A 68219-nucleotide genomic window follows, 5' to 3' on the forward strand; every position below is an offset into this window, starting at 1 on the left:
CTGATCACACCCACGCAGGAGAGACCAGGGCCAGGTTCTCTCCCCGGACACCCTGCTCCGCCCACACCTACCCCAACGGGGATCCCAACCTCCCGAGCACCTTCGTCAGGAACCCTCTGACCCAGAATGGTCCAGGAGGATCACAGAAGCCACACAAGGTGCTTCAACAAAAGAGTTAATACTAGGGGTTACTTACACGGCTGAGACCAATAACGCAAATAGGAAGTGTTGGGTACCATGGAGACTGTAACTGCAGAGAGGGGCACCTTGAGGCTGGTCTGGGAGCCTTGACCCACCTGTGCCTCCAGGTGAAGGACGATAGGTCTGCAACAGGACACACACCCCACACAATCTCTAGGTAGGTAAAGGCTCAGACAGCAGGGGGACAACCTGGCCCTGTGGGTGACCAGATGCCGCTGTGCTGGCTCTGAGCTGACACAGCCTCCCCCTGAAAAGGGAGGCACAAGCCTGACAGCCACGGAGCACCCCCACCACACACCTGCGTAAATGATGAGGGGCAGGGGGAGGGGGGTACACCTTGAGGCCCTGTGCTTTCCCTGGTCCATCCCTGCCACCCACCACAGCTCCTCCTCTCGTCAGGAGGTGTCCCGTACCCCATTCCCAGGGACCCTGGGCGGGGGTCTGGGGGTTCCTGCAAGGAAGCCGGCTTTGGTCCTGAATCTCTGACCTGTAACCAGGAGCCACACTGAGTTTTAGGGACCTTTGAATCCCTACCTGGCTGGAACATGGTCTTTGACCCTAGGGAAGGGCAATGGATTTCAACAGACGAGACCTGAGCCAGGTGAGTGTGGGCTTGGGAGCAGTCCCTCTGAGGGTCCACCTTCCTCTAGGGGCTCAGCCTTCTCTGGGGGTCGACCTCCCTCAGGGCACCTAGATTGTAGGGGCCTGGCAGGGGCCCTGCAAGGGAACAGTGAGGACACACAGCAGGCTGAGGGACAGTGGGGAAATATACAGTGGTGACCCCAGTCCAGGAAAATGTCTGCAGGACCCGCTCACAACCTGAAGGGGAAGCTGGGGGGCAGCCAAGTAACTTTCTGACCTAACAGCACAGCCCCCTGCCCCATAGCCCTCAGCCCTTCCTCCCACCCAGCCTGACAGTAATTTGAGCCTCAGGATTTGTCCCACCCTCCTCAGTTCTTGCCCAATTTGTCAATTTACAAAACACCAGGAAAAAGATTTCTGAGAAACTGAAACTACCAGGGAAAGGGAGGGTCACCAGACCATAATTTTCTGCTTCCAGGCCTCATTAACTGGTCTCAGCGTCAAGAAGTGCACTTCCCAGCCCTCCTTCAGCTCACAGCACTGCTTCCCCCCAACCCAGGAGATGGTCAAGGAGGAGCATGAAGTGGCTGTGCTGGGGGTGCCCCACGATTCTCCACCCGTGACGTCCACCGTGATCAACATCCGCAGCGACACCGCCGTGCCGGACCACGTCGTCTGGTCCCTCTTCAACACGCTCTTCATGAACTGCTGCTGCCTGGGCTTCGTGGCCTTCGCCTACTCCGTGAAGGTGCGTGTGCTGGGTCGTGGGGGATCCTCCGTGAGGGTGTGATTGTGCTCTCCGGGTGCCCTCTGCCCAGACGAGCCTGGGATGAGTGAGGGCCTGCGTGTGTCCTTGTGTGTGTGTGCACATGTGTGCAAGTGAGTACCCTTGCGAGTGTGAGTGTGTATGTGTGGGCCTAACTCTCGTGTCTCTCCTCCTGTGTGTGTGTCTCCCCTGTTTATGTCTGTGTGTTTGGGTGTGTCTCTTGTCTGTGAGTGTCTGTGTCTGTGTCTGTGTCTTGGGGAGTCAGTCTCAGCATAGGTTCATGATGACGCTGCAGGGGGAGCATGGGGATAGCCATGGTCAGCCTTTACTCCCATGGCCCCAAGGACTTCTCCCTCCCTCCCAGGCTAATAAAGAAAGTCATCCCACAGACCCCCAGGCTGGCTCAGAAAACACCAAGTGCACAGACTTGGGAACCTGGGGGGAAAGCGCCATACCCCAGCAGAGGGAGAGGAGCCCCAGGCTCCCTGGAGGGACTGAGAGGTTGTGAGGAGGTCCCTCTAGGGAGCTGTGGGGATCCCCCACGTGGGTGAGGGCCAGTGCAGGCTGTACGAGGAATGGAGGACCAGGGGGACCTGAGTGCTGACGTCAGCTCCTGGCTCCCAGCCGGTCCTTCCCCAGGTCCCCTCATCACCTTGTCTCCCCCAGTCTAGGGACCGGAAGATGGTGGGCGACGTGACAGGGGCCCAGAGCTATGCGTCCACTGCCAAGTGCCTGAATGTCATTGCCCTGGTCGTCAGCCTCCTACTGACCATCGGGTTCATCATTCTTTTAGCCACTGGTGCGGTGGTGAGCCTCCAAGCCATTTCACAGATGTTGCAGAACCATGGGGGCTACTAGTCGCTGCAGCCGGAGCCCTCCGGTCCCCCACCGCTGGCCCTGCATGCTGCCCCACCCCCTTTTACAGCAGTTTTCACATTTGTATCTGTCTATAAATGAATTCAATAAAGTGCCTGTACGTGCAACAGTGCCGTGACATTGCCCGGGGAGGGGGCCCTGCCCTGAGTCTCCAGTCTGGTCCTGAGCCTGAGCTGAGGGGGTCGCCCCACCTTGTCCCACCACCAACCAGGCTAGGCTGAGAAAGCAGGGCACACCCTCAGGCTTGGCTGTTCTGGCCTCAGGTGGGGCTGTAGCTGGACTGGGGTACTGAATGCGGGTCCCTCCAACCCTAAGGTCAGAACCCTGATACAGGGTGGTCTTCTCTGGGGGGCAGCACTGGGTGCAGAACACTCCTGGCCCCAAAGAAGACCCCCGACCGTCAGCCGGTTGCCGGGTGTGTATCTCAGCACCCTCCCATCCCCTGGAAGGCACTGTGACTCTTGGGTCTGGAGGTGCATAGATCTGATGGAGCCTGGCCCTCGCTGCCCCTCCTGGGCCACCCAGCTGTTGTCCCTTCCTGGTCTGCTGCCTCCTGTGGGCACGACTACCCTGTCCCTGCTCCTGTGAGGAGCAGCCAGGGCCTGGTGGTGGGCATAGCCCTCAGTTGTGAGGTGTCTGTGGAACCAGTGGTCAGTCCTGGTGGTCTCTCAGCCCCTTGGACAGAAACCCTGAGTGCTGAGGGACCAATTCCTGGAACTAAATGTGGTGGGGGCAGGGGACTGCTCCAGGGTGGCTGTCGGGCACATTGAGGACACCAAAGCGCTGGGTGAGGGCCTCCACCCAGAGGGGCTGCCTGACAGGGGAGGTGGTGCCCTCCTCACCTGAATCCAGGGGAAGAACTTGCCTGGGGCAGATACTCCTTCTTGGTGCCCTGGAAGGATCAGGGTGGGGAGCAGGCCTGCTGGCTGGGCAGAGGCAAATACAGCACAGACCGCCCTGCCCTCCAAGCCCTGCATACTGGGGGGCGGGCAGGCTCCCTAGGGAGGCGGTGAGATGTCTGGGGGACCCCGGCTATCCTGGGACCCCCCCAAGGCCGACCCTCAGGCTGGTTTGGGGGAGTGGGCCCTTCTTGCCCAGATGCCCTGCCACTTTGGGGAATCCGGCCATGACTGGGTGCCAGCGGAGGGGACAAGGATTGCAGGTCCTGTTTGCGGAAGCTCTGGCTTGTCACCCTGTGTGACCCCTGTGCTTCCACGGCTTATCTTGGACCCCTGCCGCCTCCCCACCATTCATCCCCCTCCCCCGCAGCACCCTAACGCCAAGACCCCGCCATGGGTGGCGTTCCTTGGTAGTGAGGGGCACCCACGACGATGCCCGTTCTTCCCGGGTCCCACGGATGTGAGCATGAGGGGGGAGTCCAGACCAGAACACGGAGAAGGGCAGTGAGCAGGCAGCCCGCCGGCTGGTCTGGATGGGTCAGTTGCGGGTACAGTGCAGCGGCGTCCCCTGCTGGTTCCCAGGGCTGTGGAGGAGCTGCCACGTACCAGGCCCGGGCGAGGTGGGTGGGTCCCAAGTCCCCTCGGGTGGGCGGTGCCCAGGACCGCTGGCGCGGTCAGGGTTTGGCTTACGGTGTGTCTGCCCTGTGAGTCGGAATCGACTGGATGGCAGTGGGTTTGGTTTGGGTTTGGGTGCCTGCTCTAGCGTGTCTGCTCCCTGAAGTCTCAGCCCCTTCCCCACCATGTGTGACCTCTTTTGTGGGGCATTGCTTTTTCCAGATTTGTTTGGGACCCCTTTTGTCCTTTCAGATGTGTTTCTACTGAAAACATCATCTACAGCAAGACTGAAATGTGCCCCTGTCCAACCATCTGACATCCGTCTTTCATCTTTTAGATAACTTTACCATAACATCAGCTCAAAAACAGGAGTCGTTAATCCTTGCCTTAACACAATGTGGACCTACTCGAAAATTCGACTGCACCTTCCTTGGTTTCACTGATGAAAATTGGTCTATGATGTACTCAAAGCCAGTTTTTTCAGTTTCTTCTCTTTCCACACTCAGCAGAGCAAGCTCACACAGTCTGCCTGGACCCATGGAGGCTCTCAAATAGCACAGTATTAGTTTTAACTTTCTGAATGATCTCTCATAGCTGACGATGGAAACACTATGGTTAATAGTGGTTTCCCACCGCTTCAAGTGGTGCCAGGGCACGTGCCACACCTGCCAGGGCTTAGCTATGCCTCTGCTGTCCAGGGTGTTTAGTCTGGACCCCAGGATAGCCTTCAAAGCCCACCAGATGACTGCCCCACGGGAGGGCCCAGGGTGCACTGGGGAAGTGCACCACATGGGCCAACCAGAGAGAGTCCCCAAGGCCGAATATACAGACCACATTCATCCCTGGGGGCAACCGTGGACAGCCAATCAAGAGGCTCCCCAGCTTCTGCCACTGAGGAAGGCAAGCAGGGACAGGCAGGAGGGAGGGTGTGTGCACACTGTAGTCTCATCGTCCTTCTTTCTGCACTGTGACTGGGTTTCAACTTGACCAAAGACTAATAGGGTTGAAGGGCCCTACACAGGAGGCCAGGTATGCACAGTCACGCCCAGCCCTCCTCCAAGGAGCACATGCCCATTCATTGGGGCCTGAACCCTGAGGACAGGGAGCCCAGCATCTCCAGGACATGTTGAGGCCTCTGCGAACAGTGCTGCTCTCTCCAGGGAAGGCAGTGTTGCCAGGGCAGGAATGGGCTCTGTGGCAGGTCCACCCTGTGGGGCTTCAGCCCTGCCTCCTGGGGTCTGAGACGGCTGGCTCTGGTGTTAGAAAAGTGTTGTGTGGTGTTTGTAGCAAGCCCAGTGGACACTCTCAGCGCAGACCCCTGGGAATTTAGAGCAAGGCCTGCATCTGTCGTGGGGGTTGTAAGCTTTGCCCTGGTGGAGATGGACACAGGACACCATGGAACCTTGTCTATCCAGAACTGCCACCATGACCAAGGTCCTTCAGACCCTCCAAGTCATAGTGCTCACTCCCAGCAACAATCCATTCCAGCATGAGAGTGGAACATTCTGGACTGAACAGACCAGTTGCCCTGACCCCATGTCATCCTCAGCTGTTGCACCCATACTGGTCCCGTGCTCTTTCCTGGGGTTGCAGGAGGCCTCCTTTGAACCAGATAATGGAGGTTGAAGATGTCTGAGCCTGGTTCCCCAGGGCCACTCAGGACGAGGTGGCAGGGTGGACACAGCTGGTGGCAGCAGGACAACTCCCCCAGGGGTGGCCCGAGGACCGTGGTGAGGGGAGACCCTCCCCACGGGCAGAGCTGCAAACGGGGCTCCTGGCCATCCTCTGTATGAGGAAAGAGACGTGGCCCAGGATGGAATGTCCAGGGAGGTGTGGGCAGGGGAAAGGGCTGGACGGCTCACTGGGGGCCTGGCAGGAGAGAGTGCAAGGTGGGGACATGGAGCCTGGGCTAAGGGCTGGGGATGGCCATGAAGCATGGTGATCTTTGAGCCTCGTGTTACCCTCCACCAGAGCACATCACTCCAGAAATGGCCCTGAAGTGTTAGGGTTAGGGCTGACATCCACCATTGTCAGCAGTCCCAGTGCTGGCTCAAAGCCACCAAGACCAGCAAAGGGACAGGCTAGGGTGAGGAGATGTAGGATAGATCTTAGAGGAGCAAGATGGTGAGAACCTGCTGCAGCCCTGAGCCAGTTACAGCGGCAGGGGTGAGATCTGTTCCCCTGAAACCTCCCTCTTTTGAGCTTCTCTGGGAAGAGAAGACCTGTGGAATTGGAGAAGCTGCTTCCAGAGGCTTCTATAAGAGAGGTCCATCTGGGCGGGTCAAGGGGCGGACTGAGGCGGACTTGAGATGCCCCGTGCAGGCCACCGTGAGGAAGGAGAGCTTCTTGCCCCGCTGCTAGGAGGGCTGGCAGAGATGGCCCTCAGCAGCCAGCCTCTCCCAACATGCCTCACTCAGTGTCATGCCTCCTCCAAGGGCCCGACATCCGATGTCTGGTCAACACTGAGGTGGTATGGCCTGGTCCCTCATCCAAGTTTGCTTGTCTCCGGGGGCCGTCCCAACCCCAGCGCTCCTGGCAGAGCCAGTTGGGTTATTCTCTGGGACTGAAATCACAGCTCAGCTCCTTCTTCCTGCTGATCCAAGAGCCTCTCTGATAAATGAATCTCTTCCTCAGGGTCGGCTGCTGGCACCACACCCCTCAGCAGCTGCGAAGGACCATGTGGGCCATAGCAACAACCGCAGCCGTCATTGAGGGGGACAGAGCCGCTGCAGAAGGGTATATGACCCGTCTTGTTTTAACAGGGTCACACAGGCTGCAGAACTGAGAATGGACTCTGGGGGTTTCTGGGAGGTGAGGGTGGGCACAGTGGGGAGAGTTAGGGATGGTCAGGCTCAGCGTGCATTTGGAAGGATTTGTGGGTGGGTTGGGCATGGGGTGTGGATGACAGGGGACAAGGGGACGATGGGGCTTTTGCCCTGAGCAGCTGGAAGGATGGAGTCACCCTCACCTGACTGGGGAAGACTGGGCAGAAAGGGCTTGGTGAGAGGATCACCTTCTCTCTGTGACAGTCAAGTTTGAGATGCCACAAGTGCAGGTGGTTGGATGTGTCACTGTGGGGTTTGGGAGGGAGCCTGGGCTGACAACATACACATAGGTGGCATTTACAGCTGCAGGGTGGCTGAACCCACCAGCGGGATGGAGGAGGGCACACCAGGAGTCTGTCCATCATACCACCTGCGGTGGTCACAGGAGGAGGCCAGGCAGATGTGTCCTCCGTGCCCCACCTCCACCCCACCTCTAGCAGCTGTAAGGACAAAAACAAATTAAAAATCAGGAAGTAGACCCTCCCTCTTCTTTCGGAACTCACTTTAGAAAACTCTTAATTGCACACTCTTCTCCACGTCTTTGAAAAGTGTGTAAATCTAGGCTGTTTCCTTAAAGACTCGGGAGCCAGCTCTTGAAATGTATTCAGCCAGGATGGTGTCCCAATCCTGGTTCCCCGGCAGGAGATAAGCTTAACCTCAGGGCACCAAACACGAATCTCCCTCTGCATAAAGGTACTAGGAAGTGAGCGATTTCCTCTTGAAAACAGGAAGGTGATGGGTTGGCTTTACCCACTCAGCTATCTGAAGATGAGAGGTCTCTGTCTTTGCAGTCTCTTGAGTGGATTGCCTGTGATGCATCACGTTTTGGTTTAATGCTCATCCAAGAATAAAACTGCTTTCTTTCTCTTCTACCTTTGTGGAGGGGTTGTCTGAGCTGGGAGCAGATTTTCTTTCTAATTACACTTCCCCAAATCAGCACCAGCCTTTGTGTTCCCAGGGCCCAGGCTGGCAGGCACCCTCCGGTGCCCAGTGAGTGGCTGAATGAACAAATGAGTGGGGTCATGAAGCAGGTATTGTTACCCCCATTTTACAGAACCGGAAGGTTGAGGTCTCAGTGAGAAAACTGTGGAGTGCTGGGCTGCACCTCAGGACTTGGTGCTGGGGACAAGGGGACAGAGGGTCCCCGGTGCTGCAGCTCCCATCTGGACAGGTGTGCCACTCCCAGGCCCAGGAGGTCTCTGAACTTCCCAGAAGGTGAGGCGGTGTCCTCTGGCAGCCCTGAAAACCCATTAAAAAAAAAAAAAAAAAAACACTCCCATCAGTGGGTTCCGACTCATAGCGACCCTATAGGACAGGGTAGAACTGCCCCAGAGGGTTTCCAAGGAGCTGCTGCTGGTGGATTCCAGCTGCCGACCTTTTGGTTAGCAGCGGAGCTCTGAAGCACGGTGCCACCAGGGCTCCTGGCAGCCCTGAAGCGGTACTAAAACTGGTCTGCGCTGCCACTAGGCTCCCCCACCCCCACTCCCGCTGCTGTTGGGGCGGCCTTCCGTGGGGTTCCCTGGCCCCCGTGACACTGCAGTGGGGTATGGGGCTGCTGGAGGGGGCTCTAGTGGTTGGTCCGCGGCCACTGCGCGCCCCTCCCCTTGCCAGCCTTCGAGGGGGCCCTGGGGCGGGGGTGGCCGCACCCCTCCGCGGGTCCCAGGCTGTAATTTGTCGTTATATATAGCGGGCGGCTCTGGGCTGGTCCCACAGGCGGGCGGGGGCTATAAGAGCAGCCCGGGGCGCCCACCCTTGAAGCGGGCGTCGGACGAGGAGGAGACGGCGCTGGAACCCATGGACACGGCATACCCCCGCGAAGACCCCCGGGCCCTGGCGCCCCGCAAGGCCGAGGGCGCCACCCACACAGCCCTCACGCTGGAGGCGCCGCGCCCCCAGCTGCCACGCGACCACATGATCTGGTCGGTCTTCAGCACCCTCTACCTGAACTTGTGCTGCTTCGGCTTCCTGGCGCTGGCTCACTCCATCAAGGTGGGCAGGGGCTGCCTCATGGGGGCTGCTCAGGGCGGATGGGGCCGCCTCATGGGGGCTGCTCAGGGGGGATGGGGCTGCCTCATGGGGGCTGCTCAGGAGGGATGGGGCTGCCTCATGCGGGCTGCTCGGGGGGATGGGGCTGCCTCATGGGGGCTGCTCAGGGGGGATGGGGCCGCCTCATGGGGGCTGCTTGTGGGCCCCTCCGCGTTCCGTGGGGGGCTGTTTAACAAGGGGAGGAGGGTACTTCATGGAGTCCCCTTGCCAGGGGGCTGGGGGGAGATGCTCCACGAGGGCTACTCATTAAGAGGGGGCTATATATACTCCACCTGCGTGATCGTGGGTGGGAGTCACCACTCAGGGTGGGGGTGTTGGAAACAAAAGGGGAGGGGCTGTCCTTAAGGGGGGGCCCAGTCCATCCAAAAGGGAAGGACTGGGGCTAACCCACAGGGTCTTTCATCACACGGTGCCTTTTCAGACGCTGGGGCTTTTCAGCTCCTGGGGTTGGGGCAGGGATGGGGAGCCTGATGTTGGCCTGGGATGGCTGGCGTGGGAGAAGGCAGGGGTCCTCAACCACCCAGGGCCCCACCAAGAGCCAAACCCTTGTATGGAGTAGGGGGCAGTGAAGGGAGTGTCCGTCCCCTTAGGCCATACCCCCTCTGTCTAAGCTGTAAATTCAGTGGCTGCACGGGCTGGGGGAGGTGAAGGTCCCCAGGCCCCCAGCTCAGGGTACACTTAGAGGCCTGGCCTGTCCACAGGCCCGAGACCAGAAGGTGGCAGGGGACCTGGAGGCAGCCCGACGTCTTGGCTCCAGAGCCAAGTGTTACAACATCCTGGCTGCTATGTGGACGCTGGTGCCGCCACTCCTGCTGCTGGCCCTGGTGGTGACTGGTGCCCTGCACCTGTCGCGGCTGGCCAAGGGCTCCGCTGCCTTCTTCAGCACCAAGTTTGATGACGCAGACTATGACTGACCCCTCTGGACTGGGGGCCCTGCCCCAGGACACTGACCCCACTGTGACCCATCTCTGGAACCCTGATCAGGGGCCCCAGGTGCTACCCTTGGACATCCCAGCCCCAATCTGGGCTCCTAACTCTGAAGAACCCCCATTTGGACCCCAGAGCCTCATACTAACCTCAAGGGCCCATCCTGGGCCTCTAAGTCTGCCCCCAGCCTTGGCTTCCCTTCCCCCTTCCACCACCCCAGGCTCAGGCTTGGGTTCAGAATTAAAAGCCTTGGTCCCAGAAGTGCCTCCTGCGCCTCATTCCTGGCTGTGGGGGAGGGGTGCCACAGCGCTGTCCTCTGAGGCCCCACATCTCCCCTGCACTCTGGCGATGGGTGGCCCTGTGGCTTCTGGGGCGGAGGTGCTTCGGGAGCTCAGGCTTTGATCACCCGGCTGCCCCGAGGGCTGTGGTTTAGTGGTGTACATTCCAGATCGTGTGGGGGTGGGGCTCCCTGATCACACACGTGCCTCACTCTCCTCTGGGCGTGCATGTGCGCACTCACACTCACATATGTGCACGTGCATGTGCACTCTGCGTGCCCCTCTCGGTGGGTTGGGTGTGTGCAGACCTCCTTCATGGCCCACTCTGTCCCTGTGTCCCTTCAATTCTGAGAAAGCTCAGTCACTAAGGGTGACTGGGAGGGTGGGGCAGGGCCTTCCCCACTGCTGGGCACACACACGCAGGCACACATGCATGTACACACACCACCCACATCACTCCACGGGCTGCTGTGCGCAGGCATGCGTTCTGCCCCAGTCTCTCTGCCTCTTTGTCTCTGTCTCTGTTTGTCTCTCTGTTTCTCTGTCTCTGTCTTTGTGTTTCACGTTCTGTCTCTGTCTGTCTTTCTCAGACATGCACAGAGAAGCAGACATGGACAAAGTGGTGGGGGGAGGCATTTCTGAGCATCCACGGTGCCAGGTGCAAGTCCTCCCTTGTGCCCCAGGCCCCCCTCAACTGGCAGAGCCTGGCAGAGAGAGGCTTCCAAGCATGCCTACGCCCTATGTGGCTGGTGAGGCCTTGGCTGCTCTGACCAATGACAGGGTGGGGCTCACTGCAGGGGCCTTAACTGCAGGGCAGCTGGGGCTTTGGGCACCCCACCCAGGGCCCCTTCCCTCAGAGAGCGCTCCCCACCTCAAGCCCCTGCCCACCCAGAGCCCCTGGCCCACCTGCCCTACTTGCAGCCTCCAGTGCCCTTGCCCTCTCAGGGACAAGTCTGTAGCCAGAAGATGGCCAGCTGGCCAGTGGCTGGTTCCACTGACACAGCCAGAGCCAAGAGGAGCCAGGCTGAGAGCTGAGAGGCCCAGGCATTCAGGAGCACCAGACCAGTCATTCCTGATTCCCGAAAGCACAAAACAAAAGTCCTTTTATGGTGAAGCCAGTTGCACTGAAGAGTCCTGACTGATGCTGCTGGTGACACAGCCCTGTCCCCCACACTGCTCACCTTGCAGGCCCAGCACCACAGGGTGTTGGGGAGGGGGTAATGGGGCAGGAGAAGCAGTGCTGAAAGGGCACAGATGTTGGGCATGGGCGTCAGGCACAGATGCCAACCCGGAGGGCCCATAGGGGAGGCTGATGGAGCATGGATGTGGCTTAAGGAAGCACAGAGGCCTCTTCGATTGAGGCCGGAGAAGGGCTCCACAGGCCAGGGGCTCCAAGAGGGGCAGGTACAGGAGGCTAGGCTCCTGCAGAAGGGTAGCCGGAGGGGTGGACCTCAGAGAAATCTCTGCAGCCAGCAGCCCTTATTGTTCTGGGCCCATGAAGAGGGAATTCGGGTGGGGCTAGAAGGACATGAGAGGGTCCTGGAGGGGGTCCCAGGGGCTCTGGGGCAGGTGTCTGATGTCTTCAAACAGGTCTCCTCAGGAAACTCAGAGCTAGAGCTTCCCAATCCCTGAGTGAGGCCGCTACAGGGGGGACCTTCGTATCTGGCCAGCGGATCGAGGAAAGGAGACCTTGTGTCCTGGAGAAGAGAGGAACATGATGGGGAGGGGGGACGAGGCACACACAGGGGCCACACTGGGGTCACATACCCCAAAGACCTGTGGTGGGGCCATCCTGGAGGGTCACACACCAGGACCCTGGGTAAGGCCACCCTGAGGTCACATGTACCAAAGACCTATGATGGAGCCATCCTGGGGGTCACACACCCAGACTCTGGGGTGGGTTTCAGGTTGGTCTCCTACCTGGGGGCAAGGGGAGCCGAGCCAGGGATGGTCTCAGCTCAGCCTCCAGTGGAGGGGCCCAGGGCCCGGCACGGGTTGTGAGCTCAATGGTCACAGAGTCTTCAGAGAAGGAGAAGTTGAGCTTGCTCCCCTGGTAGAACAGGCCAGAGACAAAAACACCAGAGACCCCCGCCGGACACATGGGGTCAAAGGTTATGCCTGCTCGGGTGATCCTGAGGGTGAAGGGGTATCCGTGAGGAGAGCCAGGCCAGGGCCAGGAGGCCAATTCCACCGACCATGGCGCTTACCTGAACCCGGTAAACCCAAAGAGGGCCGCCTGCAGGAAGCCTCCCATGCCTGTCAGGAAGTTCACAGCACCTGACCCATCGGCATTCTCTGTCCACACCTGTGAGGCCAGGTCAGTGAGTGCCGGGCCCAGGGCATATTTCCTAAGGCTGCCATCCCTGGAGGGTCCATGGCTGGCCAGGTGGAAATCACCCCACTGCCTCCCTGCTGCTGCGCCACTGAGGCCCTGCCAAGGCCCCGAAAATGCCAGCCATGCTGACCTTGAAGGGCTCGGTGATGTTGGCGAAGCTCCTGTCCAAGAGGCCCTCCACCCGCCCTGGATCCTTCAGCTCCATCCAGCCCACAGCAAACATGCTCTGGGGTCAGGGTGAGAGGAGATGCAGAGGTGAGGCATGCTACGTGGGGGGAGACTGAGCCTCTGCCCCCTCCCACCCCCAGGCTCCTCACCCAGGTCATGGCAGGGCCGTGGGGGGACGTCACAGCCTCATACACCTCCAGGTTTCTCCTCCGAACGCTAGCATTCAGGCGGAAGGGGATGGGATAGCCCAGGAGCACGACATCCGCCTGCTTCACCTCCTCTCCTGGGGGGGTGGGAGTGCTGATGGAGGGGCAGGGGTAGGGGGCAGGGGCTGCTGATGGGGGGCAGGCTGCTGGGGGAGCAGAGACTGCTGATGGTGGGGGGCACCAGGCAGGGGCTGCTAACTGGGAGGGAAGAGGTAAGGGGGTGCTGTTGCTAGGGAAGCAAGTGCTGCCGGGGGGAGGGGCTGCTCTGTGCTGGGGGGGGCATTCAGAATGGACTGAAAGCAAGGCAGTGATTTCAGTGAGAGTTGCCGTCGCTGACAAGTCTTGGGGGCCAGAAGGCTCGAAGAAGCTGAGTCCACTCACCAAGCCTGTACCCATCAAACTCGGGGTGGAAGTTCAGCTCCGGGTCAAAGGGCACCTTGATCTTGTCAGCCACCACCAGCCACCGGTCAGGGACAGGCAGACCCAGGTCCTCCGCCAGGGCAGCGGCAAAGCGCAGGCTGTGTGTGGGGGGGGGTGTCTGTAGGCCCATGTGGGGGCTGGGGCTGGCCCCACATGTCGGGGGGGATGGAGGTGGGTCCACATGGGGGTAGGGGTGGGTCTGCATGGGGGCTGGCCCACATTGGGGGGTGGAGGGTGGGCCCAGGGCCTGACCTGTTTTGGACCAGGACATTGGTGTACACTGAGTTGTTGACTCCTGAGTGGAACTCATCGGGGGGCATGACTCCTGGGACATGAGAGCAAGATGTCTTCAGAGTGGGCTGCGGGGGGGGGGGGGGCTGCCCCTGAAGCCAGCCTTCACACCCCCCTACCACCCTCACCCCTCAGGTGGTACTTCTTCTCCCCAGGGCTCCACTCCACGCGGCTGCACCAGAACTCGGCCACGGCGCTGACAAGGTCCCAGCCCCCAGCATCTTGGAAAAGCTGCACGTCCTGGAGAAGCAGCGGAGGGTGGGTGGGGGCATGGCGCCGGCTCTTCTCACTGCCTGGGGATCACTGCCCTTCTTCCCTAATGCCTGCCCCACCCTTTAGAGCTCAGAGCCCCACAAGGCCTGGCCCCAAGACAGACAGGAAGGCACTGGGGATTGTGGCTGCATCAGGAGGGTTGTCATACCTGCAGAAGGCTGAGCCCATAGGGGCAGATGCACATGATCACACCTCACCTGGCAGGCATGGTGGCACCTCACCTGCGTAGTGTAGTAGTACAACTCAAAGGCCAACACCACGGCCCCATTGATGTGCACCTCCTGGACACCGTAAATGTCCTCAGGACAGACCTCCAGACCAGATCCGGCACTCTCCCAGGCAAACTTGGCCCCCTGAGAAAAGGAGATGGCTTGAGTCTGTTTTGGGGGCCATGGGAGCCAGTCCCTTCCTGACATACTAGGCCTTCACCCTGAGGGTGGATCCTTGCACAGAGGCAGATGGAGGTGGGGACTCCCCTGTCCCTGTGCCCCTCGTTCGAGCTGGTGGCTCTGAGCACCAGTGTTCTCACCTGCCAGCACCTGCTGTGTGCCAGGTGCCCACTGGATGATGGCGGGAGGGGTGTGGGGGGCTGTGCTCCCACTTCCTCCCTCAGTGGGGTGGCTGGGGGAGTGCTGCCCAGCCCCCTTACCTGGTAACCCAGGTTGTGGGCGTTCTTCAGGGCCCCACCCAGCGTGCGGATGCGGTACTCCAGGATGGCCCTAGCAGCCTCAGGGTGGAACATCAGAACATTTGGGAACATCCAGAGATCCTGAGAGCACACGAAGAGGCCCTTATTCTGGGAGCTGGATGGGCTCTGGGGGCCACGCAGTCCTCCACCTGCCCGCACACTGCCCTGGCAGGTCTTAGAGCCTGTGTGCATCAAGGACGGACGACAAGGCCTCCCACTGCCTCTGTCTCCTCCAGGTGCTTCTCTACTGTCCACCCAGCCTGGCCCAGGACCTTGCTGTGCCCAGCCCAGATGCTCCTCTGGCTGTCTCAACTGCCCACACGGAAGCCCAGCTCTTCCCCTGGCTTCCTCCTTGTCCTGCCTCTGCGCCTCTCAGCATATGGGTCTGCCAAGGGCTCAGCCAGACTCTCAGGGGGGGGAGACCGACAGCCTGGAGCAGGATTCTGCTCAACCACTCACTAGCTGACCCTGCGTGAATAAGTAGCCTCTCTGAGCCCATCTGTAAAGTGGGCCCACAGTGCAGAATTCAAGAGGCGCTGGATTGCAAAGGAGCAGCACCGAGCTGTGACAGGATCCCCGCCCAGTGGTCACCAAATCCTGCTTCTCCATCCATCAGCTTCTCCTGGCCCCCCGCCCATGTCGATCGTCACAGCCTGCCCCAGCACCCACACTCCACTCAGCAGCCACACAGATATTTCTAGAACGCACCTCTGTTCCTGTCACCTCTGGCTCCCCTAGCTCATGCGTGAACTCCAAGCTCCGCACCGTGCTCTCTCCCCTGGCCCTGCTCAATCCGGCTCCTTGAGAGCCTCTCCCCTGGCTGTGAGACACCCCGCCCCTCATGCGTGAGGCCCCTCCTCCCGTGCATGAGACCCCTCCCCTCATGCGTGGAGCCCCTCCCCTCGCTGCGTGAGGGCCCACACCCCGGCTTCGATCCCCTGAAGTGCAGAGCCTTGGCCTCAGGACCCTCCGCACCGCTGCCCGCCCGGCGCACCGGGTAGACGCGCCGAGGTGGACGGTGCGCACCTGGTCCCAGAAGACGTGGCCCCAGTAGCATTCGCCACGGCTGCCGTTGGAGAGGCCGCCAGGGCTGAGCCCGTGGCAGACGTGCCTTGGGGCCCCGGGCTGGGGCAGCGCACTGAACAGGTAGTAGAGGGCACCGCGCAGGGCTTGGCGCAGCCGCAGGGGTCCCGCCACGTCCAGGCCGGAGCCTGCCCAGAGCCCGGCCCAGGCCTGGGCGTGGGTCGTGTACAGCTCGCCCCCGGCCCGCAGCCGCAGTGCCTCCTGGAGGTGGGCCTGGGCCTCTGCCTGGCTGTCGCCCACTGCGGTCAAGAACTCCCAGGACGCGTACTCTTCGTCTTCCCCGAGGGTCAGGGCCGCGGGCGCGGGCGTCCACATCATGTGCACTTCCTGCCGGCTCCCCCCAGGCTGCTCCGGGGTGAGCGTGTGGCCATACAGGTACCTGAGGGAGCGTGGGCAGTTGGTCAGGGCCAGGGTCCGGCCCCTCCCTCGCCCCCCGGCCGCCACGCCCCTTACGCCCCCCTCACGGCCCTCTCTCGCGCCCCCTCCAAGGTCCCCCACACCCTCTCTACGCTCCCCTGCCAGCCCCACACCGCCCCCTCCGCCCCTCTTACTGCCTTCCCTTGTGCTCCCTCCTACGTCCTCCCCACCCACCTGTGCCCCTAACTGCCGCCTGGCCGGTCACTGATCCCTCCCCACCACGCTTCTCCCCACCCACCCCTCCGCTTCCTCGTTGCCCCCATGCCCCCTCTTATGCCCCCTCCCTTGTACCCCCTCCCGGCTCTCCCCCTCGTCCCCTCACAGAGCTCCCTGGAAGTCCGGGCCCAGGTGCAGGTCCAGGTCTGGGCTTTCTGGGGAGAAGGCTGCCCGCAGCTGCACAGTGATGGGCCGGCTCTCCGCGGCCACGCGGGCAATGGACACGCTGAAGACCAGGACGTGGGGTAGCGTGCGGTGGGCGTAGAGGCGCTGGGAGGCCCGAAAGCTGGTGCCCTCCAGGGTGTGCAGAAAGGAGCCTACGAGGGCAGGGCCTTGGTCACCTGGGGAGGGGTGGAGGGGAGACCAGGTCCCCCGGTCTGCCAGAGACCCGTGGTCTGGGAGCCAGCCACTCTGACCCCTGGTGGCCTTTCTTCACAGCGAAAGTGGGTCCATCCTCTGAGCCTCACTTTCCCTATTTGGAAAGCTATGGGCTGCACAGGTGACCCCACTAGAACCCAGCAAAGGGAAAAGGGGGTGAGGCCCAGGCCCTTCACTGCCTGAGGCCCTGGGAGAGGCACTGGGCCTCGGGAACCACCTTTTCCTTGTGAATTGGGGTCCTGAGTCCCCTGTGTAGAGTTAGGAGGTGATGGGATGGGATTTTTGTAGGAGGGAAAAGGAGGGAGGGTGGACAGGCGGTGGCTACCTGTGTTGGTGTCCAGAGCGAAGGTCTCTGTCAGCTGCTCTCCCGACTCTGCAGGGGACTCCAGCTGGACATTGAGGGGGCTGGGCAGAGTAGCCCGGTGCGTGTCCCCCCCAGCCCCATTGTACAAGCCGCTCACATGCAGCACATCATGGTACACGCGTGTGCCCAGGTAAGCGCTGGTCACAGGGGCCCAGAGGCGGGGGTCGCTGGGCAGAGAGTGGGCAGTGAAAATGGCGGGGTCTTCACTGGCATCATCCATGGAAAGGCTTGGCTGGCATGGCCTAGAGAAGGGCTGGGGTCAGGACCCCACGGTTCGCTGGGCCCTCCCCCTTCCTATGTCCATGAACCCCCCCCTAAATCTACCTTGGAACCTGGCTGACATCTCAGCTTGTGCAGAGCCTTCATCCATGCCCCACCCCAGAAAACACCTCTTCAGCTCCCCAGGCCCCTTCCCAGAGACCCCCTGGATTTGACCCTCAACCCTCAGAGCTGCTCAAACCCCCTGGTATTGGTCTCCAGGACCAACTGAGGCCCCATACCTGTCCCCCAAGCTCCTAGTTTAGGACCCCAATCTGGACCCTTTGGGGTTCTCTGGCTGCCCTCGGAGGACCCCAGGAACCCTGATCCCCTTCCTGTGGTCCAACAGATGTGGTCACTGGGTCTGTTGGTGGTAAGAGTTGAATGAAGTGAATTCAGCCTAGGGGATAGACGCCCTCAAGGTGGTCAGGCTGGAGGCTGGGGTGCCAGAAACTGAGCCAGGGAAGGGAGAGGCCCTAGGCTGGGGCAGCTCAGGGTGGGGGCCAAGCTACGGGGGCAGGGGTCACCGGCCGCGACTCCAGGACTCACCCACAGCAGACCTCCTGCTCAGGCCACCGGGAAGGGAGCCTGGGGTCCCTGGACTGCCCCTGTGGTTGCCGCCGCCCCTCTAGGGCCAGAAAAGAGAAGTCCCGCCTGCCGGCCAACTCACGTCACCAGGAAGGGCCCAGGTCCCCGCCCACAGAAGGCGGCCCCAGGCAAGGGGATGGGCAGGGCCATCCCGGCCCGCCCTCCCTGTCCTGAAGGCTGCATAGCCCAGGCCGGATGCTTGCAGGCAGGTGGTGGGGTGGTGAAGCAGGATGTGGGAAGGCGCTGCAGTTCCCCCCCCCCACACACCCACCAGGGTGGAGCTGTGTCTGTTCCTTCCTCGGAGGGGCAGGCGGCTGGGCCTGGTGCACGTTGTGGCCTGAATTGGACATACAAGGACTTGGGGGAGGAGCAGATGTGTGACATTTGAGATCAGATGACTAATGGTGGGATGGGAGGGAGCCTGGGGCCCTTTGACTAGCCACCCCCAACTCACAAACTGTTTTGAGTTGTCACCATTGATCATCCCCCAATGAAGCGCAGTCTCCTCCTCCCCTCTCCACCTCTCACCTCCCTCCTCTCTCAGACCCTGATGTCTGGCTAAGCCTGGGCCTGTCTCTTCTCTGTCCCTCTTGCTACCTGCCTGACGTTGATGCCACGTGGGCCCTGACATCTCCTGCTCAGCAGCTGCCCCTTTGCCTAGCCATGGGGGTCCAGTGGTCCCAATACCAATCTGCCCAGAGTCTGCGATGTCACCCACCTCGCTCAGACACATGCCCAGCTGGCTAGAGGTGCAGCAAGGCCCTGCACCCCCAGTCCCTCCCCACCCCTGCCTTGGTGTTCTGACCTCATCTCCTACCCCCCACCCCCCATGCTGGCCTCCTCCTTGTTTCCTGAACATTTCAGGCAGACACCCCTTAATGGCTTCTGCACCTGTTGTCTCATTTGCTTGGGACATTTTTCCTCAAGAGACCCTCAGGACGCTCCCTCACTTCTGCTCCCAGATATCCTGTCCTCATCTGGCATCCTGGACCCACTTCACGTATGAAGCCCTTCCAGTCCTGGCTGCTTTCCTCCACAGCAGTCATCGGCCCTCTCATACATGACCTTGATTCGTGTTGTGTTTGTGTATCACATGTGTACTTGCTGTATCATACCGTGTGTTTATCACATGTGTACTTATTGTAGTATGTTCTGTATTCATGTATCATGTATGTACTTACTGCCTGGTAGACCAGGAGGGCCGGGAATGAGTGCACTACTTAGAAAGTGGATTATGAGAGAGTTTCCCCTAATGCCCGGGGTCTCCCCCACCCAGAACCACCCACAGTGGCCAGCAGAGCAGAGAGGACTCAGGGCCAGCTTGAGCACAGGAAAACCCCCTCCAGCCAGGCTAGCTCCCGAGCCTGTGTCCTCATGGGTGAAATGGGGGATGACAACGCCCACCCTGTTCATCTTGATTGAGGACGAAATGAAGGATGGCGAGTGCCTGTTAGGATGCCCGCTCAAGTGTGACAGATGCCAAACCAAATGGATCCGAAGGGGCTTTATTATCAGGGCTTGGGTGGCTCCTGGCCCCTCCTGTTCTCTACCCCTGTTCTCCCCTGGCCTTCCTTCTTGAAGACCTTCATGGGGGGATGCCTCTGGGCTTTGGCTCAGGGGTCCAGCCTCAGGGACGGCCTCACTCAATGCCAAAGCCCAATTTCCAGGAAGGGACAGTGAGCCATCTACCTTGGGTCAAGGGTCAGCCCTGCTTGATCCACTGTGGCGTGGGGCAGAGTTGTGGGGGCTGTGGGGTTACACTGTCGATGGGGTGGGGCCAACAAAGGGGTCACCTTGCACTGAGCAGAATGGGTAAATGTGCTCATTAATGGAGCCCTCGCAGTTATCTTTACTGGGGCATTTGCAAGGATGGCTGAGGGTCTCAGGAGAGGAAGGGGTGGGGAGGAGGAGACCCTGGGTGAGGGGTGGAGGCGTATGTTCCAGGGCCCATCCAGGACCAGGTGAGGGGCTATGTCTACCTGCACCTCCCACCTGCCTGGCCATGTCCCTTTGCCCCCAGCCCAGGGCATCTTGGGCTCTGAAGAGCTGCCCAAGGCTGAGTACAACATCCTCCATATCGGGGCTCTAATTATGGTGGAGTCATCCTCCTTGGCCAGTCTTCAGGGCCTCAGAGGGCACTGCTGACCCCTTCGAGAGGCTCCGGCTTGTCCTCCAGCCCAGGATGTGTGATGACCAGGTCTGGCTTTGCCATCTTCACAGCCTGGAGCTCCTGCAGCGAATACTCACTCAGCTCCACCGAGGCCAGACTGCAGCCATGCATGCACAGGACAGAGGGGGCGGTCAGGTGGGAGGGGCTGGGCCAGGGCCTGGGAGATTGTGGGGAGAGCGGGGGCCAAAGCCTGGGCCTGAAGAATGGGTGGCACGTCCCACAGGAGGGCAGAGGACAGGAGAGAGGGCAGAGCTGGAGGGGAACAGAGGACCAGGGCTGAGAGAGCAGCGGGGGGAACTGTTGGCCCAGGCTGTGACCAAAGGCCCACAGGACAGATAGCTGGCCAGTCAGGGAGGTTGTCAGAGGCTGGGGGTGGGGCAGGGGCTGAGGGCCATGGCTTCAGTGGTGGGGTCTCTGTGGCTGACCACCTGGGTGGCATTTGAGTGTGGTCCCTCAGGGGTCTCTGGGCAGAGCTCCACTTCAGGGCCCAGGTAAAGCCCCCCAACCCCCTAGGGTGGCCGGGCTGTGCATCTACAGAACTTGCCCCTTGCCTGCACCTGAGGGCCTTCAGGCTGCATCTAGGCTGCTGCAGGGTGGAACACAGGTAGGTCACAGTGGGTCCTGGTAGCTGGCAGCCACTGAGGTCCAGGGTGGTCAGCACAAGGCTCTGCCGGAGCAGGCCGATCAGGTACTGGAGTGCTTCCTGGAGGCCAGGCTGCTGCACCCTGAGGGAGGCCAGTTCAGGAGGGGCTGTGGGCCTCCCCACCCCTGCCCCTCCTGGCAGGGCCTTACCTGAGTGTCTGTACTCGGCACCTGGGCCAGGCCAGGCCCTCACACAGCACCCGCAGGCCCACCTCGCTGAGACTGTTGTGCAGGAGGCCCAGCTCAGTCAGGGCAGGGGCCGCTCTCAGGGCCTCAGCCAGGTCACGGCAGACCATGTCCGGGAGCTTGCAATGGGACAATCTGTGGTCAAGAAACATGTGGGTTCATCTGCAGCCCCCTGGCCCCCTCACAACACCCCAGCTGTGCAAACTGCCTAGCTCTCTGGGGAGACATGCTGGCTCCACACCTGCCTCCCTGGGCCCCACAGAGCTTTGTGCGTGGTCCTTCCCTCCTGCTGGACCTTATCCTGCCCTGGCCTTTGATAGTCCCACACAACCTACTGTCAACAGTTCTCGACACACCTTAAAACCAACTGCCATTGAGTCAATTCCGAATCATAGCAACCCATAGGGAATCTCTGTGGAAGCAGACTGTCACGTCTGCCTCCCAAGGATCAGTTGGTGGGTTTGAACTGCTGACTTTTCTGTTAGCAGCCACGCACTTAACCACTGCGCCACCTGGACTCCTTTTAGTGTATCGAGTTAATCTCTAATGGTTGGCTAGTTGTGTTGTTTCAACTTTTGTGCCATTGTAAATAATGCTGTATGAATATTTTTCTGTATTTAGTTTAGCATTTGAATTGTGGGCATCAACCCTCTAAGGCAGAGTCTTTTGGCTCCATTTTACAGAGGAGGAAACTGAGGCTGAGATAGGCTGACTTGCCCAGCATCACAAAGAAGTTCCAGACAGCCCGGACTCGGAACCTGCACCCTGAACGCCTTTCTCCATTGCTTCTAAGAATCCAGAGGGATCTCCCAGCAGTTTCCAGTTGCACTTAGTAGCCTTCCTTTGGGAATGGAAATACCCCCGGGGCTTCTTTATCCCTCCCCTAGAAGGCTTAGCCGTACCCTGCTTCTCCCTCAAACCAGGGCCACGCCTTCCTTCCTACTGGTCCAAATCTGGGGAGGGGGCCCCTGCCAGTCCCCCACTCCTGCCTTCTCTGCTCTCTGTGGGTGGATTCTGGTGCCCTCAGCCCCAGACACCAGAGTGACAGACTCTCAGCCTCCCCCAGACAGGGCCCCACCTCTGTCCCCACCCCTGGGAATCCTGCCTGGAGTCCCCTCCTTGGTAGCCACTGAAGGAGACATGGTAACTCACGTCAGTCTACTCAGACCGCAATGCTGGTCATTCATGGCCTCACAGAGTGCACGAAGCGGGGAGGCTGGTGGTTGCCTTGAGGAGGCTCCGGAATTCCTGGGGGAAAGAGGAAGGTGAAGACCACCTGGCCCCTCCCAGCCCCTCCCTCCCAGAAAGGAATCCTTCCTCACTCCAGGCTGAGCCAAAGCCCCTTACCTGGTCCTAAATATGCCCCATTGGCCCCACACCCCCCTCTGAATCCAGATGGAAACCCTCTTTGTGGCCCATGCACACCACCCCCTTCCCCATGTGCAGATCTGTCTCTCTCCCTGGACCCAGCCTCTGCCATGTCCTGATACTCATTCTCTAACAGATGCTAACCACCTGTGCCAGGTAAGAAAGGGAGCATGGCCTTGCCTGGGGGAGCTGAGGGTCTAGTGGAGGAGACCACTGGCAGGTGGTTGTGGGGCACTTGTAGGGTCAGGGGTCCCAGGCCACCTGGGGGAGACAGGCGAGGCTGCCAGGCCTGGCCAGAAGCTGAAAGTGTTCTGGGTGGAGGGAGGGTGTGGTAGGCACAGACACCCCCAGCATCAAGCATTGAACTCTAGGACTAAGGCTGAGAAGCCATAATGTGGGGAGAAAGGGGGCGTTGGGCCAGAGCCAGGCAAATGCTGGGAGGGTGGGCATGGAGAAAAGACCCTGGGGGAGATGGGTGCTGCTTGGCAAGGGGGTGGGCAAAAACAGCCTTAGTGTTCCTCCCTCCTGTATGGGGGAGGTTCCGTAGGTGTGTCACCTTCCCCTCCCCAGGTGGGCACTCAGGGCACACGTGTGCCACGCCCACAGGCAGCCGGCATATGCACAGTGTCATCAGACCCACAGGGCAACCCTCTGCAGAGACCCACCTGCTTCCCAGGCTGCCCTGCAGCCTCTTCACCAGGCTCCTCTTCTTCTTCTTCTCCTGCAGCACACTCAGCTGGCACCTGAGCAGCCGCAGCGCCTGTCCCTCGGGGCAGCACTGCACGCAGTAGCTCAGGACCGCGAGGTCCATGCGGCTGAAGCACACTCGCTCCAGCGCCAGCTCCGGCAGGCCACGCAGGGCCTGGCGCACGAACGCATCCTCCTGCGTCTCATACAGGCAGTACAGCAGCTCCAGCGGGTGGTTGAGCTCCTCATACTCCTCCTCCTCTGGCTCCTCCGACGCCTCGAGCCCCTCCGTCCCCTCGGTCCCCTCTGGCGCCGCCGTGGAGCGGCCCTGACCCTGCACCCACAGCAGCGCGTCTTGCTTCACGCGCTCCGAGACCAAGCAGCCGAAGTGGCGCTCAATGTCGCGCATCCGCTCAGTGCTCAGCAGTCCGAAGAGGAAACGCGTGGTGAGCGTGAGGTGGCCACGCAACTCTGCATCCCGGCGCAGGAGGGCACCAACGCCACCGGCCGGCGCCTCGGGGGCCCCCTCCTCCTCCAGCAGGTAGGACAGCGCAGCGAAGAATTCCTGGAAGCTCTGGTCGACGAACTGGTAGGTGACCTCGGCCTCCAGCACGCCGACCATCTCCTTCTTGTTGAGAAACAGCGTCTGCACAACCGAGTCGCTCAGCTCCAGTCGTTCCAGGTCCTTCTCTGCAAACTGCGCCCGGCGCCCCAGGACGCCCTCTCGGGCCAGGCGGCACAGCTTACGCAGCTCGCCCTGCACGTAGGCTCCGTTGGCGGGTGGCGCCGATCCCAGCAGGCTAACGATGAAGAGCAGGTACACAGATGTGGTGGTCTTGGAAGTGCGCGACAGGTCCTGGCTGCTCTTGAGCTGCTGGCGCAGCACGGAGCACACGATCCAGCACACGAAGGGCACGAAGCACAGCGCGAAGAGCGTCTCGTTCTCCTTCACGAAGCGGTAGGCGCGCTCCGCCCTCCGCTCGTCTCGGAAGAACTTATAGAAGAACTTCTTCTTGTCTTTGGCCGAGAATCCGCGCACCTCGGCGCACTGCGGCGAGCGCAAGTGGCGGTGCAGCCCCCCGGGCGGGGCAGCGCGCGTTGTCACCAGCAGGCGGGCCTCGGGCAGCAGAGCCTTGCTCAGCAGCGCGCCCAGCACCTGCGCGCCGCTAGTCGCCTCGAAGGGATCCGCGCAGGGCGCGGCTTCGGCGGACCCCTGCGCAAATAGCTCGTCAGCGCCGTCCAGGATGAAGAGTAGCCGCTCGGGATGCGCCAGTATCTGGCGCACGGGCGCGCCGCGGTCGGGGCACTGATCCAGGATCAGGTCGGCCAAGCTGCTGTCGCCCTGCCGCTCCAGAAGCTCGCGGCACGGCAGGAAGAAGGCGAAGTCCACCTGGCCATGGTACAGCTTGCCAGCCGCCCAGTCGTACAGGATCTTTTTGGCAGCCATGGTCTTGCCAATGCCCGCTGGGCCCTGCAGCACCACGGTCAGTGGCCTCCCGCCCTCCTCATCCCGGCTGAACAGACGGTTGAAGGTGTCAGTGTCTGAGCGCCGCGCGCGCCGGGGCTCCGGTTCCTCCGCGAGACCCAGCGTCTCGTCCTCCGGATCAGGGCTCTCAGGCGCGATGAGAAGCTTGGTGAAGCGCTTGGTGATCTTCACGGAGCGGGCGTTCCTCTCCTTCACCTTGGCATGCAGCTGCAGCACGTGCTGGCGGTATTTCTTCTTGTACTCTGGGGCGGGGGGCACCAGGACACGGGGACGGAGCGGGCAGTGTCAGCCGACCCACTCTCGGAGCCCATGCCTTCCCCGCTGGCTCAGGCTTCAGTCTCCCCAGCTCCCCTGCCTTCCCAGCTCCAGCCCCTACTCTTGGGACCAACTGCCTGGACTCCCTAGTGCTCGGGAACTAGTGCTCTGAGGCTGGGGCCGGACCTACCTGACACTGAGAGCTGCGCCGAGGGGCCAGGCCCGAGCTCTGGAAGAAAGGCCTTCTGTGAGGCTCCGCGGAGTGTGCAGAGTGGCAGGGGTGTGGGGGGTGGGGGTGGGATGGGGAGGATTGGACCACCCTCAGGATCACCCAGGAACCCAGCCCGAGCCGCTGCGAGAGTTCGAGGCAGCGCTTTCCCAGGAGTGTTAAGGAGGCGTGGGGTGACTTGTACTCGCAGGACGAGCGGGAAGGGAACAGAGGTACTGGGCCCCGGCCTCCCTCCACTGCGCTCACGCTGCAACCGCTGCTCCTTGAGTCGCGCCGCCACATCACGCACATCCGACCTCTTCAGCGCCTTGTGGGCCACTTCCAGCGCGGGCTCTGGCCCATAGAACTCCACCAATCGCTCTACCAGGTCTATGGCATCAGCGCCCTCTAGCCGCCCCCACGGGATGCCGCGGCTGCCTTCGGGCGCATTCCGCAGCTTGTGGCGGAAGCGCTTCAGCTGCTCCTGACTTAGGTCCTCAAATGCGGCCAGGAGCAGCTCTCGCGCTGCTGCAGCGCGTTGCCCTGGGCTGGGACAGGCGGGCAGGGTCAGCATGTGCACCCATCCCCCACCCCCGCAGGTAGCCTCAGGCCAGGCGTTGTGCTCTGCATTGAGGGGAGGCCTCAGAACACCCCCACCCACCGCTGGTCCAGGCATCTTGGCAGTGGGTGGTTAGGCTCTGCCTCCTACCTCACTGCTTCCTGGGCGGTGAAGTGGAGTCTCTCCTTGGTGGTCACTGGCCCACCACTGAGCAGGTGCCAAGTGCCCCAGTTCCAGGAAGAAACTTCCCCTCTTGTTTCCTCCCTTCCACATACCTGGCCACATCAGGCCAAACCCCCAAGATGGGCGCCTACAAGGACCCTACTCCTCCTTCCTTCCCCACCTTCCCTGAGGGCGTGCGGAGGGAACATCCCAAGGAGGGCTCAGGCCTGGCTGTATTACCGAATTCCCTGCCACAGGCTCTGGGTGGAGCCCAGCCTGGGGAGCCTGGCAGCAGGGAGGTGACTCTGAGCTCAGGAAAGGGGTTTCCCTGGGGCTGACCCCTGGTGGGGAAGGGACTCCCAAAGCCCTCCCTGAGGAGAGAGTGCCTGGAATCCTGAATCTGGGGCGACAAGGGGGCAGGGTATGGACCAAGGGCTGTAAAGCGGGGAGTCAGCAGGGTGAGGAGGAGCCCGAGCCCCAGAGAGCTGAGACCTGTTGATTCCCAGGTGGCCCAGGTGACCTCTCATGGAGCAGACACTCACCTGGAGCAGGAGGCCCTGGGCTCCTCCATGGAGGCCTATCCTGTGCTCTAGCACTCAAGGCCAGAGGCAGGATCAGAGAGCTGACCCCTCCCTTGGCTGGCCTGCAGGTTATGCAGCCCCTCCATGCCCCAGGCCTGGGGCCTTCAGCTCAGACAGCACTGAGAAGTCCAACAAAGTCCCCAAGCTAGTAGCACAGACAAGGGGCACATGTACCACTTGCTCTTAAGAGCTCAGCTTGGTGACCTTTGACTGTCTACAGATTCCTTTATTTGGTTAAAGTTCCCTGAGAACCCATGGATGTGGCTGTGGGCAGGTGTGGTGGGGAGGCGTGGCTGTGGGCATGAAGGAGGTGGCTGGCTCAGAACAAGGTCTCACACTTTCAAGCTTAGAGATAAGTTTGTTCTGATGGCAGGGGAGAGGAAGGGGGTACCAGATAACGGGAGCACGGAGAACAAAGCGGGTACATGTGTGGCGTTGTCAGGGAAAGGACATTCCCACATGGGGCTGAGGCTCAGGGATGGGCTCTGTGAATCCCACAATCCCACTGAGCTGGTGGGAACAGGTTTGGGCATGAGGAGTGTGAGTGACTTCCTGGGGCAACAGCTGACCACATGAGTGTATGTGCACCAAGTGTGTGTGTCCGGGCAAAGGTGTGAACAAGCTTGTGGACATGAGCAGTGGGTGTGGGTGCCTGTGGTAACATCAGGCACGTGTATTACAGGTTACTTCTCTCAACCATGCGACATAGCCATTACTGTTACCCTTTTACAGATGAGGAAACGGAGGCACAGAGAGGTTAAGTGACTTGCCCAAGACCACACAGCTGTTGGGAAGTGGAGCCGGGACATGAACCCGATCGGTGTGGTTTAGCCAATTGTGCTGTTAATCGCTGCACCTTCTGTCTAAAACAGCAATGAGAGGGGACGATGTGGTGTGGAGAACTTTCCTCAGGAATGTGAGCTGTAAGGAGAGACAGTGAGTGTGCACTGAGGAGATGACAGTGGTCTGTGGGGACTGAGTGCCCAGAGCCCGTGCATCTGTGCTTGTCAACTGAGCTTGTGGGGAGGGTCTGATAAGGAGGTACGTATGGGGTTTGTGATATTAATGAAATTGTGTGATGATTTCTTCATTCGGTTGAATCACCTTTCTTGGGAATAGGCATAAATATGGATTTCTTCCAGTCAGTTGTCCAGGCAGCTGTCTTCCAAATTTCTTGGCATAGATGAACGAGCACTTCCAGAGGTGCATCTATTTGTTAAAACAACTGGTATTCCGTCAATTTCTGGAGCCTCGTTTTTTGCCAGTGCCTTCAGTGCAGCTTGGATGTCTTCCTTCAGTACCATCAGCTCCTGATCATATGCCACCTCCTGAAATGGTTGAATGTCGACCAACTCGTTTTGATACAGTGACTCTGTGAATTCCTTCCATCTTCTTTTGATGCTCCCTGCATTGTTTAATACGTTCCCCGTGAAATCCTTCATATTGCAACTCGAGGCTTGAATTTTTTCTTCAGTTTTTCCAGCTTGAGAAGTGCTGAGCGTGTTCTTCCCTTTTGGTTTTCTATTTCCGGGTCTTTGCACATGTCATTATAACACTTTACTTTGTCTTCTCTAGTCACCCTTTGAAATCTTCTATTCAGCTCTTTTACTTCATCATTTCTTCCTTCTGCTTTAGCTACTCAACATTCCAGAGCCGGTTTCAGGGTCTCTTCTGACAAAATTTTGGTCTTTTCTTTTTTTCCTGTCTTTTTAATGACTTCTTGCATTCTTTCTGTATGATATCCTTGATGTCATTCCACAACTCATCTTTTTTTTTTTTAAGGATTAGAATTTAAAAAAAATTTATTTATTGTGCTTTAGATGAAAGTTTACAAATCAAGTCAAACTCTAATACAAAAAGTTATACACACCTTGCTGTGGACTCCCAGCTGCTCTCCTCTTAATGAGACAGCAGGTTCCTCCTCTCCACCCTGTATTCCCCGTGTCCATTCAGCCAGCTCCTGTTCCCCTCTTCCTTCTCATCCTGCCACCAGACAGGAGTCACCCACATAGTCTCATGTGTCTACTTGAGCCATGAAGTTCACTCCTCACCAGCACTGTTGTCTATCTTATACTCCAGGCCAATCCTTGTCTGTAGAGTTGGTTTTGGGAGTGGTTCCAATCTTGGGCTATCGAAAGGTCTGGGGACCATGACCTTCAGGGTCCCTCCGGTCTCAGACCTTTAAGCCTGGTCTTTTTACAAGAATTTGAGATCTGCTTCCCACTGTTCTCCTGCTGCATCAGGGATTCTCTGTTGTGTTCCCTGTCAGTGACTGGTGGTACCAGGCACCATCTAGCTCTTCCAGTCTCAGGCTGATGAAGTCTCTGGTTTATGTGGCCCTTTCTGTCTCCTGGGCTCATATTTACCTTGTGTCCTTGGTTTTCTTCATTCTCCTTTGATCCAGATGGGTTGAGACTAATTGATGTATTTTAGATGGCCGCTTGCTAGCGTTTAACACCCCAGACGCCACTCACCAAAGTGGGATGCAGAATGTTTTCTTAACAGATTTTATTATGCACATTGACTTAGATATTACCTGAAACCATGGTCCCCAAACCCCCACCCCTGCTACGCTGGCCTTCAAAGAGTTCAGTTTATTCAGGAAACTTCTTTGCTTTTGGTTTAGTCCAATTGTACTGACTATCCCTGTGTTATGTGTTGCCCTTCCCTTCACCTAAAATTTTTTTTGTCTACGATCGAATTAGTGAATATCCTTTTCTCTCCCTCCCCACCCTCATAACCATCAAAGAATATTTTCTTTTGTGTTTAAACTTTATCCAGAGTTTTTTAAAAATAATTTTTATTGGGCTTTAAGTGAAAGTTTACAAATCTAGTCAGTCTCACACAAAAACCCATATACCCCTTGCTACATACTCCCAATTACTCTCCGCCTAATGAGACAGCCCGCTCTCTCCCTCCACTCTCTTTTCGTGTCCATTTCACCAGCTTCTAACCCCCTCCACCCTCTTATCTCCCCTATCCAGAGTTTTTTTATAATAGTGATCTTATACAATATTTACCCTTTTGCAATTGACCGATTTCTCTCAGCATAATGCCTTCCATATTCCTTTATGTTTTGAAATGTTTCACAGATTCATCATTGTTCTAAATCGTTGCATAGTACTCCATTGTGTGAATATACCATAATTTATTTATCCATTCATCTGTTGATGGGCACCTTGGTTGCCTCCATCTTTTTGCTATTGTCAACAGTGCTGCAATGAACATGGGTGTGCATATATCTGTTCGTGTGATGGCTCGTATTTCTTCACGGTATATTCCAAGGAGTGGAATTGCATGGTTGTATGGTAGCTCTATTTCTAACTTTTTAAGGAAGTGCCAAATCGATTTCCAAAGTGGTTGTACCATTTCATATTCCCACCAGCAGTGTATAAGTGTTCCAGTCTCTCCACAACCTCTCCAATGTTTATTATTTTGTGTTTTTTGGATTAATGACAGCCTTGTTGGGGTGAGATGGAATCTCATTGTAGTTTTGATTTGCATTGACTTTTAGAAGCCCCCAGGTATCTGATTTCTCTTCTTCTGTTCATACATTGTTAGTAATGTTTTGTATACTGTTATGTCACATATTAGGGCTCCTATTTTTGTCCACATTTTTTCTTCTATGATCTTTATCATTTTAGATTTCATATTTAGGTTTGATCCATTTTGAGTTGGTTTTTGTGCATGGTGTGAGGTATGGGTCTTGTTTCATTTTTTTGCAGATGGATTTCCAGTTATGCCAGCACCATTTGTTAAAGAGACTGTCTTTTCCCCATTTAACGGACTTTGGGCCTTTGTCAAATATCAGCTGCTCATATGTGGATGGATTTATGTCTGGATTCTCGATTCTGTTCCATCGGTCTGTGTATCTGTTGTTGTACCAGTACCAGGCTGTTTTGACTACTGTGGTGGTATAATAGGTTCTAAAATAGGGTAGTGTGAGGCCTCCCACTTGGTTCTTCTTTTTCAGTAATGCTCTACTTACCCAGGGCCTCTTTCCCTTCCATATGGAGTTGTTGATTTGTTTCTCCATCTCATTTAAAAATGTCACTGGTATTTGGATTGGGATTGCTTAGGGAAGACTAGACATTTTTACAATGCTAAGTCTTCCTATCCATAAGTAAGGTATGTTTTTCCACTTATGTAGGTCTCTTTTGCTTTCTTGCAGTAGTGTCTTATAGTTTGCTTTGTATAGGTCTTTTACGTCTCTGGTTAGATTTATTCCTAAGTATTTTATCTTCTTAGAGGCTACTATAAATGATATGATTTGGTGACTTCCTCTTAGACGTTCTCTTTGCTGGTGTAGAGGAATCCAACAGATTTATGTATATTTATCTTGTATCCTGATACTCTGCTAAACTCTTCTATTAGTTTCAGTAGCTTTCTTGAGGATTCGTTATGATGGATTACGTTGATTGTTTTTCTAATATTGAACAATCCCTGCATACCTGGTATGAATCCCACTTGATCGTGGTGAATTATTTTTTAGTTATGTTGTTGAATTCTATTGGCTAGAATTTTGTTGAGGATTTTTGCATCAAATTTCATGAGGGCTATTGGTCTCTAATTTTCTTTTTTTGTGGTGTCTTTACCTGGTTTTGGTATCAGGGTTATGCTGGCTTCATAGAATGAGTTTGTGAGTATTCCATCCTTTTCTGTGCTCTGGAATATCTTTAGTAGTAGTGGTGTTAAATCTTCTCTGAAAGTTTGGTAGAATCCTCCAGTGAAGCCGTCAGAGCCAGGGCTTTTCTTTGTTGGGACTTTTTAACTACTTTTTCAATCTCTTCTTTTGTTATGGGTTTATTTAGTTGTTCTACTTCTGTTTGTGTTAGTTTAGGTGGGTAGTGTGTTTCTAGAAATTTGTCCATTTTCTCTAGGTTTTCAAATTTGTTAGAGTACAATTTTTCATGGTATTCTTTTATGATTCTTTTAATTTCAGTTGGGTCTGTTGTGGTATGTTGTTAGGTTGTTGTTAGGTGTCATTGAGTCAGCTCCGGTTCATAGCGACCCTATGCACAACAGAACAAAACACTGCCCAGTCCTGAGCCATCCTTACAATCGTTCTTATGCTTGAGCTCATTGTTTCAGCTACTGTGTCAATCCACCTCGTTGAGGGTCTTCCTCTTTTCCGCTGACCCTGTACTCTGCCAAGCGTGATGTTCTTCTCCAGGGACTGATCCCTCCTGACAGCATGTCCAAAGTATGTAAGACACAGTCTCACCATCCTTGCTTCCAAGGAGCATTCCGGTTGTACTTCTTCTAAGACTGGTTTGTTCCTTCTTCTGGCAGTCCATGGTATATTCAATATTCTTCACCAACACCACAATTCAAAGGCATCAATTCCTCGGTCTTCCTCATTCATTGTCCAGCTTTCACATGCATATGATGCAATTGAAAATACCATGGCTTGGGTCAGGCGCACCTTAGTCTTCAAGGTGACACCTTTGCTCTTCAACACTTTAAAGAGGTCTTTCACAGCAGATTTACCCAATGCAATGTGTCTTTTGATTTCTTGACTGCTGCTTCCATGGTGGAAACCCTGGCAGCATAGTGGTTAAGAGCTACGGCTGCTAACCAGAAAGGTCGGTTAGTTGTCCTGTCCAAACAACTGCCTCTTGATCTATGTAAAGGTTCCTCATGAGCACAATTAAGTGTTCCGGAATTCCCATTCTTCGCAATGTTATCCGTAATTTCTTAAATCCACACATTCGAATACCTTTGCATAGTCAATAAAACACAGGTAAACATCCTTCTGGTATTCTCTGCTTTCAGCCAGGATCCAACTGACATCAACACTGATATCCTTTGTTCCACGTCCTCTTCTGAAACCGACCTGAATTTCTGGCAGTTCCCTGTCAATATACTGCTGCAGCCATTTTTGAATGATCTTCAGCAAAATTTTGCTTGCGTGTGATATTAATGATATTGTTCTACAGTTTCCACATTCAGTTGGATCACCTTTCTTGGGAATAGGCATAAACATGGATCTCTTCCAGTCACTTGGCCAGGAAGCTGTCTTCCATATTTCTTGGCATAGACGAGTGAGCACCTCCAGCACTGCATCTGTTTGTTGAAACATCTCAATTGATATTCCATCAATTCCTGGAGCCTTGTTTTTTGCCAATGCCTTCAGAGCAGCTTGTACTTCTTCCTTCAGTACCATCAGCTCCTGATCATATGCCACCTCTTGAAATGGGTGAACATCGACTAATTCTTTTTTGGTATAATGACTCTGTGTATTCCTTCCATCTTCTTTTGATGCTTCCTGCGTCGTTTAATATTTTCTCCATAGAATCCTTCACCACTGCAACTCGAGGCTTGAATTTTTTCTTCAGTTCTTTCAGCTTGAGAAACGCCGAGCGTGTTCTTCCCTTTTAATTTTCCATCTCCAGTTCTTTGCACATGTCATTATAATACTTTACTTTGTCTTCTTGAGCTGCCTTTTGAAATCTTCTGTTCAGTTCTTTTACTTCATCAATTCTTCTTTTTGCTTTAGCCGCTCGACATTCAAGAGCAAGTTTCAGAGTCTCCTCTGACATCCATCTTGGTCTTTTCTTTCTTTCCTGTCTTTTCAGTGACCTCTTGCTTTCTTCGTGGATGATGTCCTTGATGTCATTCCACAACTCGTCCGGTCTTCTGTCACTAGTGTTCAACGCGTCAAATGTATTCTTGAGATGGTCTCTAAATTCAGGTGGGAATTCATCAAGGTCATATTTTGGCTCTCGTGGACTTGCTCTGATTTTCTTCAGTTTCACCTTGAACTTGCATATAAGCAATTGATGGTCTGTTCCACAGTTGGCCCCTGGCCATGTCCTGACTGATGATATTGAGCTTTCCATCATCTCTTTCCACAGATGTAGTCAATTTGATTTCTGTGTGTTCCATCTGGTGAGGTCCATGTGTATAGTCACCGTTTATGTTGGTGAAAGAAGGTATTTGCAATGAAGAAGTCGTTGGTCTTGCAAAATTCTATCATTCCATCTCCGGCATTGTTTCTATCACCAAGGTCGTATTTTCCAACTACCGATCCTTCTTCTTTGTTTCCAACTTTCACATTCCAATCACCAGTAATTATCAATGCACCCTGATTGCATGTTCGATCAATTTCAGACTGCAGCAGCTGATAAAAATCTTCTATTTCTTCATCTTTGGCCCTGGTGGTTGGTGTGTAAATTTGAATAATAGTCGTATTAACTGGTCTTCCTTGTAGGCGTATGGATATTATCCTATCACTGACAGCGTAGTACTTCAAGATAGATCTTGAAACGTTGTTTTTGACGATGAATGCAACACCATTCCTCTTTAAGTTGTCATTCCCAGCATAGTAGACTATATGATTGTCTGATTCAAAATTACCAATACCAGTCCATTTCAGCTCACTAATGCCTAGGATATTGATATTTATGCATTCCGTTTCATTTTTGACGATTTCCAATTTTCCTGGATTCATACTTCTTACATTCCAGGTTCCAATTATTAATGGATGTTTGCAGCTGTTTCTTCTCATTTTGAGTCATGCCACATCAGCAAATGAAGGTCCCGAAGGCTTTACTCCATCCACATCTTTAAGGTCAACTCTACTTTGAAGAGGCAGCTCTTCCCCAGTCATCTTCTGAGTGCCTTCCAACCTGGGGGGCTCATCTTCCAGCACTATATCAGAGAATGTTCCACTGCTATTCATAAGGTTTTCACCGGCTAATGCTTTTCAGAAGTAGACTGCCAGGTCCTTCTTCCTAGTCCGTCTTAGTCTGGAAGCTCAGCTGAAACCTATCCTCCATGGGTGACTGAATACTGGTATCTGAATACTGGTGGCATAACTTCCAGCATCACAGCAACACACAAGCCCCCACAGTATGACTAACTGACAGACACGTGGGGTCTGTTGTGATATAGCTCATCTCATTTCTTATTCACGTTATTTGCTTCGTCTCCTGTTTTTCTTTTGTCATTCTGGCCAATGGTTTATCGATTTTGTTAATCTTTTCAAGGAACCAGCTTTTGGCCTTGTTTACTTTTTCAATTGTATTTCTGTTTATTTGCTTTCTTCTGGTGCCTGAGGATTTCTTTTTGTTGCTCTCTTTCTATTTGTTCAAGTTGTAGGAATAATTCTTTTATTTGGGCCCTTTCTTCTTTTTGTATGTGTACATTTATTGCTATAAATTGACCTCTGAGCACTGCTTTAGCTGTGTGCCAAAGGTTCTGATAGGAAGTGTTTTCATTCTCATTGGATTCTATGAATTTCTTTATTCCGTCCTTAATTTCTTCTATAATCCAGTGGCTTTTGAGCAAAGTGTTGTTCGGTTTCCATGTGTTTGATTTCTTTTCCCTGATTTTTCTGTTATTGACTTCTAGTTTTATGGCTTTATGGTCAGAGAAGATGCTTTGTAATATTTCGATGGTTTGGATTCTGTTAAGGCTTGCTTTATGGCCTAATATGTGGCCTATTCTAGAGAATGTGCCATGTGCACTAAAAAAGATAGTATACTTGTCTGCCGTTGGGTGGAGTGTTCTGTATATGTCTATGAGGTCAAGTTGGTTGATTGTGGCATTTAGATGTTCCATGTCTTTATTGAGCTTCTTTCTGGATGTTCTGTCCTTCACTGAAAGTGGTGTGTTGAAGTCTCCTACTATTGTTGCGGAACTGTCTGTCCCACTTTTCAATCCTGTTAGAGTTTGTTTTATGTATCTTGCAGCTCTGGCATTGGGTGCATAAATATTTAATATGGTTATATCCTCCTGGTATATTGCCCCTTTAATCATGATATAGGGTCCTCCTTATCCTTTGTGGTAGATTAACTTTGAAGTCTGTTTTGTCAGAAATTAGTATAGCCACTCCTGCTCTTTTTGATTGTTGTTTGTTCGCTATATTTTGTGCATCCTCTGAGTTTTAGTTTGTGTCTTTAAGTCTAAAGTGTTTCTCTTATAGGCAGCCTATAGATGGATCTTCTTTTTTTAATCCATTCTGCAACTGTCTGTCTCTTTATTCGTGCATTTAGTCCATTTCCATTCAGCGTGATTATAGGTAGGTATGAGGTTAGTGCTGTCATTTTGATGTCTTTTTTGTGTGTTGTTGGCAGTTTCATTTTTCTACTTTTTTTGTGCTGGGTAGTTTTTCTTTGTAAATTGTTGTTGATTTTGTTTTTGCTGAGTCTTTATGCTTTTCTTCTTCTTTATTTTGATGTGTAGGATTGTTAGTCTCCTTTGTGGTTACCTTATTATTTACCCCTGTTTTTTCTAAGCATAAACGTAACTTGTATCTCCATATTTTGCCTTGATTTCCTCTCCATGTGAAAGATCATGACTATTTAGTCCCCGTTTATTGATTTAATGTTGTCATCTTTTACTTAAGGACATCACTGATTCCCTGTTTTTAGCATTTTTTATCTTGATTTCTTTTTGTGATTTCCCTGTCTGGGTTGGTATTTGATTGCTCTGTCCTGTGTTTTAGTGTTGGGTTGATATCTGATATTATTAATTTTCTAACCAGAGAATTCCCTTCAGTATTTCTTGTAGTTTTGGTTTGGTTTTTGCAAGTTCCCTAAACTTCTGTTTATCTGGAAATGTTCTAATTTTGCCTTCATATCTGAGAGACAGTTTTGCTGGATATATGATTCTTGGCTGGCAATTTTTCTCCTTCAACGCTTTATATATGTCATTCTGCTGTCTCCTTGCCTGCATGGTTTCTGCCAAGTAGTCCTAGTTTATTCTTATTGACTCTCTTTTGTAGGTGACTTTTCATTTATCCCTGGTCACTCTTAAAATTCTCTCTTTATCTTTGGTTTTGGCAAGCTTGATTATAGCATGTCTTGGTGACTTTTTTGGGGATCTACATTGTATGGGGTTCAATGAGCATCTTGGATAGATATCCTCTCATGTTTCACGATGTCAGGAAAGTTTTCTGCCAACAAATCTTGAACAATTCTCCCTGTATTTTCTGTTATCTCTCCCTATTCTGGTACTCCAATTACTTGTAGGTTATTTCTCTTGATAGAGTCCCACATGATTCTTAGGGTTTACTAATTTTTTTTAATTCTTTTATCTGATTTTTCTTTGAATATATTGTTGCCAAGTGTTTTATCTTCAGTCTCGCTAATTCTCACTTCCATTTTCTCAATTCTCTTCCTCTGACTTTCTACTGAGTTGTCTAACTCTGAAATTTTATTGTTAATCTTCTCAATTTCTGATTTCTGTATCTCTATGGATTCTTGCAACCTATTAAATTTTTCCTTTTTTTTAAATTAAATTTTTCATTATGTTCTTGAATAGTCTTCTTAATTTCCTCCACTACTTTAACTGTCTGCTCTTTGGCTTGTTCTGCATTTTGCCAGATCTCCTCCCTGATGTCTTGAAGAGTTCTGTATGTTAATCTTTTGTGTTCTACATCTGGTAATTCCAGGAATGCATCTTCATCTGGAAGAGTCCTTGATTCTTTGTTTAGGAAGTTTGTTGAAGCAATCATGGTCAGCTTCTTTATGTGATTTCATATCGACTGCTGTCTCTGAGCCATCTATAAGTTATTGTATTAATTTATGTTTGCTCACTGTGTTCTAGCTTCTTGCTTTGTTTTGATTTGATATGCTCAGATAGGCTACTAGAGTGAGCTAACTTGATTATTGGAGGCTTTGAAGCATTAATGTCCTGTCACTCGATGGCTAGAGCTGTTACCATTCACTATTCTTGCACAGATTCAGCTCAGGTGTCCTGATAGTTGGTCACCTCATGTGTGGTGCAGGCTCTTACCTATGATCTTAGAGAAGCAGTGGCGATTGGCGTATGCACAGGTTTCTGGTAGCAGCAGGGGGTCACACTCTGAGGAAGGCAGGGAGCTGACAACCTTCCCCCAAGTGTCTCAGAGAAGGCACGTCCCTGTTCTCTAGAGTGCTCTGATGGGTGGGCTCTGCAGCTGTACCATAGGTACCCAATGCTTTAACTGTAAGGACTGGTAGCTACCACTTATCCTTGGACCCCTGTTGTGGGTGGCTAGGTGGAGTGGGTAGAGCCTCCAGTCCTCAGTCCACTGCTGTGGGTAGGTGAGGGCCCTGTTTAATAGGCAGAGTGGTGTCAAATGTCAAAAACCTGCCTCTCCACTGCACACCTGAAACAGTTACAGTCAGACCTCAAACAGATCCCCCCTTACAATATAACAGCCAGATCTTGTCTGCTGTAATAGGGCCACCAGGATCCATGCAGGGTTGAAAGACAAAGTCTGTGAACCACTTGTGCCTGGACGGGAGCCGCTTCTGTTCTGAGTTCCGAGATTATGGGAGTCAGCAGAGTATTTTCCCCCCATTTGTTAATTTGTTCTTTCTCCAAAGCCAGGAGAATGGCTCAGAGAGCAGCAGGACTTATCTCAGACCCAGGGTAATCAACCGTTAGTGAAGGTGACTGGGGCAGATGGAGGAGGGATCAGATAGATAAGAGAGAGTTCTTTCGAAAGGAGGAGATACTAGATCCACGTGGTAAATTAGACAAAATCACTTATCTTGTGCTGAGAGCACTGTTTTATCTCAGATTCTGGAGGCGTGTGTAGATTATGTGCACTGGCTTGGTCTCCACCGTGGTTCCACCAGGGGGTTGGGGGCTGTGCCACCTTACTTGCTTTCTTTCGCTGAAGCAGCCACATCCTAAACACCACCTCCAGTCCTGCTACGGTCACGCCAGGGGATCACGCCACTTCGCTTGCCTTCTTTTGCTGAAGCAGCTGTATCTCTGAACACTACCATCAGCCCCACCACAGTTGCAGCAGAGATTTGAGGCTGAGGGGCTGCTGCTGACTCGGCAGCTTCTCACTGCTTCTGCACCCTCTCTCCCTCCCCCTGTCAGTCAGTCCGATTTCCTAACCTTTTCTTTGATGCTCAGCGTTCCTAGCTTGTCATATATATATAATCGATTCACTCGTTTTTTTCTGGTCTTTGTTGTAAAAGGGATGACCAGAAGCATCTGACTACTCCACCATCTTGGCCCCACCTCCTCGTCTGGTCTTTGGTCATTAGTGTTCAATGTGTCAAATGTATTCTAAATTCAGGTGGGGTATACTCAAGGTCGTACTTTGGCTTTTGTGAACTTGTTCTAATTTTCTTCAGTTTCAACTTGTTAAAATTTGCTGAAGATCACTCAAAACTGGCTGCAGCAGTATATCGACAGGGAACTGCCAGAAATTCAAGCCAGATTCAGAAGTGGATGTGGAACCAGGGATATCATTCCTGATGCCAGAAGGATCATGACTGAAAGCAGAGAATATGTTTACCTGTGTTTTATTGACTATGCAAAGGCATTGACTGTGTGGGTCATAACAAATTATGGATAACATTGTGAAAAAAGGGAATTGCAGAACACTTAAGTGTGCTCATGAGGAACCTGTACATAGATCAAGAGGCATTCCTTCAAACAGAACAAGGGGATACTGCGTGGTTAAAGTCAGGAAAGGTGTGTGTCAGTGTTGTATCCTTTCACCATGCTTATTCAATCTGTATGCTGAGCAAATAATCTGAGAAGCTGGACTATATTAAGAAGAACGGGGCATTAGGATTGGAGGAAGACTCATTAACAACCTGCATTATGCACATGACACAACCTTGCTTGCTGAAAGTGAAGAGGACTTGAAGCACTTACTGATGAAGATCAAAGACCACGGCCTTCAGTATGGATTGCACCTCAACATAAAGAAAACAGAAATCCTCACAACTGGACCAATAAGCAACATCATGATAAACAGAGAGGAGATTGAGGTTGTCAAAGATTTCATTTTACTTGGATCCCCAATCAACAGCCATGGAACCAGCAGTCAAGAAATCAAAAGACACATTTCATTGGGCAAATCTGCTGCAAAAGACCTCTTTAAAGTGTTGAAAAGCAAAGATGTCACCTTGAAGACTAAGGAGCACCTGAGCCAAGTCATGGTACTTTCAACCACCTCATATGCATGTGAAAGTTGGATGATGAATAAGGAAGGTGGAAGAAAAATTGACACCTTTGAACCGTGGTGCTGGAGAAGAATATTGACTATACCATGGACTGCCAAAAGAATGAACAGATATGTCTTGGAAGAAGTACAACCAGAATGCTCCTTAGAAGCAAGGATGACAAGACTACGTCTCACAAAGTTTGGACATGTTACCAGGAGGGATCAGTCCCCGGAGAAGGACATCGTGCTTGGTAAAGTAGAAAGTCAGCCAAAAAGATGAAAAACCTCAATAAGATGGACTGAAACAGTGGCTGCAATAATGGTCTCAAGCATAACAATGGTTGTGAAGATGGTACAGGACCGGGCAGTGTATGATTCCCTGATTGTACATAGGGTGGCTATGAGTCGGAACCGACTCGAAGCACCTAATAACAACAACATGGAGTTTATAGGGCAGCTCAGGGGCTGGGTGGTGGCCATCAAGCTGTACAGCACCCAGTTGTTACCCACCCTGGAGCTCTGAAATGTCTCTGCTTGCTTTATAGGTTGTTGCTTTGCCTTGCAAAATTCCCTCTGCAGAGCCCGAGCCTGTGAGTTGCTAAGTCAGGGGCCAGGGTATGTGAGACACCTTCTGGCCCTTAGAGGCCAGCAGTCCAAGGAGCTATAAATGTGCCCATCAGCCCTTCCCACCCATGCTTGCCCAGGTGCCTGCCATCAGTGTCCTGGGCTTACAACAGCTACTTCCCTCAGGGAGTTGAAGCCAGGATGTAGTCTTATCTGCTCATCTGGCTTTGCTCGGTGCTCACCACACTGTGGTTTGGAGCGGGAACTTTGTCCCTACTCCGGACCTGGCCCAGGTGAGGCTGCTTCAACACAGGGACAGGTGCACTGCCTGTACCTGAGCCTCCTATATTCAGGGCTCTTATGATAACAAGCAAAAGTTGTTCAAAGGCACTTTGAAGCACTGTTTTCTGAGGCCATCAGGCACATCCTGATTCCTAAATCTCACTCACTGACCAAAGAGCTTTGGTAGTGCAGTGGTTAAGTGCTTGGCTGGTAACAAAAATGTTGGCAGTTTGAACCTACCAGCTACTCCATGGGAGAAAGACTTGGCAGTCTGCTTCCCTAAAAATTACAACCTTGGAAACCCTATGGGGAAGTCCTACTCTGTCCTATAGGGTTACTATGAGTTGGAATTGACTTGATGGCAACAGGTTGGGTTTTAATTTGGCAGGTGTAACCCTACCTTACCCTCATCAGCACTTTACATGGCTGACAGTGACCTTTTCCTTGAGATGCTTTTTTTCCCCTGATGTCCAGGGAACTGAGGACAGCAGGACAGAGGTGATACAGCAGATCTACCTTGCATTGACTCTCTGCTCCTTAAACTCTCACATCTGCTAATAACAGCCCTGGATTTGATAAGAGCCAATGTTTCCAGGAATTCTTGGCCAGGTGGTACAACGTGGGAGAGCATGAGTCATGGAGATAAGGACAGGAGGTTAGGAGCAGAGCAGGAATGGAAGCAGATATTAGGGGCATGGTTGGGGCAGGAAGGACAGGGGGGAGAGAAGGGAGTAAGGAGATGAGTTAAAGAAAATATGAAAAAGAAAAGGAACAGGAGCCATTTTACCATGAACCACAGGTGAATTCTATATCTGCATGTGACACGATCTTCTATGTAGAAAATCCTAAGGAATCCACTGAGAAGCAGAACTAATTAGAGAAATCAGATAGATGGCAGAATACAAGGTCTAAAGGTCAATATACAAAACTCAATTGTATTTCTATGCACTGGAAATGAACAATCTGAAAATAAAATTAAGAAAACAGCTTAATTTGCAATAGTATCAAAAAGAATAAAACACTTGGCAATAATTTTAACAAAAGAAGTGCAAGGCTTGCACACTGAGAACTATAAAACGTTGTTGAAATAAATTAAGTAAGATACAACTAAATGAAAGACACCTTATGTTCATGGACAGAAGGGTTAACATTGTTATGGCAATACTACCCGAGGTGATCTACAGATTTAACGCCATCTCTATCAAAATTCCGAAGTCCTTTTTTTTAGAAATGGAAAATCCAATCCTCAAACTCATGTTTAATTGCAAGGGACCAAGAATAGCCAAAACAATCCTAAAAGAACTAGATTGGAGAAGATCAAAATTGAAGGATTCATACTTCCCTATTTCAAAACGTACTACAAAGCTATAGTAATCAAGACAGTGTAGAACTAGCCAAAGTATAGACATATAGATCAGTGGAGGAGACTTGAGAGCTCGAAAACAAACCCATACATCTATGGTAAACTGATTTTCGACAAGGGTGCCAAGACCACTCAATGAGGAAGGAACAGTCTTTTCAACAAATGGTGCTGGAACAACTGGATATCCACATGCAAAAGAACGAAACTGGATCCCTGCCTCACACAATATACAATGAATTAACTCAAAATGGATTATAGACTTAAATATAAGAGTTAAAACTATAAAACTCTTAGAAGAAAACGTAAAAGTAACTCTTTTGACCTTGAGTTAGGCAATGGTTTCTTAGATAAACTACCAAAAGCACATGTGGCAAAAGGAAAAACAGATTAATTGGGTTTCATCAAAATTAAAAACTTTGTGCTGGAAATAATACTATCAAGAGAGTGAAAAGACAACTCACAAAATGGGAGGAAATATTTACAAATTGTATATCTCACAAGGGACTTATATCTAGCATATATAAAAAACTCTTACAACTCAATACTAAGACAACTAACCCAATTAAAAAGTGGGCAGAGATATACAAATAGCCAATAAGCACATGAAAAGATGCTTGACATCATTATTAATTAGTAAATCAAATTAAGCTGTGGTGTGACACCACTTCATACTAACTCCAAAAACCCAAATCCATTGCTGTCCAGCCTCTTCTGACTCATAGTGACCCTATAGACAGAATAGAACTGTGCCACATGGTTTCCAAGGCTGTAAATCTTTGCAGAAGCCAACTGCCACATCTTTCTCCTGGGAGCAGCCGGTGGATTCAAACTACTAACCTTTCGTTTAGCAGCTGAGCACTTAACCACTGTGCAACCAGGGCTTCTTTCATATTCACTAAAAACATGGACAATAACAAGTATTGGTGAGGATGTGGAAAAATTAGAACCTTCATAAATTGTTGGTGGGAATGCAAAATAGTGCATCCCTTTTAGAAAACAGCCTGGAAATCCCTCAAGATATTAAACATGGAATTACTACATGTGGTGTGATGGATGACTATTGTACGGCATTCTTAGCTATGGTCTTGTAACTCCCACGTAAGTGACTGGGCAGGACTGTGTGATGGGGTAATTGTGGCCTACCAAAGGGATAGGTCAGTTTCGCCATTCCACTGGGCTTGAAATAAGCCAACCCAGAAGTGGGAGAGAGAGGATCCCCCCACCACCAAGGAAGAACAGCCAGGAGTGGAGAGCACATACTTTGGACCTGGGATCCCTGCACTGAGAAGCCCCTGGACCCATGAGACAGAAAGAGCTGTGTGGTGGTAGAGAAAGAGCAGCAGGAGAGACCAGCAGGAGATGGCCCAGTGGGCTTCCAGGACCAAAAATAGACAAGCCCGCAGGCACAGCTGAAAAGAGCCTGTCCTGATGGAAAAACTGTATCCTGAGGGTTCCCAAGCCTGAATTGTAACCTGTTACTTCCCTAATAAACCCTGTAATCGTGAGTATTGTCTGTGAGTTCTGCATGGCCATTGCAAAGAATTATCAAACCCAGCAGAGAAGTAGAGAGCGCCATGGGAGGGACGGTTGGTGTCAGAATTGGTAAAGATGGTGGAGAGAGGAGACACGTCTGCCCTCTACCTCACAGGAATCAGCCTTGTGCCGTTAATCTTGATTCTCCTTCCCAATTGTGAAGTTAGAGAAGGTCAGACACCACCCCTATGCTGTTTTTACGGTTGGTGTCAGAAGCAGGATTCTCAGCAACGGCTCTAGACTCATGAAAGTGTTACCAGATCTCCAGGTCTCACTCAGTGTGACACTGAGATACAAGCCAGGTGAAAGTGAAAGAAGGAAAACTTATTTCATTGGCCAAGCAAAACAGCACCCCAGGACCTGCATTGCAGAGACTGCCCTCCATCAGCAGGTGCCGGGAGTTATATATGGGGAGAAAACAGAGTAGGGGTGGACTCTTCTTCAGGGCTTGTTCAGGGTGTGTCCAGGGCCCATCAGGATTGGTGGACAGCTCCTGTAGTGAAGTGACGTCACCTGGTCAGTGCAGTCGCACTGGGACCGTGATGGAGGGAAAATGGCAGCTTAGCTCTGCCCAGCCGTCATCTGAGGCTGCCAGTCTCAGAAGCATGGATCTTTGTAAGAGAAAGAATGAAAGGGCTTGGGAAGTGAAACTTTTGATTCTTAGTTACTTTGGTTGTTGTTACCTGTAATGGTGGCAGCGTTGCAGCTGGAGTGGCCTGGGGCAAAAGCCAGGCCAGATAAGGAGTTTGATTGATAGGGGGCCAGGGTTTACTGGTTCCACCCAGCCAGAGGCCCAAGGCCATGTGCATATGAGTGGGAAGACAGTCAAGGGTGGAGAAGATGAAACTAGCATGTTTTACATATGGTTCTGTGTTCAGGATTGTGTGTTTGTTTGTACGATGGATATTGAATGTTTCTCCTACCTGGTGTTTTAAACAGACCTAAATGTATGATACCAAAAACCCGTTGCCGTCAAGTCGATTCTGGCTTATGGTGACCTATAGGACAGAGTAGAACTGCCCCATAGAGTTTCCAAAGGGGCATCTAGTGGATTTGAACTGCCCACCTTTTGGTTAGCAGCTGTAGCTCTTAACCCGTGTACCACCAGGGTTTAAACGAATGATGGAAATGAATATTGGGTATTATAGATAACAGAGAGCATGTAACTCCACCTTCAGCCAATACTTGATTGAATATGCTAAAGAGGAACTAGGGTTTGCCAGTGGGAAACAGGCTGTTGGTTTGAATGCAGTAGCCCTCTGTATAGAGTGGGGGCTTAGGCTGAAAACCTGAGCCCACCCAGATTTGCATATGAAAAGACATGGAGAACCACCCAAAACTGCTGAGAGAACAGAAGACTTGCATTTGAAAGAAGAACCTGCAGGGAAAAAAAAAAAAAGTGAATGGTTTGCTTTTTGAGTTTCCAGCAAGCAGTTTGCTGTTGGATGCATGAAGGCAGGACAGGAAAAGTCAGTGCCCATCAGAAGGAACCCCCTTTCAAGATTGGAAGTTAAAGGGAGCCGGTGTGTATACAGCTTGGTCTGCTCACTTATAGTGGCCACCTGGGTCCACACATGAGTGGAAGTGGGGGAAGTGCAGCAATGAAGAGATGGGCTGAGTTTGGACATCCCATGGGCTCCTATTAACCTAGGCCACAAGGACTAGGGACAATAGAGTGAGAGGAATGGTTGGCTGGTCAGAAGTAAAGGGAGTTGTGTGGGCTCCTGTGTTTACAAGCGGAACCTGTTCACCTAGCCCAAGGGGACTAGGGATGAGTGTGTGAAGGGGCTGTCTGAAGTGTGGGAGGTGTGTGTGAACTCTCGAGCCTAAGGCTGCTACCGACTGTAACCTAGCTTGGATGGCTAAAGATGAGCTGACCAGAACCCAACCAAATGAAGAGAAAGATGTTCGACACAGTGAGCTGGTGCAGATTGCTACGATTGGATGACTTGCTCTAGACTGGACTTCACTTATGGATGCAGATGCTTAAAGTTCCAACCAGAATAGAAGATTCTTCAGGATCAAGGAACATGCTTGTCTCCTCAGAGCACTGGTTTGATGGAGACAGGCAATTTAAATATTGGCTATCTAAAGGGGGGGGGGGGCGGGGAGATAAAGGCATGAAGTGGCTGGCTGACACACTTTCCTGAGTGTGCTTACATTAAATCAGGGGAAGAAGGAAGGATCCCCACTGAATGGTTTCCTCTTTTCCTGATGAGTCTAGGGAAGAGAAAGTGGGGGAAGATGCTAATAGGATTATATGACTCCGCTGTGAGTGTTGATTGTTAACAGGGTTAACTGTGATTGTAAAAGGGTAATTGTAGAAGCTGTAAGTACAAAAGAGCGAACTATGGGGGAGGCAATGTGGACTGGAGTACTGTGACCAAACCAAAAGTCCCTTAAAGGTTCTGCTATGCTGATACCTCCTGAGGCTCAGAGCAAGGGAATAATCTTCTCTCAGTTAAATTTTATCAGACACCAGAAAGGGCAAAGACAAGATGAACTATCAGAGAAAATGACCAGATTAGACGGAAACCTGTAGCTGAACTGAATGGCTGGTACCTCAGTAACTTCATCCTTGGGACTCTTTACCCTACTGCAGAACTACTTGTTAATGACGGTTTTGGACTGGTGAAATGATTGGGAGGGAGAAGTCATCCTCCAAGTACGAAAGAATCATGGCTGGAAAAGCGAGGGGCTGGTCTGTGGTGTGATGGATCACTTTTGTGCGACCTTTCTAGCCATGGTCTTGTAACCCCCGCCCAAGTGATTGGGGGGGGGCCTGTGTGATAGAGTAATTGTGGCCCACCAAAGCGATTGGTCTGTTTTTCCATCCCACTGGGCTTGAAAAGAGCCACCTCTAAGGCTGGAAAAAAAGAATTCCACCATGACCAAGGAAGAACAGCCAGGAGCTAAGAGCGCATTGGATCCTTGTGCTGAGAAGCCTCTGGACCCAGGAGATAGAGAGCTGTGCAGCAGCAGAGAAATGGAGGCAGGAGAGACCAGTGGGTGACGGCACAGTGGGCTTCCTGGCCCGAGGATGGAGGAACCTCAGTGCCTTTGGGCAGTGGCCCAGGGCCAGAGGAAGGCATGCCTATGAGCACAGCTGAAAAGAGGCTGTTCCGATGGAAAAAGTGAATCCTGAGGGTTCCCGAGCCTGAGTTGTAACCTGTTACTTCCCTAATAAACCCTGAAATTCTGAGTATGGTCTGTGAGTTCTACATGGCCATTGCAGTCAATTATCAAACCCAGCAGAGAAGTAGAGGGTGCCATGGGGGATGGCTGGTGTCAGAATGGTAAAGATGGAGGAGAGAGGAGGTGTGTCTGGCCCCACCTCATAGGCATCCGCCTTGGGCTGTTGATCTTGATTCTCCTTCCCCTTGTGAAGTCAGAGGAGGTCAGACATCACCCCCCGCCCCCGTGCTGTTTTACTCCAAATGACCCAGCAATTTGCTCCTAGGAATCTCCCCAAGAGAAATGAAAACACGTCCCCACAAAGACCTGTACACACGCTCATAGCAGCGTTATTCATAATAACCAGATGCCCATCAGTGGATGTAAGGATAAACACACTGTGGTCTATCCATGCAATGGGATACTCTTCAGCCGTAAAAAGGAACAAGTGCTGATACATGTTACAAGGATGAACTTTGAAAACATTATGCTAAATGAGGGAAGCCAGTCACAAAAGACCACCTACTGTGTGATTCTATGTATATGAAACGTCCAGAATAGGTAAACACACAAAGACAGAAAGTAGCTTGGGTACCAGGGCCTGAGGGAGGGGGAGAACGGGGAGAGGCTGCTAATGGGTTGAGGATCCTTTCTGGGTGATGAAATGTTCTAAGCTTAGATTGTGGTGATGGTTGTCCAACTTTGTGAATATATTAAAAACCGCTGAATCGTACCCTTTCAAGTGGAAAAGGAAGCCTGCTGGGTGGGCTTACAAAAAAGCCATGGTTTTCCTGATAAAGACATGGGTTGAGCTGGCACAGCCTTGCTCATGGCTGCCTTACCCCTCTGTCCTGCTGGAACGTGGGCACGTGGTGGGGGTGGGGGTGTGGTTCAGGCACAATCTCATGACTGTGAGGATCAAAGCTGCTGCAGAGGCTGGATGAACAGGTGGTGGCTGGCCTGTGGATGGCATCACGGGCCCTCAGGCCAGCTCCACTACCGCAGCACTCCAGAGTTCTTGTCCCAGGGACTGTATACCCCGTGTGGGTGTCTGTTACACTCAGCCCAACCCAGTCAGACTGAAGCACCTCAGACAGCCTCGGGGGCTGCAGGTGGGGGGTGGCTCCAGAACAGAGCACCTTCCCAATGCCTCCTCCACACCTTCTGCCAACAGCTCCTCAGGGGATGCCCACTCCCTTCTCCTCCATAGGTCCAGGGAGGAAGTGCCTTCCCCACAAAGCTGACTGATTGACCTCCCACTCCCGGGCACTAACTCTGCAGAGAGGCCTGGCAAAGTAGCCACATATAAAGTTAAGTTGATCTTAAAAACAAAACAAAGAAAATCATGGAGTCCACAATCTAATTAACTACTAGCTTGTGTTCTCTTCCATTTGTCAGGAACCAAGACCTGTTTGTTTAGCCACTGAGGGCTGCAGTGGGACCTTGAAGCCTGCATTCAGAGGTCCCACACAGACAGGCCGATAAAGTTTTATTGGGCTTATCACTACCCGACCCTTGCCACCTCCAAGAACAGGAGCGTCCCTCCCACGACCTGGCTGGTGAGAACCCTGAACCCCCTCAGGCTGAGTTAATCATTACCAGGCAAAAGGTGCACCCTCAAAGGCTCTTGCCCTGAACTTTGACCCCAGCACTCCCGGGGGATGGGAAGGGCTGCCTCCCGCCCTCTCTGACCCGGACTCCTGCAGTCTCCACCCAGGGCTGGGTGGCCGCCCTTGCCTCTCAGCTGCCTGACTGCACCCTGTGGAGAGCCACGCAGGGTTCTCCTTCTAAAGCTGGCCTGGGCTGCAGCCACAGGGGTAGCCCCCACATGTTTGCCTCATCAGGTGATGAGAGGGGTGACCACCTTCCCAGGAGCCCCAGGTGGGCCACACCTCTTCCTGGGACCATGAGGATAGGGTCTGGCAAGGCCTTCCTGTGGAGAGTCCCCAGGTTCCCTCTTGTCTGCAGGGCTGGGGCCTCCCAGCTTTGGAGGACAGGGTGGGGAACAGAGTTGGGGGCACAGGGGCCCTGCCCTGGGGTTTAGAGAGGCCTTTTCAGCCCTGGGTTCCAGCTGTCCTCACCATCCAGAACAATAATGCCCAGGCGCCCTGGACCCTTGGCCCCCACACTTGGGTATTTGTCAGCATGAAGGGCCACCAGCCCTGGCTGTGGTGGACTTCTGTTAAACTGGTGCCCCCTGCCATGTTCTGGGAGCTCATACCCAGCTGTGCACTGAGTGGTGTCCCCCAAAGATGTGTGCACATCCCAGACTAAGGTGCCTGTGGAAGTAGCCTTGTTCGCAGATGTAGTTAGGTTCGCATGAGGTCATAGGGAGTAGGGTGGGCCCTAATCCCTTCTGTGTCGTATCCTTATAAAAGAGGAGACCAGACAGAGACAGAGGAAGGACGCCATGCGAAGGGGCACCTACAAGTCAAGGGACACTTGGAGCCACCAGAAGCTGAGAGAGGCCAGGAAGGATGCTCCCCTGGAGCCTCTGGAGGGGGCCCAGCCCTGCTGAAACCCAGAATTTGGACTTTAGAACTGAGAGAGAATAAATCTCTGTGGTTTTATGCTGCCATGTTTGTAGTGCTTTGTTACTGTGGCCCCAGGGCACTCATGCACACTTGCGGGGGGGCAGGAAGTAAACACAGTTGAAAAGCCAATGACACAGCAGGTTAAACAGCAACAAGTACCTGGGACAAAGTCCTGCAGAAAGGAGAGTGAGAGAGAGAAAGAGGAATGGAGAGAGAGACTGACAGAGAGAGAGACTGACAGAGATAGAGAGACAGAGAGCAAGAGCCCAAGCAGCCGTTGGGGAGATGGCAGCAGCCAGGAAATGACTCACAGATAAAGTGGTTTTTAAGAGAAGGATTCCGTAGGAGGGGCCTGGAATGTTCAAGAAACAGGAGGCCAGTGGCTGGGAGAAGGAAAAGGCAGGGATGGGCGGGCATGCAGCCTTTGGACTTTGCTCCCTCAGGTCAGAGCTGTCAGGTCAGACAGTGTGAGGACGTGGAGGGGCACATTCAGATATATTTCAGAAGCAGAGTTAACATATGTAGATGGTAGGTTGGGTGTGGGTGTAGGCAGGACAGGAGTGCCCCCCCCGGTTGGTGTGGGCACAACCCTGGCCCTGAGCCCTGTCCACAGTCCAGCCCCACAAGGCCGTGTACCAGAGTCTCTGCATGGGAACGTACACAGCTTGAAGAAGCGATTTTGACATTTTACCACGCTGTGGATAACGGGGAAAAGTACCTGTTATTTCTGAAACACAGACTCCAGAGGCAAGCTCAGCACACGTTTGTGGCTGGTGGGAACCAGCAAAAAGAAAACGCTCTTCCCAGACGCTGCCCTACCCAGCCAGCCCCTCTCACCCCATTCCTGAAAGTTCCGAGCTGCCCCTGGGACTCATGGTTGGTCATCAGCAAGACCCTCTGTCGCCAAACACATCAACGAAGTTCCCTTTGTCTGCCAACTCACTATCGGGAAAACCCGCTCCCCGAGCACACTGTACCTTCACCCCAGGGTCGTCCCCACACCGGGACCCCTGCTCCTCACTGACTGCTCACCCATTGGCCTCCCTCCAGTCCTGAGCACGTCAGCTCCTGGTACTATCGCTCTTCTCAGACACGCTGCCTCTCTTCCTGTGGTTTCCAGGTGCAGCCCCTCTCTGGCTTCCTCATCCTGGCTCCACAGGAGGCAAGCCCAGGTGATGCCCAGGACCTCTCACTGCCAGAGCCACTAGCCCCATGCCCCTCTGCCCTCCACCACCCCCAGCATCCTGCCTCCCTCATGCCCCACTGACCCCAGCACATCTGCCTGGCCTCATCCGCCTTGGCCTTGTCCCCTGGGCTCCAGTCCCCTACTCAGAGCTTGCTCCTACGACATCCCTTCTAGAAGACACCCCTGCACTGGCCACCCTGGGTTGGAAATGCACCCCCATCACTGCATCACCCTCCAGTGGTCCCTTCCCCACTGCCCTTGGAACTCCTTGAGTGAGGTCCTGCGCTTTCTGCCTCCCGTTTCTCTCTCACACCCACTCTAGCCAAGGTTTGCTCCACTTCTCCACCAAAACTGCTAATATCACAGCCGCCAAGGTCTCCTGATGTCAGCTCCAGGGACTGATGCCCATTCCGGCTTCTTGGCAAGTCGATGGCTCCCTTCTCCTCCTCTCCCTCCTTCTTCCCTCCCTCCTCCCCTTTCTCTCCTTCCTCCTCCTCTCCCTCCTCCCTTTCTCCCTTCCCCTCCTGTTCCTCCTCCTCCCTCTCTTCTCCCTCCTCCCTTTTCTCCCCTCCTGTTCCTCCCCCTCCCTCCTCTCCCTCCTCTTTCCCTCTTTCCTCCCCTTTTTCTCCTTCCTCCTCCTCTCCCTCCTCTTTCTCCCCTCCCCCCTCCTGCTCCTTCTCCTCCCTCTCTTCTGCCTCCCCACCCTTCTTCCCCTCCTCCTGGCACCTCCTCCCTCAGCTTGCACCCACCCTGCCTCTGTTGCCAGTTCTTTCCCTCTGAGCTATCTGTGGTCTCCCTTGTCTGCCTGCACGAGCTCCTGGGCCATCTCATCAGACTGGCAGCTTTCAATATCATCTCTACATTGAAAAGCCCCACATTTAAGTTTCCACCCAACCTCTCTCCCAAACTCCTGGCTCCTGTTTATAACCACCTGCTCAACAGTTCCACCTGCCCGTCCACTAGAAACAGAAACCAGTTGCCATTGAGTGGAACCTGACTCACGGGGACCCCATGTGGTGCAAATGGTTAGTATGCTCTGCCGCTAACAGAAAGGTGGGAGGTTCAGGTTCACCCACAGGTGCCTCGGAAGAAAAGCCTGGTGATCTACTTCCAAAACATCGGCCACTGGAAACCCTGTGGAGCACAGTTCTGCTCTGACGCACGTGGGCTCGCCTGCCTAATAGGTGTCTCAGACTCAGCATGTCCAACAATGACCTCCTGGTCTTTCCTCCTGAAACGTGCTTCACCTGAGCCCCCTGTCATGGACTGAACTATGTCTCCGGAAAATCTGTGTTGTAAGTCCTTATCTCTATATCTGTGGGTGTAATCCCATCTGGGAATAAGGTTTTCTTTGCTGTGTTAATGGGGCTACATCAGTGTAGGTGTGTCTTAAACCAATTAATTCTGAGATATAAAGGCACAGAGGAAAAAGGGAAGGTACACACATGCCATATGAAGACCACCAAGGAATCAGGCAGCTGAAGAAAGAGAGAAAAAGCCTTCCCCTAGAGCCGGTGCCTTGAATTCACACTTGTGACCTCCTGGAATGTGAGGAAATAAGTTTCTGTTCAGTAAATCCCCCACCTGTGGTATTTCTGTTATAGCAGCGTTAGAAGACAGACACCCCCACCTCAGAGGCTGGCAGCTCAGTCCTTTCAGTTCACTGGGCTCGAAACCACGGGGTAATCTTTGACTTCTCTTTCTCACACTCCAAACCCAGTTCATCATGGAAATTATATTTGCTCTGTCTCCACACTATGTCTGAAAAATTGACGCTTTGAATTGTGTTGAAGAATATTGAATATATCATGGACTGCCAAAAGGATGAAAAATCTGCCTTGGAAGAAGTACAACCAGAATGCTCCTTAGAAGGGAAGATGGTGAGGCTGCATCTTACATACTTTGGACATGTTGTCTGGAGGGACCAGTCCCTGGAGAAGGACATCAGGCTTGGCAAAGTACAGGGTCAGTAGAAAAGGGGAAGATGGATTGATACAGTGGCTGCAACAATGGGCTGAAGCATAATAGCAACGACTGTGAGCATGGCACAGGACCAGGTAGTGTTTTCTTCTGCAATACATAGGGTTGCTATGAGTCGAACCTGACTCAGCGTCACCTAACAACAGCAACAACCACGTTACGTCCAAGACCCTCCTCACCACTTCCACAGCTACCAGCCTGGCCCAAGCCCCCATGTCTTACCTGGATTGTTGCAAGGGTCTTCCACAGGTGCCCCCAGAGGTAACAACCCAGCAGCAGCAGCACGGTCTCCTGAAAACAGAATTCAGATCACATATGACTCAGTCACCTCCCTTAGCACTGCCAGTCTGGGGTCCTCCAGTCATCTTGTATCTGCCCTCGTTCTCCCTCCACGCTCTGCTCCAGCCACCAGGTGCGTGCCTACCTGAGAGCCTAATTCCAGTCCCTTCCTTACGCCTTTGCTCAAATGCCACTTCCTCAGTGAGGACTGTCCTGACCACCCTTTAAAACTTGAGACATAACCCTGACCTGTTCTCCTGAGCCTGTTCTGTGCCCCACCCCATGTGTGCCACCCCCTAACGTATCACCTACTTTAACTGTTGATTGTGTCTACTGTTATTTTCTATCTCCTGGTCCTAAAATGCAAACTCTGTGAGAGGAGGAACCTTGCCTGTTTGCCCACTGATGTGTCTGTGGCATCAGTGGGTGCTCTATAAATGTCCTTTAAATGCAAAAGCCCAGTGGTTTCCAAAAAGGAACGTGAAGGAGGCTGAGGGTTATTTTTTTATTGGCATCATTTGAAAATCTTGAAGGAACAGTTGAATATATATATATATGTAAGAAATTCTAAAAATACAAATACAAATATAAAAAAAAAAAATACAAATATACGTAAAGTAAAACGTGAAATGGCCCTTCCCTCCCAGCCAAGGTGCTTTCCACAGATAACCACTGTCAGCTGCTGGTGTGACACCGCAGACCATTTTTGGTGCAATTACTGAGATAAATGACTATATTCATTTATAACTTGAAGACCTTTAGGAAACATAAATGGATCACTTAATGCATGTTGTTTACATATTTATTATTTAAATAAGTTTCTGTTGAGGCATAATGTATATGAACCATAAAAGTACAGATCAATGAATAATCACCAGGTGAATGCCCCTGTGATCACCACCAGGTCAATGGCAGACCTCACCACACCCTGGAGCCGCGCCACCACATACCCGAGGACCACCACCCTCCGCCCAAAGGCAGCTGCCACCCCTACCTCCAACCCCAAGGATTAGTTTTGCCGATTTTGCACCTTTATGTAAGTGGAACCTACAGTACACATTCTTTGAGGTCTTTCTATCTAAACACCATGATTGTGAGAACCACCCTGGGTGCCACAGGTTTTTTCATGTAAATATACCAGAATCTACTCTGATGGGCATTTCCCCTAGTTTGGTGACTGCAAATATGCTGCTGTGGCTGGTTTTCCCCTTTGGTGAACTTGCGTATGGTTTCTCTGGTCTGATACACTCTGCACAGGAGTGAGTTGCTGCTCGCTTTCAGCTTTTGTTGTTGTTTTTAGGTTCCATCTAGTCGGTTCTGACTCATAGCGACCCCATGTACAACAGAATAAAACGCTGCGCGTTGGCTTTTGTGGACTTCGCCAAATTGCTTTTACAATTCACACCTCACACTCTCATCAATATGAGGTCTTAATTCCAGCCACTCTGTGTATGAGCAGTGGTGTCCCATAGGGGTTGTATTTTGCTTTTACCTGATGACAAAACAGGTTTAGCTCATTTTTATGTTCATTGGCCATTTGGATATTTTACTTTGTGAAGTGTCTGTTCAAGGCTCTTGCCCATTTTCTATAGTGTTGTCTGCCTGTTTCTCTTATTGATTTGTAGGAGTGAGTCCTTTCTTCTTATTACGTATTACAGAGAGCGCCTCTTACCTTGGGGTTTGCCTTTTCATGTTTTAATGCAGTCTTTCAGTAAACATGTTTGTAATTTTAATGAAATACTATTTATCAATCTTTTCCTTTTGTGTTCTGTTTAAGAAATCTTTCCCTACCCAAGATCATGAAGATATTCTCTTATATTATTTTCCAGAAGCCTTATTGCTGAATCTTTCAAAATTCCACCTGGAATTGAATTTGGGTTATGGTGTGAGGCAAGCCTTGAAACTTCATTTTTTCCACGTGGGTATCCAGTGACTCAGCACCATTTATTGAAAAGACCACCTGTTCCTCCCCTCCTGCAGTGCCTCTGCCTGTGACTGGATGTCCCGTTCTGTTCCGTTGGTCTGTTCATCTCCACTTGTGCCATTACCACACCAACTAATCACTACAGCTTGATAACAAGGCTGGAATGTCAGCCCTCTAACTTTATTCTTTTTCACTTTTAGCGTTGCCTGCATTTCCGTTTACATCTTAGAACCAGATGGTGAATTCTCACTAACTAAAAATCTCAGTGGGCTTTTGGGTGGAATTGCACTGAAAGTATGATTCACTTTGGCGGGAACTGACTTCTTTACAATAGTGAGTCTTTTAATTTATGAACGTGGTACGTCCCTCCATTTGTAGTGGGCTTTTAAAATTACCCTCAAGAACATTTTTAGTTTTCTATGCAGATGTCATGCACATCTTATGTTTGATATTTTTTGATGCTTCGTAAATTGTCATTGTTTTTTGTTTCCCAACTGTTTCTTGATGATATCTAGACCTACAACAGATTTTTGCATGTTGACCTATTGGGGACAGTGGTGGTTCAGTGGTAGAATTTTTGCCTTCCATGTGGGAGATCTGGGTTCGGTTCCTGAACAATGCAACTCACGTGCAGCCACCACCCACCCCCAAGTGAAAGGCTGCATGTTGCTGTGATGCTGAACAGGTTCCAGCAGAGCTTCTAGACTAAGAAGAACTAGGAAGAGAGGCTTGGCAGAAAACCCTATAGATCACAGTGCTCCACTGCACAAGTATTTACGGGAACGCACAGGACCAGGCAGTGTTTTGTTCTATAGCGTGTGGAGTTGCCACGAGTTGGGGGCTGACTTGACGGCAGCTAACGAAAACAACGATAACTACAGCCACAAATACACCCGCTAATTCTAATAGTTTATTTGTAGGTTTTTTTTTTTTTTTGGATTTTTGACATCCTGAACCATGTTGTCTTTAAATAATGAGGTTGTTGTTGTCACTAGTTGTCATCGAGTCAGCTCTGACTCATGGTGACCTTATGTATAACGGAATGAAATTTTGCCCAGTCCTATGGCATTGCCACGATCTTTGATACATTTGAGCTCATTGTTGAGGCTATTGTGTCAATCCATCTCATTGAGGGTTTTCTTCATTTTTGCTAACCCTCCACTTTACCAAACATGATGTCCTTTTCTACAATTGGTCTTTCCTAATGATATGTCCAAAGTAAGTGGGGTATAATGAATTGCTTACCATGGCCCTTCTAGCCATACTCTTTGTGGCTCACACATGAGTTGAGTGGGACCATGCAAATAAGGTGCATGGAACCCTAACGAAGGGATTAATCACTTTTGCCATCCTGCTAGGCTTAAAATGAGCCATCCCAGAGTTGGGAGGAGAGGATCTCATCACCACCAAGAAAGAAGAACCAGGTGTGGAGTGCATCCTTTGGACACAGGATCCCTGAGCTGAGAAGCTCCTGGAACCAGGAGACCTAGAGAGAGAGAGAGGGAGAGAGAGAGCTGTAACATCAAAGATGGTGAGAAAGGGTGGTAGAAAAACAGTAGCAGGAGAGACTGGCAGGAGACAGTGCATTGAGCTTCCCAGCCAACAGAATGAGAAAGCTGAGTGCCTTTGGACAGGAGGCTTGCTGGAGGAGTAGGATACCTCCATGCACTTGGTAGAGCTAGGTTTGCTAGAGCTAGAGCTGAGCTGAGCTGAGCACATTCAGGCCTAGGCTTACTGGCAGAGTGGGCACATCAGGGGCATAACTAAAACAGCTTTATAACACTTTCCTGATCAGGGCAGAGGCCGGAGGGCCATAGAGAGGCCTGTCTGCGGTACAGCTGAGAAGAGGGGGTCCTGACGGAAGAACTGTATCCTGAGTGTCCTTGAATCTGAATTGTAACCTGTTACTTCCCTAATAAACCTCATAATCTTGAGTACTGTCTGTGAGTTCTGTGTTCCATTGCAACAAATTACTGAACTCAGCAGAGAAGAAGAGAGAGCCATGGAAGGAATGGGTGGTGTCAGAATTGGTAAAGACGGCAGAGAGAGGAGGCATGTCTGACCTCCACCTCATAGGAATCAGCCTTGGGCTGTTGATCTTGGTTCTCCTTCCCCCTTGTGAAGTTAGAGGAGGTCGGACGGCTCTGCGACACCATTTTTAAGCAAAAAGAAGGCTTGCCATCCTCACCTCAAAGACCATTCTGGTTGTATTTCTTCTAAGACTGATTTGTTCATTCTTCTGGCAGGCCACAGTATATTCAATATTCTTTACCAGCACCACAGTTCAAATGTATTAACTCTTATATCTTCCTTTTCATTGTCCAGCTTTTGTATGCCTTTCCTTTGGGGAATAACTCGCTCTCCCCAATTTCAAAATGTATTACAAAGCTACAGTAATCGAAAGAGTGTGGTACTGGCATAAAGATAGACATACAGACCAATGGAAAAGAATAATGAGCCCAGAAGTAAAGCCTGACATATATGGTCAGTTGATTTTTGACAAGGGTGCCAAGACTATTCAGTGGGGAAATGACAGCCTTTTCAACAAATGGTGTTGGGAAAACTGGATATTCACATGGAAAGAATGAAGCTGGAGCCTTGCCTCACATCATATATAAAAACCAACTCATAATTGATCAAAGACCGAAATGTAAAAGTTAAAACTATAAAACTCTTAGAAAAAAGCATAGAGGAAAATCTTCATGACCTTGAATGTAATAACTGATTCTTAGGTATGACACCAAAGGCACAGACAATGATGGAAAAACAAACAGACAAGTTGGACTTTATTAAAATTAAAAACTTTTGTACATTTTAAAAGGACTTTATCAAGAAAGAGAGTGTAGACCATCCACACAATGGGAGAAAATAGTTGCAAATCATTTGTCTGGTAAGTTATTAATTCCAGGATACATAAGAAGTTCTTACAACTCAACTACAACAACAAACTAACCAACGAAAAACGGGCAAAGGACTAGGATAGACATTTCTCCGAAGAAGATATACAAATGGCCAAGAAGCACATGAAAAGGTGCAAATCAAAACTGTAATGAGATACCAGTTGACATCTCCAAGAACACTGTTGTTGTTGTCGTTAGGTACCGTCCAGTCACTTCCAACTTGTAGCGACCCCATGTACAACAGAACGAAACCCTGCTGGGTCCTGCCCCACCCTCACAATCATTGTTACGCTTGAGCCCATTGTTGCAGCCACTGCGTCAATCCATCTTGTTGAGTGTATGATTAACAAAAAAAAAGAGAGAGAGAGAAAGACAAAAAAAAATAACAAGTGCTGAAGAGGATGTAGAGAAATTGGAACCCTCATCCATTGCTGGTGGGAATGCAAAATTGTGTAGCCGCTGTGGGAATCACTTTGATGGTTTCTCAAAACATTAAACATAGAGCTACCTCATGACCCAGCAATTCCAAAAGAACTGAAAGCAGAGCCTCGAACAGATATGTGTACACCAGTGTTCATTGCAGCATTATTCACAACAGCCAAATGATAAAAACAACCCAAATGTCCACCAATGTTTATCCCAAAAGAAAGGATAAAGAAAATGTGATATATACATACAATGGGATATTATTCAGCCATAAAAAGAAAGGAAGTTCTGATACATGCTATAACATGAATGAACCTTGAAAACATGATGCCAAGTGAAACAAGGTGGACACAAAAGTCACCTACTGACCAGAAGAACTAGATGGTGCCCGGCCACAACCGATGACTCCCCTGACAGGGAACACAACAGAGAACCCCTGAGGGAGCAGGAGAGCAGTGGGATGCGGACCCAAATTCTCATAAAAAGACCAGACTTAATGGTCTGGCTGAGACTAGAAGGACCCTGGTGCTCATGGCCCCCAGACCCTCTGTTGGCCCAGGACAGGAACCATTCCCGAAGCCAACTCTTCAGATATGGATTGGACTGGACAATGGGTTGGAGAGGGATGCTGGTGAGGAGTGAGCTTCTTGGGTCAGGTGGACACTTGAGACTATGTTGGCATCTCCTGCCTGGAGGGGGGATGAGAGAGTGGAGGGGGTTAGAAGCTGGCGAAATGGACATGAAAACAGAGAGTGGAGGGAGAGAGTGGGCTGTCTCATTAGGGGGAGAGCAATTGGGAGTATGTAGCAAGGTGTATATAAGTTTTTGTGTGAGAGACTGACTTGATTTGTAAACTTTTTTCACTCAAAGCACAATAAAAATTATTAAAAAAAAAAAGTCACCTACTCTATGATTCAGTTTATAAGAAATTTCCAGAACAAGCAAATCCATGGAGACAGAAAGACTGGGAGGAGGCAAAATAGGGAGTGACTGTTTAATGTCTGTGGGTTTTCTTTTGGGGTAAGAAAATGTTTCAGAACTAGATATTGGTGGTAGTTGTACATCATTGCAAATGCACTAAATGTCACCGACTGTATACTTCAAAAAATTGTTAATCATATGATACATGAATTTCATCTTGATAAAAAAAATCTTAAAAAAGAAAAATTAGTCAGAATTGAAGCAGGAGAGCATCTCCTGTACTTGAAGCGGCAAATGACCGTGTTGGGAACTGCCTACAGAGGGACCACGCATAGGAATCTGAGGGCAGCCTCCAGTCTCGCGAGCTCGGCGGAACTGGATTCTAGCAACAACCAGCAAGCTTGGGGGAGGCCCCTGGTGCCAGATGGGAACACAGCCCACCAATACCTGGGCCACACCTGGTGAGACCTGAGCAGAGGACTCCTGGTCACTGACAGTAAGATAATAAGCATACTGTTTTCGGTCACTGTTCATTACACTGCCAAAAGGAACTACTGTACCAGTTAACAGTGTCAAGTGTAATTTCCCTTTAGTCGAAATAAAAGAAAACGTCCCCTGCTCTTGGGACTGAGGTTCACGGTAGGCATCGTTTAACATTGTAAACACCAAAGAAAAGAAAACCTAATAAAGTTTTACTTTCATTTCGGCAGTTTTACCACCCGAAATGTCAAGAGTTATAGAAATGCTGTGTCTCTCTGCAGCGGCACCAGAATTTCCGTGTGGGAAGAACCGTCTGGAAGGACTTGAGCAGGAGGTAAGCTTCCCAGGTGAGGGGGACAGGTTGGGTGTGTGAGGATTGGGCATATGTTTTTCACCACATCTTTTGGCCAAAGACATTCACCATAGGTTAGTAAATAAACACAAATAAGCCCGTGCTTACTCAACGGCACTGGGTGTTTACTGGGTTACCTTGCTCACTGGGTACTCGGTCTCTGTCAGGAATTGTAAATTTGGAAAGAGGCTTTCTGTAGGAAGAGGGTATGGGGTTGGAAGAGAGACAGATGCCAGCCATACCTAGCAGAATCTTTGATGTGGTGAAAAATGTGAAATTGTTCACTACAGATTAGTAAGTAAGCACATGTAAACCCATGCTTACCTTACTTATTGGGCAATCTGCCCCTGGCCACTCCCCTACAGGACTGACCCTCTAGGCCCCAAAGCCTCATTAAACTCCACTTGGTGGAAGGCACTTCTGTGTTGACAGGGTAGGCTGAGTTTTGCAACCTGCATGAGATTTTTTTTTCTGGGAGTGAGCAGCACATTTTATACACCATGAAAGTGGTTCTCTAACGAGCCAACGAGAGAATCCCCCAGGGCCCCACCCAGCTTTCTGACTCGGTTTCCCAAGTTCCCAGGTCATGATGGTGCTGCCAGCCCAGGAACTCCACTTTGAGAACCACTGTTTTATGTGAAGAAATAGATTTCCAGTACAACGAAAAACTCACAAGCCAACTGGTGCTTGTAGGAATGTGCGTGTTCCCTGCACCCCAGACTCCGGGCGAGGCCCCCCGTACCTGCGAGTCCGAGTCTGGACACAGGGTGGCGCCAGCTGCCCACAGGTGCCTGCAGGCCGCAAGGGGCCGCGCCGGGCGGGGCTGGAGGGTGAGGTCCAGCCACAGGTCACTCTATCCGGCAGGGACGGGGCCCCTGGACCCTCCGAGAGCCTGTTTCCCAGGTGTTGCAGGGGCCTCATCCCCACCCTGCACCCCACTAGGCCTTTTCTTGTTTAATGTGACCCTGCTTGGCTGCTACCTCCTCCTGGTCCAGGGCTCAGGGCTGTGCCCAGCGGGTGCCCAGAGCCGCAGGTGGTGAGGGGGCTGGGATTTCTGGGGGGCCCAGGTGGTTGTTGCGGCTGGTGGGGAGCCGCCTCACCACCCTCCCCCCCACCGCAGCTGGGGGAACAGCGGAGCCAGGGGGGTTGTGCTCTGAAAGACCAGGGAGGTCAGGGAACCCCAAGTCTGATAGGGCTCTTCCTCCTTGCACCCCCCTTAATTCCCCAGGGCTGTCTCCCCCAGGCTTGTTTGGGGAGCCCAGCTGGAGACCGGCAGCTGCAACCCATCCCCCCCAGGAGGCTGCTCTCAAGCCAGGCCCGGGGGGCAGCCTTATCACCGAAAGAAGAAACACCCAGGCCAGCTGATCCCCACTGGACCCCAAAGCTGTAATTACAGGCTGAGGCGGAAGGATTACTTCTGAGGAGGGGCAGAGCCCCCCAGTGCCTGGGGCTGCTCCAGAGATAACATTCAGAACGCTGGCCTGTGGCCCTGGGAGGGGGAGCCTGGACAACGTGGTTTCTGGGAAGAGCAGAGGAAAAGCGATTCCTGGTGGAGAGAGCACGCTTCGTGAATCCACCATTTCCACACAGCCTTGTTGGGGCACAGTCATCATGAGTGAGGTGGCCGTGGGGTCCTGGGGTGCAGACAATGACCCTGCAAGGCCTGGGGGCTTCCGGACTGGTGTGAGCACAACCTTACCTCTTCCCAGCCCTGGACTTGGGTCCACTCGGTCTGGTCTGGCCTGGAAGGGCAAACTCTGGGCAGCCCTCTCCTGTCTCATCTGCGGGTGGGTGGGGTCAAATCCCCCCGTTTTCATCATTTCTGGGACAGGATGCGAAGAAACCAGCCTCGTATCCCCGAGTCTAGCCCAGACCCTGGTGTGCAACGGAAACTCAATCCATTGAGAGAACTGCAGAGCCAGGCCTCACAGGGCGACAAGCTTGACAAGCACACACTACGGGAGTAAGAGCTGGCAGGGGGTGCTGTGTAGACATAATGGGGGAACCCCTGAAAGCTGAACAGTACAACCACGCCGGCTAGGTGAAAACATGTGGGAAAGGCTGTCCAGCAAAGCGCCCAGCATGTGCCAAGGCCCTGGGGCGGGAGTGAGGCCGGGCCAGGCATGGAAAACAGATGTGGGCAGAAGCCAACACCAGCAGGGCAGGCAGTGGTCACATCAGTTAGGGCCTTGGAGGCTGTGGTAACAAGGAAGATATTATCCCAAGGTGAGTGCAGGAGAGGGAGTGAGGAGGCTTGTTCTGAAAGGATTGTGGGGCTCCCACGGGGAAAAACAGGCCGTGGAGCACATGTCAGGGCAGCTGCAGTGGGGGCAAGGATGGTCATGGGGAAGGCACTGGACTTGGCTATGTCCATGTTGGTGTTGGTGTGGGGTGGGTTGGAGCCTGAGCATCTGGAGGGTGAGGGGAGGGCAGGGGGAGCCCTTGGAAGACACCCAGGGCAGGGGCAGGAATCAAGCTCAACTCCCAGGAGGGTCCAGTGAGGATGGCGGCTATGGCTGGAGGAGGTGGACTGGGGTCAGGATAGCTGGTCCCGGCTGAGCCTGTTGGGAGAGCCACGCTAGTCTCTGGCACTGACTGAGGATGCCTAGAGCCTCTGCCTGCGTGCAAGCTTGCTCAGCAGGGACTTGGGGTGAGACGTGCCCCTCCGCTGGCACTGAGAAGCCTGCTGAGCTCTTGCCCCCCAGAGCATGGCAGGGGACTGCCCACATCACAAGAGTGGGCAGAGGAAACAGCATCGCAGGCAGAGCCCAGGTCAGCCCCATGGCACAGCACTGAACCTGCGCAGGGCACACGCACCAGGAACCTGAAAGCCAGCTGAATTGTGGCTAAGGCCGGCCCTGTGCTCTCCAATAGACCTCAGGCTGAGCCTTCCTTGAGCTCCCATCTCTCATACAAAAGTGGGACCCTTCCCAGGTGCCCTCAAGGCCCTGTCCCTGACCTGTCCCGCAGCGTCACAGCCAGGGACGCGTACTCAGGGTGCGTCTGAGGTTGGCTCTCCCCCGGCTCCAAGCACGTGTCCCCCTGCCACCCGGCAACAAGAGAGGACAGCTGCAGCTCTCCCCTTGGGCTATAAAAAACCTAGCAGTACTTGGGCAGAGGACACTTCACGCCAAGGACGCTCTGGGCAGAGGACACCTGAGAACTATGCTGAGGCTGCTCCCAACTGCGCGGCTGCTCCAGGCCCCCCTGAGGAGCCAGGTGGCCCCCAGGGCACCAATCTCTGCCAAGCCAGCCAGGACACCCACCTCCGCCAGGGTGAGTGGCCTCTAGGCACTGAGGGCCCGACTGGGCTGGGGTATCGGGAGCAGATCTGGTTGGGTTTAGGGCTGTGGGGAGGAGGTGTGGACTCTTCTGGAAGGTGACTCAAGGTCGAGAAGCCGCTAATGTACCCTCCACTCAGCACCTCAGCCCCAGGAGGGCCTGACTCGTCAGCCTCAGCCTCAGTAAGCCGCAGTCTAGAAGGTTATCTGCCCAAGGTCATAGCACTAAATGCTGAACCCTTCCACGTAGGCCAGGACTGCGCTCCACCTGGCATTGACTCAGCTTCAGGGGACAGAGGGTGGGGGCTGGGCCAGACTCGTCAGAAGGAAGCCAAGTGAAGGGGCCTCGGCTGTTGTCTGAGAACCACTGAAAGTGGTGGGTTCCAGGCTGGGTCCCTCTGTGTATGTGACACACACACTCACAGGCATACATATATACACACACGCATAAACATACACTTATATATACATACACACGCTGAGACACGCAAACACACACACGCACACACACAGATGGAAACCTGTTAAACCTGCTGCTGTGGATTCCGACCCACAGCGACCCTACAGGACAGAGAACTGCCCACAGGGCTTCCAAGGCTGCCGTCATCTTTACAAGAGCAGCACATCTTTCTGACGGAGAGGCTGATGTGAGTGCCTAACCCCTGCACCACTAGGACTCTTTCTATATGAACACACACACACGGCACAGGAACACGATCCCCTCCCCCCACCCTCCGGACAGATAGTGGGGTGCATACTGTGGGGTGCACACAGGGGCCTGTGCTTCTCTGTGAGCAACATGAATGCTCATCTGTGTCACCCTGAGTGGCCCCACAATGTGCACGCTGTACAGAGAGCTGATGCAAGTATCTGGGCCGTGCCTGTGCACCTGGTGGAAGGGGTGGGAAGGCCAGGTGCATGCCAGGAGGGGTAGGGGTGGGCTGGTGTGACAAGTGTGTGGCCATTCCAGGGCACCGCAGGGGCGAACCAAGCTGGCCCAGGGCCCACAGCTGTGTCCTGGCCTCTCTGGACAACAGGCCCCACAACTGCCCCCTACCCAGAGTTGCAAATCAGGCTGCCTGGTGCATGTTCATCCGCACAGCCTGCCCAGAAGTCAGGGACAGACAAAGCCAAGGGCCAACGGGAATCTGTTGCCTGCAGCTCTCAAGGGCAGCCTGCGAGGTGGGTGTCTCAGATGGGTGGTCAGGCAGACTCTCCCCAGTGGCCCTACACTGACCCTCATCTGCCTTTTCCTTCTGGCAGGAGCAGGCAGTCGGGCTCATCAGCTTTTTCTGCATCTTCCTGCTCCCTGCGGGCTGGATCTTATCCCACCTGGACCACTACAAGAAGAGCTCCTTCAAGTGAAGCTCCACGCATGGGTGAAACGTGACATTAAATGCCGCTCCCGTGTGCTTCTCTGTAGTTACTCCGTGTGTGTGAGGTGGTGTGCTGTGGGCTCCCCGGGGTGAGTTCCTGGCCCTGTGCCATCTGCCAGGGAGGGAAGGAAAGGGCCACACTCAGCCCTTCAAGCCCATCCAGGCTCCATCTCAGGGTTCTGGTCCCTTTGGGCACAGGCTTGACCTGGAAGCTAAGCCCCAGGAAACGGAACCACAGAAAGGACAAAGGAGATGTTTATTAGAGAAACATTCTTAGGCCCCACTGGAAGGTGTTCACGCAGCTGGTTGTGCATGGAGATCAGCTCCAAGCCCTCTGAGCCTGGGCTGCACCCCTGTGGGCACAACCCCTGCCCTGCCCCCACAGGAGCCCTTGCCCATGGCTGGGCTGCTCTCCTCAAGGAGGAACGGTCACTGCTTCAACAGAACCTGGCTGCCGGGAGACACGGGTCTTCGTGGCCAACACTAGGTGAGGATGTCGTAGGCTTGGTGCCCCACCAGCATCTCCATGCTCCGCACATCCGTGCACCAGAGCTCCAGGCGGTCCTTCATGCCCCTGATCTGTGCAGACACCACCAGAGGCGTCAGGCTGCAGTGGGGGCGATCCGCTGCCAACCCCACTGCAGCTGGCTGCAGTTCTCTGTCCCCAGCTAACTCTAATTTAGGGCAGTGCTAGCAAAAAAAGGCACCACAGCTGTGGACGAGAGAGGGGAGGGGTGTGATGGGATCACCCCAGCCAACTCTTATCTCAGGACATTCAGAAAGAAAACAGGCAGGAGTAGAGGAAATCCACAGGATTAAGTCTCCAGAAAATGTGAACAAGATGGATTTGAGCTCAAATCACAGAACTGGGAGCGTGTTTGGTCAGAGCACCAATTTTAGGATTAACAGGTGCCACTAGCACAACCTCACAGTTGTCACATAAGCTTTTAAATGCAGGGTTCAAATCCAGGCCTGCATTAAACTGTTCTTGGAAAGCTTTGGTCCCTAGAGCAGTAATTTATTCTCTGAAATCTCTTGCCTAAGAATACGTTCTTCCAAAAATGGCACCCATCCAAACAAAACCAAGAGCAGATACCACCCCACCAAGGCGGCCGTGCTCTTAGCCCACCTGCTGTAGGTCCAGCACGCGGGGCTGCACCCAGGTCATGTGCACACGCCTGTCCACCTCGTCAATGCTGCCCCTCACCAGCCCCACTGACAGCGCCTTCATCACCAGCAGCTCCACCTGTGGACAGAGCAGGGCAGGACTGAGACCTGCTGCCCACCTGCCCCCAGCCAGGATGTGACTGGCTTTCAAAATATAGGAAACCAGACGCTCGTTCTTGTTGTTTCCGACGGACCCTGTGCCTTGGGCAGCAGCTTCGAGCCCCCCAAAACACACCTCATTCACAGTAATCTTGGCACTTTTGGCAATTTCCTCAAAAGTGAGCTGTCTGTGGTTGGCAGGCCGTGTGAAAGTCATCTGAAAAAAAATTTTATTAGCTATTTTCCCAAATAAAAACTGTCAGTCAGCTAGTTGATACAGATTTTTGGTCAATACTTGCTCTGAAAACATAGCTCATCTTATTAGGGAAGCCCCACACACTGACATTTTCATGATATCAGTCACATGTCCCATTAACAACAAGCTTTCAATGCTCACATAAGAAGGGTCAAGGTGAAAACAATCTTTTAACCGTACAACCATGGCACCATCTTCCCACCGAATAGGACAGGACCATGGTTGCAGCCACACGTGGAGCTGGGCAGGGAGTTGAGTGCGAGGCCACAGCCAAGACTGCGCATGGAGGTGGGTACGGGGTGAGCCAGGAACACAGGCCCATTTTTTCAAGAAGCTTATATTTTTGAGGTGGAGAGGGACACGTGTGACAAAGGATGGGGATACAGGGAGACGTGCTCCAGAAGGGAGCCTCTTAGTATGACAGTCAGGGACTCTCCGGAGACAAATGTATAAAGGGGCACAGGAGGCAGGAGTAGGGTGTGGCAGAAGTGTCTCTGAAAGTTTAAACTGCCCCAGGAGAGGGCACAGAGCCTGTCGGGCCCACTTACCTCCATGAGGCACAGCAGCTGGATTTTCCTCAGGAGCTGGGCTTCGTTGGCAGCTAAGTCGGGCTACAAGGGCAGAAGGCAGAAAGGTAATGCTGCCTCAGTCACGGCTCTCAGCCACTTAATACATAACACAGGCCCTGAAATTCTTTCCACAGCTGGAGGTCAAACAAAAGCCAGGTAAATCTAAGTACTTCACGTGTCCATTGCGAGGCTCACGGTTAGCTCCAAGTGACTCAAACTTCACTTTTCTTAGGGAATTGTAAAGATTTCCTAGCTGAAAGGCCGTTTTCAAGATAAGGAGTTTACAATGGAAGGCCTGTCCTAGTGCCACAAACAGTATGAGGCTAGACACAAGGTACGGGAGCTTCAAGAAGACCCCTGCACTGGGCAGTGTCAGGCAGCTGGCCCAGCAGTCGCTCCAAGGAAAGGACCTCATAAGCCCGGGAGACTTGTTCTGAGTCAAAAGAACAAGTTATTAATCGACAGTGGAAAGGATCATTGTCGTGAGAACTAGAACATACCCTCTGCAACACCTCCACGTGCTCTCTTGATGGGTCAAGGGTTGTTTGGGGAGCACAGAGGTACTGAGCTGATCACGTGGGAAAGCTGAGTAACCTGACAGCCCAATACAGCAGTCCTGATAGGGCCACCTGCTACTGGGGCTGTCGCCAAGCTCTTTAGAAAAGACCCTCCCTCCCCAACAGCTTCCCTGCGGCTTGGAGAGAGCAGTCACACTAGTCTGAAGTGTTTTCTTTAAGCTCCTACAGCAGTCCCCATTTTTCCCAGCAGCTGTTATTCTGAGCAAGACCTACACACAGTCACACCAGTTGGCCAACTGCGTCAGGCCTTTCTGCCTGGACTGAGCGCCACTGTGGGTGGATTTTCACAAGCTCATCATAGACTTGAGGAAACAGTTTCAGAAAAGTACAACAAACACAGTAACACAAACAATTGCTACCAACAAGAGTAACTATAACATTTAGTAACGTTTGTCTCTAAGAGCTTCATTAAAAAATAGAGAATAAACACGCTGTTAAAGCTCAGGTCCCTTGAACCACCCCTCTCGCCAGCTGTACCCCATCCTCCAGAGCCCCCTACCCTGCCCTACATCAGATCAGCAAACACGCTAGAAGCCTCCTTTCCCTCTGCTGAGAGTGCTCTTCCACCCTCTCTACCTGGCTCACTTCTAGTCATCCTTAAGGTCACAAAAGGCACCATTTGTTCAGGAGCAAACTTCTGGGCCACCCTGACCTTGCCCCGTGCGCAGGGAGCTGCCTGCTCTATCCTGAGAACACCCGCCTCTGTGGCTCTAGCGCTGATCAGCACTGCAACTCACTCACCTCTTAGGCCATCTGAGTCTCCACAACAAAGCCAGACCTCTGAGAGCAAGGCTTGGCTCCTGCCCCTTCTCTGCATGCACCCCAAGTGCCAGTATGAACAAAGAAAGTGGGAACGGATGGTAGATGGGGTGCAGAGGGAAGGTGGGTGCAGACTGGAGGTGGGTACAGAAGGAAGGTGGGGTGCAGACAGCAGGTGGAGTGCTGACAAAAGGAAGGTGGGGTGAAGACAGGTGGGGTGCAGATGGAAGGCGGGTACAGACAGCTGGTGTAGTGCAGACAGAAGGTGGGGTACAGACGGACGGTGAGTGAAGGAAAGTGGGGTGCAGCCAGAAGGTGGGGTACAGATGGAAGGTAGGGTGCAGACGGCAGGTGGATGCAGACGGAAGGTGCTCAGTAAACATGTGCATAGGCGGGCGCAGAGACACATGGGAGCATTCAGTCACCCCACCTGGCTCACCTGCTGGCCCCAGGCGGTCTTCAGGGCTTGGAACTTCTCGACGTTGCCACTGTTGAAGGCATAGAGGGTGTCAATGAGCCACTGCCGGTCCGTGTTCCTCAGCGACTCCAGGACGGGGTGCATGAGCTGTGAGGGGGAAGGTGGTCAGCCAAAAACCGCCACAGCTGTCCCTTCACTAGGGATCTGTGTCCAGGTCGACTTACGAGCTCTCCAAAGTTAAACACTCCTTCGCCAAGCAGTCCTGCGAGCCCCAGAGTGAAAGCTCTCTCCTGCTGCTCCGACACTGTGGCAACAACAAACACGCAGTCAGTCCCGCAATCGGGCCTTCGGTGGCGCTAAAATCTCATGTAAAAAGCACAGGAACCTCCCTTAAGTGGTTCCACCAGAGCCTGGACGCTGGCCATCTCTTCTCAAGCACTGGGCTGAGATGACAGCAGGAACCACACCGAGTCTTGCAGGAGCACATGCATCTGTGTTTCCCTAAATGTTGTGGCTCGGTTTCTGTTCCCAGCCTGAACCACTTCCCAGAGCATGAGCTCCTCAAAGCCCCAGGCTGCCTGCTGGGGAAGCAGTACCACGCTTCTCGCTCATCTGGCTGCATCAGCCTTTTCTGACTAGAACCAACAGGCCTCCCGTTCCCGCACAGCAGCTCCTTGTTCTCCTATGACCACAGCTGCATTTTCCAGTGTTTTCCCACCAAAGCTGTATCCACATTCTAGGACTTGCTGACCTGCTTAGCTTCAGCAGTACAGTGCAAAAAAAAACACCTAAAATAGGCTGAAAAGTCTTTTCTCAGCACGTATTCCTTGCGTTTTCCTCAAAACTCACTGGCCACTTTTCTCTCCACTCTCAAATCCTTGAAACATACTAATTGGCTCTCATGGTC

The 68219-nt window shown here is 52.5% G+C and overlaps 5 protein-coding genes across 9 annotated transcripts in view; 2 read left to right on the plus strand and 3 right to left on the minus strand.

Moving 5' to 3' along the window:
- Nucleotides 1-1204: 1204 nt before the first annotated feature.
- On the plus strand, nucleotides 1205-2552 carry LOC126081254 (interferon-induced transmembrane protein 1-like). Its single transcript, XM_049893019.1, has 2 exons — nucleotides 1205-1531; nucleotides 2216-2552. The coding sequence occupies exons 1-2, from the start codon at nucleotides 1346-1348 to the stop codon at nucleotides 2405-2407; spliced, it is 378 nt and encodes a 125-aa protein (XP_049748976.1). The 5' UTR covers nucleotides 1205-1345; the 3' UTR covers nucleotides 2408-2552.
- Nucleotides 2553-8100: 5548 nt separating this feature from the next.
- On the plus strand, nucleotides 8101-10135 carry IFITM5 (interferon induced transmembrane protein 5). The gene is made up of 2 exons (XM_049890202.1): nucleotides 8101-8753; nucleotides 9512-10135. Exons 1-2 carry the CDS (start codon nucleotides 8559-8561, stop codon nucleotides 9722-9724), a joined length of 408 nt encoding a protein of 135 aa, XP_049746159.1. The 5' UTR covers nucleotides 8101-8558; the 3' UTR covers nucleotides 9725-10135.
- An 807-nt stretch (nucleotides 10136-10942) lies between these two features.
- Nucleotides 10943-17800, minus strand: PGGHG (protein-glucosylgalactosylhydroxylysine glucosidase). Of its 5 annotated transcripts, XM_049893021.1 has the most exons (15): nucleotides 17662-17799; nucleotides 17355-17476; nucleotides 16816-17096; nucleotides 16219-16453; nucleotides 15423-15858; nucleotides 14358-14477; nucleotides 13930-14061; nucleotides 13564-13675; nucleotides 13397-13469; nucleotides 13106-13242; nucleotides 12668-12801; nucleotides 12481-12576; nucleotides 12223-12320; nucleotides 11936-12147; nucleotides 10943-11712 (listed from the first exon to the last, which is right to left on the minus strand). In XM_049893021.1, exons 3-15 carry the CDS (start codon nucleotides 17072-17074, stop codon nucleotides 11657-11659), a joined length of 2100 nt encoding a protein of 699 aa, XP_049748978.1. In that variant the 5' UTR covers nucleotides 17075-17096; nucleotides 17355-17476; nucleotides 17662-17799; the 3' UTR covers nucleotides 10943-11656. The 5 variants fall into 5 exon arrangements, with proteins under 5 accessions (XP_049748978.1, XP_049748979.1, XP_049748977.1 ...); XM_049893022.1 differs by lacking the exon at nucleotides 17355-17476 and having other exon boundaries at nucleotides 16816-17107; XM_049893020.1 differs by lacking the exon at nucleotides 17355-17476 and having other exon boundaries at nucleotides 10944-11712.
- Nucleotides 17801-19198: 1398 nt separating this feature from the next.
- NLRP6 (NLR family pyrin domain containing 6) lies at nucleotides 19199-25598 on the minus strand. Its single transcript, XM_049890203.1, has 7 exons — nucleotides 24970-25598; nucleotides 24685-24723; nucleotides 22732-24481; nucleotides 21851-21946; nucleotides 20663-20833; nucleotides 20428-20595; nucleotides 19199-19967 (listed from the first exon to the last, which is right to left on the minus strand). The coding sequence occupies exons 1-7, from the start codon at nucleotides 25376-25378 to the stop codon at nucleotides 19829-19831; spliced, it is 2772 nt and encodes a 923-aa protein (XP_049746160.1). The 5' UTR covers nucleotides 25379-25598; the 3' UTR covers nucleotides 19199-19828.
- Nucleotides 25599-63703: 38105 nt separating this feature from the next.
- Nucleotides 63704-68219, minus strand: part of PSMD13 (proteasome 26S subunit, non-ATPase 13) — a 14350-nt gene continuing 9834 nt past the window's right edge. The window contains exons 8-13 of the mRNA XM_049893027.1: nucleotides 67537-67616; nucleotides 67334-67459; nucleotides 65537-65599; nucleotides 64869-64949; nucleotides 64596-64712; nucleotides 63704-64045 (exon numbers count right to left, since the gene is read on the minus strand). Coding sequence (XP_049748984.1) covers nucleotides 63950-64045; nucleotides 64596-64712; nucleotides 64869-64949; nucleotides 65537-65599; nucleotides 67334-67459; nucleotides 67537-67616 — 563 coding nt within the window. The 3' untranslated portion in view covers nucleotides 63704-63949. The remainder of the gene's footprint in view (nucleotides 64046-64595; nucleotides 64713-64868; nucleotides 64950-65536; nucleotides 65600-67333; nucleotides 67460-67536; nucleotides 67617-68219) is intronic.

This window comes from Elephas maximus, chromosome 7, assembly GCF_024166365.1.
Source record: "Elephas maximus indicus isolate mEleMax1 chromosome 7, mEleMax1 primary haplotype, whole genome shotgun sequence".
NCBI classification, from domain to species: domain Eukaryota; kingdom Metazoa; phylum Chordata; class Mammalia; order Proboscidea; family Elephantidae; genus Elephas; species Elephas maximus.

Excerpts from the sequence above, each read along its gene's own strand:
- LOC126081254 (XM_049893019.1), top strand. The coding sequence starts at position 1,346 with ATGGTCAAGGAGGAGCATGAAGTGGCTGTGCTGGGGGTGCCCCACGAT. Across the intron at positions 1,532-2,215 it reads CCTTCGCCTACTCCGTGAAG|TCTAGGGACCGGAAGATGGT; the intron begins GTGCGTGTGCTG and ends TGTCTCCCCCAG.
- IFITM5 (XM_049890202.1), top strand. The coding sequence starts at position 8,559 with ATGGACACGGCATACCCCCGCGAAGACCCCCGGGCCCTGGCGCCCCGC. Across the intron at positions 8,754-9,511 it reads CGCTGGCTCACTCCATCAAG|GCCCGAGACCAGAAGGTGGC; the intron begins GTGGGCAGGGGC and ends GCCTGTCCACAG.
- PGGHG (XM_049893022.1), bottom strand. The coding sequence starts at position 17,074 with ATGGATGATGCCAGTGAAGACCCCGCCATTTTCACTGCCCACTCTCTG. Across the intron at positions 12,577-12,667 it reads ACGGCCCTGCCATGACCTGG|AGCATGTTTGCTGTGGGCTG; the intron begins GTGAGGAGCCTG and ends CCCTGACCCCAG. Across the intron at positions 12,321-12,480 it reads ACATCACCGAGCCCTTCAAG|GTGTGGACAGAGAATGCCGA; the intron begins GTCAGCATGGCT and ends CTGGCCTCACAG.
- NLRP6 (XM_049890203.1), bottom strand. The coding sequence starts at position 25,378 with ATGCCTGGACCAGCGGTGGGTGGGGGTGTTCTGAGGCCTCCCCTCAAT. Across the intron at positions 24,724-24,969 it reads CAAGGAGCAGCGGTTGCAGC|AGCTCGGGCCTGGCCCCTCG; the intron begins GTGAGCGCAGTG and ends CCTTTCTTCCAG. Across the intron at positions 20,596-20,662 it reads TGCCGAGTACAGACACTCAG|GGTGCAGCAGCCTGGCCTCC; the intron begins GTAAGGCCCTGC and ends GGCCTCCCTCAG.